Below are 63,636 nucleotides of genomic sequence, written 5' to 3' on the forward strand. Positions count from 1 at the left end.
TTAACGATGAGATGAGCTGTAATTGTCTCACTATCTAAACCAGTGTGATAGAGTCTGGCGGCTTGTATCTTACTGAAAGCCTACACAATCAGCTTACCTCCGTAAACTGCTGCTAAACATCTTCCACATCCAGTTGTGTTGGGACAACAAGCTGGTTCTAATTTAGAATTAGAATGACAATTAATTAATTATATTGTCACAAAATTATGTTTCCTCTTAATTAACAACTGTAGGACCGGGTTTTGTCATTCATTAGACACAGAAGAGTGCAGTAATTATATTTTATAACACAATCAGGGTCCTCCAAATGTGTTGAGTGTGTTAAACAAAACAGATTGGTGGTTGTAGTACAAACAGTGCCTATCCAGCTCCCCAATGGACGCGTTAACTCCTCAGAATTTTAACCTGTATATAAAAAGAATGCATAAGTATTGTTTTGTTCTGTTTTGTTCTCTTGCCATACCTTAAATATCACTGTTATTATGTAACTCAAATGGTTGCGGCAGCATGGACCTAAGAGTGTGAGTGTGTGTGTGTGTGTGTGTGTGTGTATGTGAGTTTGTGTATATGTGTGTTTGTGTATGTGTGCCTGTGTATGGGTCTGCGTGATGTAGGGAGCGGTCAAGGGCAAGTTGCAAGGTGGGGGCGTGTCAGAGGCATTTAGACCACACCCCTTTGTCACCACTATCATAACCCTCCATCATCCCCCAGCTGTGCATCGCCGGGTTGTGGACGTGCAGCGCCCCCTAGCCCCTGCCCCCCGGTCCCTGGCCTTGCATATCTCCTGCTTCCTTTTACTCAATCATCCATTCACGGGGGAAATACAGGGCTGTTATTTCTCCATCACTTCACTAGGATGTCTCTGTGGGAAGCCCCCCCCTAGAGACGGCCCTCACTCTCTGTGTGTATATCACACACAGACAGGCAGATTAGAGACAGGCAGATTAGAGGCAGGCTGTTTGTTAGGCGTGGGGGCAGGCAGAGTGACACAGGCTGACAGCAGTCAAAATTACAACGGCACTGACTTCGATTCACGTGGACCTCGTAAACATGCTTTTCAGAATAAAGCTCTTGTTTAACAATGATCAACACCTTCTTGAACCATGGATTACTGTATAGTGCAGTCACAGCTGTGTGTGCAAGACCTCTGTGATGCAAGCAGAATTGAAAAAAAGAAATACTATGGTAGTACGTATAGAAGAATACAGAAACACCATGTAGGACTTATATAGTGCTACTTTTTGCTGTGTTCATATTTTCTACACCAATGAATCCAAGATCTCTGCACATCTCTAGCAATAAATAACCGCAACAGATAAGTATTTTGTCATCAAACTATTCTTTGTTGCGTTCACCTCGAAGGAACTCCTTTCCCACGGCCCCTCTTCCTTAGAAGCCCCTCCCTTTCTCACTTCGGCTCACTCACTACTTTCTGTTTCTTTTTAGTCTCTCAGCGTTTCCTCTGCCTCTTCCTGTCCTTAACACCCATTATACAAACTTTTCACTCAAAGCTTTGCTTTTAGACAGCGTAAACACAAGAGCAGGAGCGCAGAGAGCAGCGCTTCGCCTCTGCTGTCCGCTGAAAGGTGAAGATCAAAGGATGTGGTTCCTTAGCGCTGCCAGGGAAGACACACTTTGATGATCCTGTGTAGGGTTGACCTTCACCCGACCACCTGTTTTTGCACCAAGCCCTTTGTTCTCGTGTTCAGACCTCATGGCGGTACCAAATGAGCACAGAAGCCAGGGAAGGTGTAAATCAATTACTGATCCAGCAACAGGGATAGTAGATTTCACACAAAGAAAGGGAACGTATATGAACCACAAGACAATGGACACGAGTAAAGCTATAGCCTAGCTATAGCAGGTCTAGAAGGAGATTTGTATGCAACGCAAAATCAGGTAGAAGATTGACAAAACTTACTACAAAGTACATGTTACTGTTGCATACATGTGCTGCTGCACTTTACAGGGGAGAAGGCACTGTGATCAATACAAATTGTTAACAGAGGGGAAGAACATGGCGCTGATCAAAATTTTCCTTAGCTTATTATTATTTATGTGTTTATGTAGCCCAGTGACGATGGAGCAAGGTATCCCTTCCTCCATCACGTTCTTTTGGTGGGGAATGGAAATATAACCAAGCTCATATCACTCCATATGAGTTTTCACGAAATTCACACATGGTTCATACGTCTCTTGATTGAGTGCCGTCATGTCAAAAAGTAAGTAATACACTCAACTCACACCATATATGCCTTAACCCGCTTCGCTCCTTCTTGGTCCTACTATGACAGCAGGACATCATTTCACGGCCTAATGTGAATCCTAGCCGGCAACTATGTCTCACCCCTGTATCCGATTAGGGTGACAATCATCTTCTTCCACTGTGTCAAACCGAGTCGAAGGCTCCTGCGAATGGACACGCAGCCCCTGTGTCAGCCGGCTCAGAACGGAGGAGAAATATTTATAACGGCGAGAGAGGGTATATAGTGATGTTTAATTCATCCGATCGAGATGTGGGCTCTACTGACCCTGGTCGCTTAGAGACTGCCGCTCCTATGGGGTTTATAACCTCCTCATTAACACCTTCACACCGGGACCCCTGGACCACGTTAGATGTTACCGTACATGGGGGTGGATTCAAACATACTTGCGTGTTGGTTTTTTGAGGCTTGACGAGACTTGAATTGTTATTTCTGAATTGTTTGACGTTCATGTACTGTTTTATTTAACTTGTATGCATATAATCAATATTTTTTTTATATATATATATATATATATATACATATATACTGTATAATATACTTTATGTGTTTGTCTGCAATAACTTCTGTGTGTGTGTGTGTGTGTGTGTGTGTATGAGCGTGTATGAGTGTGTGTATGATTTAGATAGCCGGTAACACATCCCGTCGTTGACTAGATGTCTGTCCTCTGTCATCACACCCAACTTCCATGGCACTTTCTTCTCTAGAGACCGAGGCGTTTAAATCAAATGAATGCAGTGAATGAGTCCCCAATTGCCAAGTCCCCCTAGTCAGATATATGAAAGTTGGGCACCTGCATCACATTGGTAATGTTACAAACCTTGTTGATGCAATGTTGATACATGTTTCATGGACACATGCAGGTGTGATTTATAATGACCATGAAGGAGTGTGAATCATCCCTACAGGTGGCATATTCACTGCCCGAGGCTGTGTGGAAATGAGTGATATTCTACTTGAGCAGCCACAAACCCTGTGCCCACTTGACAGACCCTCTGCTATTCTGAGGAAAAGAAAACAGAATAGTCTATTGGAATTAATGTCTTTATGTCGGGCGCCATCTGGCTTGCCAGCTAGCTGAAATCACTCTGAAGAAACGTCATTGACCCTCACTGTATCTCCACGGTTGGAGCGGAAAGCTATTTTCATTAACTGGCGTAGAAGTATGACATGCCTCCTATCTCATGTTCATTCACATGTACAAAGCGAGGGAGTTGGAATGCCTCATCGATGGATGTGGTCCCAGATTTCATGCACACCCTTAAATACAGACGCGAAAGCAATTAGCCAGCCATCATATCAAGACGTTATAATTCTTTCTCTCACTGTTGAGCTGGGAGTCGTGGAACTTATCTGCTGAAAAAAGAACACGGATAATATTAACACATCCAATATGGAGTTGTAACGCTATTAAGGAATTAAATCACAGTTCTCCCCAATATAGTGTCACGATCCGGTAGCTTTGCTTATAATTGGTGATTTGTTTTGAGTTTTCTGCACCGCGTGTGCACCCACCCTCTAGCCTGCTGCAGCTAGGAGGTGACCACGGCTACACCTCAGGGCTGCCCTGGGCGGGAGGGGAAGCCACTGTGATCTGGTCGCCACCCAATGCAACCCCGGGAGGGGGTCTGAGAGCATGTACCTCCTCGATGAGGCCTGCAAGCTACGGTTAACTAAGCTTCCCTGCAGGCAGCTAAGGGTGTCGTAACCCCCGATGGCAGGGAGACGCATCCGCCTGCACCGCAGGGTCACGTGGGGCGCCTGGGTCGTGACGACGATAAGCCCCCAGGCTGCATGTGTGCGCTTGTGAGGATGCGGATCCAAGGTTGTGGTAGGTTCACCCGCAGTACCATCCAGTGATTTGTATGAGGTTGTCGGTCATTAGGATATAATTCATCCCACACAACTCCACCCGCAACTCTAGGATACTGACACGGTTAACACAGTTGTGACTAATTACAAGTGTTGTAGCTTGTTTTTAAATGTATGCCAATGTATATGTCATGGCCCCCCCCCCCCCCCCCCCATATTCATATTCCTTGCATTCCAACATGGAAATGTGAGACATAAACAAGGCGGCCCTCTAAGAGGCTGGCTAGAGAGTTTGCTTGAGTGGATATTTGAATTTTGTTTATGAGAAGTGCTCAGCCAGCCGTTTCATTCGCACTAAGGTTAAACTGCTAATTTGTGCATCCAATATGGCTATCCTAAAGATTAGTGTGAATGGCTTTTTATTTCCCACTGAACATTCCCGACTCATTTCCATAATATTTTACTGCCTTTTGCATGGCCGAGCACTGATAAAAAGAGCTGACAAAATAATTAGGCACAAAAGACTCCTCTAATTTCTGCCTCATTAATTTGGTGAATAAAATATATATCATCGGATACCAGGGTATCTAATGGGATGACAAAGAAAAAGCGAGTTAGTGTTGGTGAAAAAGAAATGTCGGTTGTGTTGATGATGTCGATAAAATGTTGACGAGAAATCCGAGAAATTACAGAAGTGAGGCAGTGAGTTTGTGTAAATGGTCCTCATTTATATAGCGCTTTTATCCAAAGCGCTTTACAGTGTTGACTGACATTCACACATTCACACACCGACAGCGGAGTCTACCACGCAGGGCGACAACCAGCTCGAACTACCAGCCTTGCGGTTACCAGCCAACCCCTGGTACCTCCTGAGCTAATACCGCCCCATATGTGTTGTATATGACTATTTCTGTCGCACGCTTTTATGTCTGCATTGGCACATGCATCGACATTTGTGTCCTACCTAATGATGACTTAGTTAGGTGTTCATAATGAGGCTTGGCAGAAGAATTTATTTGAGTTCAATCAGTGAGAATGATTTGCCTGTAAACCTTTCTGTTGGTCTCATCGATAACATGTTACATTAAGGGTTCATTTATTAACCAGTAACTACATTTTTTTAAATGCATTAATAAGCATTGACTTACAGATAACTAATGTTTGCTAATGATGTTCATGCATGGTGTTCATGTTAACTTCGGTAATGGTGTTCATGTAACAATACGAAAACCGTGTTTTGTATTGTAGTTATAGTTCAAGTTACTCTGGTGGCAATGGCACACCATATGAAATCCTGCTTTTTGGTTTTAATGTTTAATACTGCATTAAGTAATGTTAATGAATGGTTAGTTAAAATACCCTTACTGTGAAGGGTTACTGTCGTCTCTGCTACTCTCTTCTCTCTTTCTCTCCCTCATATGTGTTGCATGCATGTGTGTTGTACATATAAGTATATGTCTATGTTTTCTTTTCATTCAAACTGCAGTTAATTTGCCTGTGTTGATCTACTAAACCATCAGAGCTCTTTAGTGATTCTGAGAACAATACACTGGTATTAAGAGGAACTTCTAAGCTCTTGTTACTCTTCTGGGGGGTGGTTCCATATATTAAACCAACAAGGGAGGATGCTACTATGGATTCTGAGTTTCATCTTGTCCAATGGATGTCCTCTTGAAGGGTAATCGATAAACCTGAACTTTGTGAGTAAAACGCCTATGGATCGATAAAAGTGTGTTGCAGTGATTCAACCGACATGATTACCTGCAGTGCACAAAGCAATGTTCCTGGGGTGTCAAATGGTTATAAGAAACGGGGAAGGGGGCTGAATGCATAAGGTTCAATATTTCATTGAGTTTAATCCCATAAATGCCTGTTGTAATCATGTAGTATGTGATTATGCATGACGGGTTTCTCTACACGTGTTTTCCATTTTCTCGTATTTTTTCGTATGGCTATGGTCTACAGCAGCGAAGGTCACCCTGACTCAAACTGTTGGACGTGATCTGTCCCAATGCACCATTCTTACTCTTCGTGCTCGTCTCTCTGTGTTCTCCCTGCCATGCTCCAACAAACACAGAAACCGCAGGTAGCAGCAGAAAAAGCTGCTGTGCTAGGAAGGTGTTAAGGTGCGGCTAGTGATGGTGTTTGAGTTCAGTGACATCTGTGCTGATTAGATGCAAATAGATGCATGCATGTTTACACATCGTTAATTCCGAGCTGTCACTCACTGCGGTCTCTTGAGAGGGTAGAAATTCTCCCAAAAGGGGAAAAGAAGAGAGGATATAGAAATAAATGGGCAATGGAATGGAAAGTGTTGGTTTGTAAGGGAATAAGTTACTACTGTACTAAGATTAAAGGGATAGGTTGAAATTAATATAAAGTTGGCCAAAAGAAAATACCCGCAATTTAGTGTTCTTGGATGCATTGCCATTACTGAGGTCTTAGGTTTTGGTTGCACATTAATGACTAGATACAGTACAGGGAAACTAGATACAGTTAACTTAAGGACAAATCGTAGATGGTGATGCTGGGACAACGCATAACATTAGGGTCCCAACAGACGCCACCAATACGCGGGGCAATGTGCTGCAGCTTCTCTATAAGCTGTTTTGGGAGTTTGCAACATTGCCGATGGAAGCGCGAGGGAAAAGCAGAAAAATTAAATTCAACATGATTATTTGAGTGGTCACTGAATGTAGATACTTAAATCACATGGTTGGAACACGCACTGTGCTGCATGCACATTCACACAAAGCGATCTGAAGTCCAATGTTTGTCCGTCCGTGTTCGCAGCATCATAAGTCTAAGCACCGATGCGAGCAATCCCCTGATCATTTGTGGCGGCACACTTTGATCGTGTCCAATACAAAGCCAATGGGGCGCTTTGCTTTACCACATTTGTTCTGGTCCGGTGGGGTAGCACCGTAACTCCCTGCCCTGGCCTGTAATGGGTGGATGGAGGATGCCGGTGTCTGAAGACTGTGGAGTTTGAGGTTGAACTCCTCTGCAGATGGTCATCATGCTACTTTCTTCTCCCAGTGGGGAAAGGGATGGGGCTGAAAACTTTAGGGAACAGTGGAAATGCAGCAGAGGTCAGGGCCACTGGTCAGTTACAAAATACGGTACTTGATGCTTGCTGATTGCCTGCTAAAGATGTGGAGATCTTTTATGAATTACAATGTTCGAATTGGAAAATATATTAATTATATTAAATGTGAATTATATTAAATAGTAAAAGGTTCCTCTTTTTCTTTCCTCTTCTGTTTGAATACACGTTTTAGTTTCCAGTGTATAACTGACAGTGGGCTACCAATTGATCAGGATATTTTCACATTTAAATAAGTAATCAGTCTTACATTATTAAATATGTAAATTCATCTTGCAGAAATGATAGAGTGCCCACTAAGGACCAATTCAACTGTTTGGTCTAGATGAGAGAAGAATAAGTGATGTTTCAATTCTTCAGAGCCCTTTAATGATTAGAACTGGGTGTTTTAAGTGAGGTGATAGTACTGAAATGTTCACTTACCTAAAATGATCCAATGTTCTTTGAAAAACAATTTGAAACAATGAAATAATTAAAGCCTAAATTGACCAATGACCAGCTTCTTAGTGATACCGTCAATGTCGGTAATGTTAACATTTATTTATTCTGACGTGTATCTACATTTCTGCTACTCACATTGTGCATGCAGACATATATGTATCTTTGTTTGCAGTTTATTCTCATTGAATAAATGACACATTTTGTATTATTATTACTCTCCCATATTTGCTGTGACACTCACATCTCCCGCCCAAGTATTAATAAAGTACATCTCATCTCATCCGTCGGTTGTGCAGCATATGGGATGTTGAAAATAATACTGAAACAATTGATTAAAAGTTCAAAACTATTCTCACAAAACTCCCCACCATTTCTGATGGATTGCTCTGCAATTCTCCCACAGAGAGAGAGCGTAGAGAAGGTGTCCACAGAATCAGCCCCGCAGACAGCCTCCGCGATGACACTCCCGGCTGCGGCGGTGACAGAGACAGGAAGAAGACAGAAGCAGAACAATAATAAATAGAACAAGTTTGTGTGTGTGTGTGTGTGTGTGTGTGCGTGCAAGCTTGTGCGTGCATGCATGTGTGTGTGTGAGAGAGAGAGAGAAAGAGAAAGAGAAAGAGAAAGAGAGGAGTGGGAGTGGGAAAGATAAGGATAGAAAATCTGTGTGAACTACAAGTGAGCTGACAGCTCGGCATCAGATGCAAATGAGGGAGCAGCAGAGTTCACCCAGGGGTCACCCTGACAGGAAGTCAGAGCAGCAAGCAAAATCATCGGGGGATAAATGGAGACTCCAGTAAGCAGACACACACACACACACACACACACACAACTCGAGACAAGGTTGTTAGAAAGACACAGCCACGGTTGGGGAGAAAAGTTCCACCACTCGTTACTCTTCAAGGATTGGATCAAAACTGAAGAGGTTCATTTTACAAAAAACAAAAGCATATTATGGCACAACTTTTTTGTTTTTCACCTGAGACAAAATGTGTTGTGCTCTTCTAATCGTAAAATGCGTCAGACCATATCAATAATACATATGAATGAATGAACAATGAATATTTGTGGTAAATAATGGCTGGCATTTTCTTGGATGCATGAGAGATAGGATCTTGCATAGAATATTGGCCCCTAAATGAATAATCTATTATCCCCCTTGCTTACCCTAATATGAAAGTCAAGAGTGCAGGATTTTGCTTTCATGATAGGCAAGAGAAAGCATGGAAAACAATGCATGGCATTAATAACCCAAACAACATAGATGGCAACAACTACCGCTGTGAAGAAATGTTCACTCCCAATCAATTAGGCTCCTTGAACACATTACTTTATACCAATAACGGGGCATATGCAGAGCAACCAATGATTTAATAACTGAGGAGTGAATGTGTACATTCTTTGTATAAAATAAATCTGGCTAAGAAAGGCATGGATTAAAGGGATATATTGGTGTTAGATAAGAGCTGTATAGTACTGATAGTGTGGGATAGAATTATCTTTTTCAAGGTTATTTTTCATAGATTAATTTGCATTCATTCACACAATCAAATTCTTGTGCATCTTCTACTGAATATTTACGCCTTCCATTTACTTTGCATCCACGGTCAATATGACATTGATTACTCAATGGATTTTTACTTCAGTAAATCCTAGAAATGCATTACCTCTGTTATTCTACAACAGTTCAACATGAAACAGTCTTTGTTGAAATTGATTTTAGAAGGTCAACTTCTATTTCGAAATAAGGGAGGATGTATAGTAAATCTTAATTTATTACGTAATCAAATAGACTTTTTATTCAAATTCACATTGATTGTAAAGAACATGTATATTGTTGTAGTACCTGAGCAATTGTTGTACACAAAATTGTACATGCGTTTGATCATTACACATTTGATCAACGGACTTGAACACTATCCATATTAAATTAAATATGATATATCGAGAAAGCGAAAATCAAGGGGCTAACGCTATCATTATAAAAATAGGAGCAACTCTGAACATTCACAGGAAAGCTAGAGACTATTGTTTTTGTGACATGTTTAAAAATCGCTGGAGACATGGCTGTGAAAGGTTTTAAAATAATTTTAATATGAGGTTCAGCTTGAGTTGAATTTGGAAGACTTTGGCAGAGCTCCTCTTTTTCCACTACCCATCTCTAAACGTTTTTACACTGCCAAATATGCCCGTCTTATGCATGCCTTTTTCCCAGCATGGTGTGCGCGTTTACACTGCCCGAGGTAAATTGCCTGCTTGAGCTAGCACCCCAATTTACCCTCCCGGACCCTACACACATTGGCGGTTTCATTCTGATGTAAATGCAATTAGGTGGCTCCGTGGTTCCAGGGGCGGGACTTGGGTAGAGGTGTTGCTGCATTGTCTAGACAGAGACAACGCAGCGATATCAACATGAGTATTTCTAACTCCTGGTTAGAAATCATGGGAGAGAAGGTGATGCAGTCGCATTAAACAAAGACGGGGAAAGATGGTGCGAGATCTACGAGCAAGACGCAGAGGAACTGTCCTTCATAGTATGTCAATTATTTTAAAGACGTCTAGTCTCCGATCGCAGCCCCGCCTTCTCCAGTGAACCAAGAAAGCAAGGCAAGACAGTGAACTTGCCGGGCGTGCCAAGCCAAATCGGCTTGGCAGTGTAAAAATAACTTCTCTTGCTCACAGTTACAAGTACTCAATATGCTAAATGTGAAATGTAAACAGTGAGAGCTGTGAATCTGTCCATCTGAGTATGAATCACAAAAACATTGATGTTGTCAGGTTATAAATTAAGTTGAGTACAACATCACAAAAATACATCAGCTTGTGTTTGGGATCATTTCAAAATCATGCACAATGTGCCAAAAAATACCAAAAAGCTGTCACCATCAGAAGCTCTCACCATCAGACAAACCTGACACATTTCACACTCATACTCTAAAATGCACTGGAGTTCATGTGTAAACAAGCTACATTTAAAATAAAAAATAGCGAACTAGAAAAGACTCAAATGGCAAGCCAAATGAAGTTATGGCAGATTTCCCCTCAAGAAAACCCAACATTTTGCACAGGCTTGATTAATTGTTATTGAGAACTCTATTCTCAAATTATGCCTTTTTAGCACTGCCCACTCCTGACCATATTCAAAGACATGCCTGTGTTATTCATACAGAACACACATTGATTAGAGCCCTTCCAAATAACTACAGTATATGTTTAAACCTACAACAGCTCAAAAGAGAAAGCACAGATATGACGGCGGTAATCTCAGAGACTGAGTACAGACTAACCATGTAGAGTCACGGCGAGAGGAGAAACAGCACACCTTCATTTCCTCATTGATTAACCCCGCTAATGTGCTAATCTAGCCGGGTACAGTCTCTCTCTGCTGGCCTCATCAGCAGCCCATTAGCTCCTCTGCGGCCCGCGGCAATCCATCATAACAGGACAGATACGCTCATCTTTTCTCCTTAATGCGGAAACACGCCACTGCCCCTTGAAGTCAATACGGCTCCTCATGCGGAACTAGAGTGGCCCCTTCAACAATCGATACACAATGGAGAAGGGTATGGCGGCAACACACATGGTTGCCCTTTGGTTCTCGGAAATAGTAAAGAGAGAAATATGGAATCGTTGGGATTAAGCAGTGAGTAAATTCCTCATAAGCTAAAATGACTTTAACCTCGAGTGACCCTGTTTGTTTTGTCGCCGACCCTTTCATTGTTTAAGACGACGCAAAGGTCACATGTTGTGTGATTTGTGTGTGGTTATAAGTGGCGTCGGACCCTTAAAGGGGTAGTTCATTTCCAAGTGAGCCAGTGTGTTATTTATCATTGGAGACCGTTTTCAACACTTTTCATGCAGATTGCAGAAATCGCTGGTGCTAGGCTAGCGCAAGTCGAGGGGAACTGCTAGCCTGCCAATAAAAACTCCACTCCAAAGTACACCCATGCAAACCAATTATAATGCCAGACTATCGATGTAAATGTCTGTGTTGATAGGATGATATTAGAAATAAAACTATCCTTGTATCGCAATGATCACATTACATTTTGGGGGACTACTTTCTCAGCAGTGGCGGAATTTCACTTTGCTCAGGTGTAGCAACCAATTCACTACAGCAGAAGGTAAACAGAGAAGCGCACTCCAGGTAATATCAGTCCGCCGCTGCCGTAGCTTGCTGTCAACTACAGAGATTATAAACTAAATGCAATGCGATGCAAGGGTAAGTTTATTTCTAACACTATTCTATCAACACAGACATTTACATCGATAATCAGGCATTATAATTGGTTTGCCTCGGGAGTGGGTAAAACAGTTTTTATTGGCCCTCGACTTGCGCTAGCCTAGCACCAGCAATTTCTGCAACTAGAAGGACTGAATGAAAAGTGTTGAAAACGGTCTCCAATGATAAATAACACACTGGCTCACTTGGAAATGAGACCCGATGTCCAAAATCCTGAACTACCCCTTTAAGAATCTTGTTACGTGGTTTTGAATAACGGTGATTATTTGGCTGTTTTGACATACCGCCCCTTACATAGTCCCTGGGCAGCAGCTAAAATACCAAGATGAAGTATCAACCATTATTAAAATGACACAAATTGTACTTGTACATGCATCTGCAATATGATAAATATCACATCCGATAATCGGTCCGCAATCTAGGAATACAAATAGAAAATAGAAAATAGAAAAATATTGTATAGCATTATGTAGTTAAGACACAACCCTTAGATTGTTAGATTCTCAAGTTCAAATCCAATCCAAATCCAAATCCAACTGCCAGATGGTTGGATTTGGGGGCTCCTGGGGTGGTGAATCGCATTTTGTGCCACCCCAGCCTTAAATGTTAAATGTTTTTTTTATGTATCGTCAGCTTTCCCTAACCAGCCGTCTCTTGGTACATCAAAACTTCCCTATCCCTAAATACATATTCTGTGTAAAGAAGCATTCATTACATAAGTTTTGTGGAGATGTTGCATTACATTCTTTATTGTTCTATATAATCATCTATATTTCTCCCATTTCACTGTTTTATCAAAGATTGTGGTAATAATGTAACTGTTGGCAGTCCTGACGACACTTACATATGGTGGCCTGGCAGTCCATAACACAACCACAGATAAGAATATGCCCCATCAACACAAACTAACGCAAAACCACAATAAACACAAACAGGAAATGGTGACACACTGTCAATCTCAGGGAGACAGAAGTGACCGTCTGGACGTTTTCAAAACCAATGCAAAGAGCAAGAAATGCCTTCATTTTGTATTGCCCTTACTGTGGCAATTCCTTTGATCATGTACTGCTGAGTTGAGAGCAAATCGAAAATGAGGTCATCTGAATGTCATGGATTAAATTATACACAAATGTGTTCCATTACATGACTCATTGTTCTTAAACGCCAATGGCTTTCCCTCCTCAGTGCAGCAACCAAATGAAATTACACTGTACATTCTCTGTTTGTCGGTTCATCAAGCAATCTTCTTCCTACCGTTTGCAGTTTGACTTAATTCTGGTTTTGTATCAGTTAGTGTATTCATATTTGGGACGCATGCCTTTGAATCACAATACCCGCACTCTGATTCAGTGATCTCCATCTCCAGCCTACATTTCACCTTCTCCTGTTCTCAGTCACCGTCATCCTTACCCTGAGTACAATGCAATTGTATCTTCCCTTCACCTTAAGCGGATAAGGGTTCTGAATAGTCATGTATTGGCGATGAATCTGTTGCACTATAAAGTCACAAAATAGTTAGAAAAACTTTTATAGGTGGTTTTGTAGGTGATCTCTGCTGCACCGGATATAATAGTGTCAAATGGCTATTTAAAACCTGTTGCACTGGCACTTTGAATATACCATTCACATCAACCCTATCTGGTTTAAAACCAATTCACTCCCAGTTTGAACATGCATGTGAATAGGACCTTGATTTCGTTGTTCCAGGATTAATTAAATTTGGATAATACAAAAGAAAATGTATTAAATACTAAACTTGCCAACAATTTTCTAAAACATGCAGGGAGGAAGCGAGCCCCCCCTCCCCCCCCCCCAGCTATCCCCCTCAGGACACCAATAAAGTAGATGCAAATTGGTTTGAAGCATCCTTCATATTTTGAAAAAGGAATCCTCCTTGGTGTGGAACCATGTACTGAGAGGTAATTTGAAACTCTAGGACTCCCAGAGGACTCGGGGTATAATTTCTAATCAGTAGCAGATTCTCGCCTAATAGTGTCCAGGTGGACTCTTCAAGCTAGATTTCCCACAGAGAGACCGACATGATTGAAAAATCAGTGCAGCTTTGACAGAGCCATGTTCGAGGATATACGACAAAAAAAGTTCTCAAATTACATCACTTCACTCTCACTTACAGACATTTGTGAATCAAATGTTATTCCCAACAACATACGGCAGAACTTTAGGATGTGCTTTCATTAAACACTCTTTTCATCAAGAACATTTGTATACAATAATCGAAATCAGTGCCAAAATGCACATTATTCACAGTGCTTTTTCTGAAAAAGCTCTAACAGTCTGTTTATGATCAGAACATACGACCAAATCAACACTGTTTTCCTCCCAAAGTTTTGAGAACTCAGCAGTAGTCCATGGCATACCCTCGATGACGTACTGTAAGGCATGGCTTGTGGCTGGGGTGTGAACTTCACGTTGAGAATAAACATGAGAGGGCCCAGGACAGGTTATGCACCTTTGCCTTTCACTCGCCATCTGCTGACACCACAGCTGAGCTAACACTCTCTCACTCCGTTGGCTGGTTCCTCCCTAGGACAAATTACAAACACTAAATTCACCATACTGCTGGAAATTGTTTCACAGCTGTGTTTGTTTTGTGGCATGTTGAATTTGACTTTGACATTTCTTCTGCACACATATTATTTTCACATTGACATGTTGACTTTTGAAATACAGCTGAAAGCAACCGCGGGGAAAGACATGGTGTTTTCTGTCTTCGACCGTTTAATACCATTGAGAACCTGTCATTTATTGAGGGTATAATTTTCTCACACTATTCAATTATGGGTATTCATAGGCAAGTCATAAGTATGTGGGAAATGTGAGCTTAAACATGGATAAAAAAGTAAGTCACTGTTTGTTTTGCTTTTGAAGTTTTATATAAGGCTTCATGGTTGAGATCATGGTTATTTAATGGTCACATGCATGGTGACAGTTAAACTTACTCCCCACTGAGGATTTATTGGTTTGTTGACAGTTGTTAGAAGCCTCAATATGAAATCCCTGTTTTGTCTGCATCATCACTGTGAAACAATAATTTCTTAATCCATTTTATTGCACTTATTTTAATATTGCACTCACATGTTTAATACATAAACATGTTTCATTCTAGATCACATAGAGAAGAGGTAGAATTGAGTTGTGTTTACTCCAGAAATACAGTTATCGACACAGCTGGCTGTGAGCCATTGTAAAATTGGGGGAGGGGGGGGGGCATCTGACACCAAAAGGAGAATACACACAATACTGGTCATGCTTGACACAAAAGCACACACACAGACACACACTTACACACGCAAGCTCATCGACACAAGCACGGGCGACAAACACACACAGTCACCGTCCTGCCAGCTGTCAGATGCCAAAACAGGCGGCGATTTATCATCGAGATAAATGCGTGTTTTTTCAGGGTCTGTCATCGGCTCTTCCCCTCACCACGAGACAGGGGACATCCTTGGAGATGTTGTCGTTATTGAGTAGCCGCTTGACTCGCGGCAGAAGACATCACCGTAGGGAACGAGAGCTCTCTGAAGAAGACCCTAGGCGTTCTCTGAAGAGCCCGGGTTGAGGCACTCGCGGCGCCGGGAGAGTGATAGACAGCCCTGTGACGCGGCCCAGCGAGCCGCTCGTCGCGGCGGCGTCCATCTGCTGCTTGACTTGTCTAAAAATACATGCAGAAAATAGAAAGACAGCGGGGAGGCCGATTCCATGTCTGAGACGAAGGAGTCGCAGGGCAAGATGGATGATTATGTTTGACTTTGTTTTTTGAGGTGACGTGATGATATACGCTTGTGTGCATTCATAAGGTATACTCAACCACTAGAACCGATTTTACTAAGGTCAACACACACCGTGCATAATGAAAAATGCCGGCGTGCACCTTATGCAGTTATGCATGAAAGATGGAAATCCATTTTACAATAGAATCCCCCCCACACACCTCCCGCGCCGTTAAATGCATGTTGCATAAAAAAATATAGGGACACGGATGTTCATAAATCACGTATAGGTATGAGACTGTGAAGTCTCCCTCCCAAGCCCCCAAAAAGCTTTGAATAATAACCATAAACTCAAGACAGTGATCAATCTGTATTGCATTTGCATGCATTTGCAAACTGCTAAAACAACACTCCCTATTTCTCCTCACCGTCATGCCCATCTATTGTACATCTATTGTTATCTCATGCAACATGCCATTATAGGTTGGCTACTTCTTAAAGCTAGATGTTAATAAAGATATTATATATGTAGTTCTCATGGCTAGAATCCATGTTCAGAATATGGCTTCATAGCATGGCCCTGGTTTTCATTTCCATTCATTTGGGCAGTGGGTTAAAAGGTGATCCTTCTCTCTGAGTGAGTTTGAGCCGCACATTGGGTACCGCACATGGTGTACATGGTGCACTCGTGACAATCGCAGATATAGGACTGGAACGGCGCTAATGGGTAAATGGCATAAAAGGTCAGCACTCTGTTAATAGACACTGCAACCACATTGACTGAAGAGCCAGAAATATCTTGGTTTCTTCCCATCTCCAGCATTAAGAAATATGCATTCTTAACAGACAAGGCTAATTGAGTTTGGATCGTCACCTTGATAACACTGTTTCATATTCAGCTGTGTGATCTCCTCTTGCTGTTTGAATAGAAGGAACAGAATGAATAGGATGAACATCCTAATTAACAAAGGTGCAACCATTATGTTTACTTATGTCTATATCCCTCCACAAGTATAACTCATAGTTAGTTTTGTTCCTTGCATTCATCTTGGACTAGCACACACTCATGATCCCAAACCACAGCAGTGGTAAATGCCACAATGTACCGACCTGAACCAAGCAAATCGAGAGGCCTTTTCTTTGAAGTCACAGCCTATGATGAATGGCTTTGGTCCCTTAAATGTCTGTGTTCAAAGAGAGGTCAATAACTCATCTATGATCACGGAGCGTGTCGGCAGCGGTGATGCAGTCTGATCAAGACAGTAGACTCAGTGTTCACAGTGTTTCATTGCTGGGCGGAGCATCACACCCTCACACAGCTTCAACAGATGTTCTCTTCTTTTCCCACATTTTCATTGGGTAATTGTGGTGTCTCGGTGTCAAACTTCCATGCAGTACTTGCTTCACATAAATCATTTTGTAATCATGCATTCTATACAAAGGAGCTGGTGTGTTGACAAATTAAGCAATCTGGGAATGAAGGAATAGAATTCAAGCTGATGAAATTAAGAACTTTATGATAACTACAGGGCATGGGTCTGAACAGTTATTTTACAATATGAAACAAAATAAGAATGTTTTCAAACTTGGATTGCACTACATTTAGTGTTTTGTTGTGCAGTTGTCTTCATTAGTTATATGTGCATCAATCAACAGTTTATATTTATATATATTTATTGTTCTACTTATGTTGTATTATCTCAACAGAACTCGCTAGCATTTTCTGCAACACATATGTGGAATTTAGAGAATGTAGACTGTATGTAGATGTGTTGAAGTTACCAAGGTTGGTTGATTGTTGAAGATGGAATTAAATGTATCGAAGTTGAGAGAGAACAGAAGGTGAGCATAATATAATTAATGAGATATCGAAAACACACACACACACATACACACACACACACACACACACACACACACACACACACACACACACACACACACACACACACACACACACACACACACCTACCTAGACACCCTGTGTGATGGCCTTAATAGGATAGACTCCCCTACGCCCGGACACTTTAATAACCATTCTTTATGCTATAATAACACAGGGCTTCCCTGCTGTAGAGGGTTTCAATTTCCCCGCCATCATATCTGGAATGTGGCAGCAGATTAAAGGCCGCGCTGCCCTGGACTAAAGGCAGACTGAGTGAGAGTGCCCTCAGCACGCTACTGCTGCCTGGTAATGAGGCCATTCTCCCAGAGTGGCCAGCACTCAGGGAGAACTAATCTCCCAGTGGTGTGAAAAGTGTTCAAGCTTGGAATGCAAAAAGGAGGCAAAGACAGCCGCTGTGCATGGAAATTGCTGTGAGACTGACTTTCAGAACGGTGCCCCCCCTCTCCCTCAGTGGTCATATTCTGGCTGCAAGAGTTGAATCTCTACACGCTTTCATCCAATGAGAGAGCAGTGTGTACACACCATGGTGTGTGATGTGTACTGAGCGGTTTCTGCACTTTGGGTTTCGGACTGAAATAAGGTCATTATCAATTCAGATAATAGCCACAGCCTGAACGATGGCCCATCGGGGGCTGAGGTGGGTAATAGAGGAGTATTGGGAAATGTATTTGGAGTTAATAGCTAGAGTAAGTACACTGATTATTCTTTTTGTTTTGTTGTGTAATTGTGCAATAATGAAATGCCAACCCAAATTAACAGTGCAATTACACCTGGTGTATAAACATGTTATGAGTCATATAGAAAGGCTATTGCATTATGTCCCTTGTTTGCTTGGCAGTCGCTCATTTAGGAAAGAGAAAGCTTCGGTAATAATGAATCGTGTTGAGACATGTTGTACATCACAATATGTATAACAGACACACAAACACAACCATACACTGCATGAATGTGCATATTAATATGCACATGCACAAATTATTCCTCACCAGTTCCCTCAATAATGCAGGACAAATTATTTTTACCACCCTGGTTTCTCTCGATAGAAACATTGACAATTGGCAATTGACGTCATGGCATTCAGCAATGCTCAGCAGTAATTCCCCTTTGATTAACATGAGCTTTGAGCATTGGGGATTTCAGATTCATTTCAGACCACATTTGTCTTCAGTATCCATAGCCCTCTGTGGTTTTGTCCCGTGAATGTTTGCAGAATGGCAATATATACAAGCCTAAATATTTGAGACTAAGTAATCGAAAGAATAAAAAGCAAATGAAGATTAAAATTAAATTAAAGTATGACGAAAAAGTTGTGAGAGCTCCTGAGATATATATAATGGATTTTTTTATACAAATGTGGTAGATGATACAATTATGTTATTGGCATTTCATTGAGAACCAAGTCTCATAAGACTTGTAAATCCTATTGTATGCTATGAAAGAGCAGATTTGACTATGTGAATATGTAACTGAAACAAAGTAAAATGTAACACACAGTATTCCACCCACACACTTGTGATGCTATTAGAGACAACTGGCAGCTTTGTCTCATTCACTGACCTGCTTAGGCTGTGTACTTTTGAAATTCGTTAACTAAAGGTTAAAATTTACATTTGGGGAATTTGATGGCACATCTATCAAAGGGTGACATGCAAGATAATGGTGAGTGTCTCTAGCATGCCACACAGCCTCCAATTACATCACTATATATATATATATATATATTTATTTATTTATTTATTTATTTATTTATTTATTTTGAAACAACGATAACAAACAAAAAAATTAACTTAACTTAAAGTGAAGGTCAACTGGATCGAACATCATAAAATATCCATAACATATCACAGATGTCAGATCATCTTGTCAGGAAAATGTCAAAAAGTCTATTTATATACTCACAGTTGACTTATAAACTCAGTCTTGGATTGCATTATGGGTTATTCAAGTGACGGCAACATCTAGAGTTTGAACTTGAACATGAATAACAGCTAAAACAGTATCCTGATACTTTTAGAGTTTTTAATGTACAGTATACTCTTTCATCCTATGCGTTAATACGATTTCGGACATCCTACATCTACTACGAGGATGCTACTGTGGAGATGCAGATAGAGGTTCTTTTTTTCAGCATATTTTTCATGGTGGTCATGCTTTGCAGTCAAAACCGCGTTCCCTCCTGTCTGGCTGCTCTTTGGACTTGTAGTTCTTTTCAGGGAACCGTCTATTGTAATTCTGAAACTGGCAGGAGGGAATGGGGGGAGGGAATGTATATATACACAATAAAACATTTCACCCCGGACCGGCACCAGTCAGCTGCCGCTGCACTGCTATGTGTGATTGACTGTTCAAACCTGTGCTTCACGTTTGTTGATATATGCCCAAAATACTCATTGACCCATTAGACAACGTTTTTATCAACAATTAAGATCACTCGAAAACTGACACCCACATTTGGTGCATGCTAAGGGTGAAGCTCTTCTGAGCACTGGCTTGGAAAGTTTCAGAAAGGCTGCAACATATTTTGTTTTATATCACGTGCTGCTGAAACCTCTTCAAAGTCTGGTGATATAGTTTGTCATTAAAATTGAATCTAAGTGACTGAAAACCAAAGCGACAGAAACTAAATTTTTCCTTCCGCTGTCCTGCCCACACTATTCTGGTCTGAACTTGCATCTTGATGAGGAAATCTGGTCTGGCAGCAGAAGCACCCCCTGTGATTTTCTTGTGAACAAGATAATTAGGAGTTTAAAGAGTGTGAGGTTGAAAAAAAGTCTAGACGGTAGAGAGATATTGTGCTAAAGGGGACTGAGGGGGGGGGACAGCGATCTGAAAGTCATAGATGTCATTGCACCTTATAAGGTTAAAACAATTTCTGGAAAGCAAAAGGCACCCTGGAGAAAAGCTGCTTTTGTAACAGCCCAGAAAAAAGAATGCAGGAAGGTTGAACGCATATGGCATAAAACAAAACTTCATATTCACTATGACATCTATAAAGAGAGCCTCTGTGCCTACAATTTAGACTTAAACAGTGCTAGAGAAACATTTTTCTTCAATATCATTACAACCAATACTAATAATGCTAAAACCCTATTTGCAACTGTTGACAGACTGACCAAGCCCCCAACACAAATTCCACCTGACCTTCATTCCATGCAGAAATGCAATGAGATTGCAGCATTTTATACTGATAAAATTTAAGGCATCAGACGCGCCATCAATGTCTCCACTTTAAACAAAAATGTTGGACTAGCACCCTGTTCAGGCAAAAGTAACGTGGAAATGACATGCTTTAATGTCATAGACTCTAAAACTCTTGTGGAAAGTGTGACACAACTAAAGCCATCCACCTGTTGCCTTGATACTTCACCTACCAACCTCTTTAAGAATGTTTTTGACTGCCTAGCAGTAGACATATTGCAAATAGTTAACAACTCTCTCCAATCAGCCAATTTCTCAAAAGCCTTAAAACTGCAGTTATTAAACCCCTTTTAAAAAAGCGGAGCCTAGATGCCTCTATTATTAACAACTACAGACCAATATCAAATCTACCCTTCATAAGTAAAATCATTGAGAAAGTTGTCCTCCAGCAACTTAGTGACTTCCTGGCATCAACTGGTTGCTATGACACCTTCCAATCTGGATTTCGACCCATTCACAGCACCGAGACCGCCCTTATTAAAGTTGTAAACGACATCCGTTTAACACAGACTCTGGCAAAATCTCAATACTAGACCTCAGTGCTGCATTCTACACTGTAGACCATACAATACTTTTGGACAGATTAGAAAACTGGGTGGGGCTTTCAGGCACAGTCTTAAATTGGTTTAGGTCCTACCTACAAAATAGGAACTACTTTGTTTCCATTGGCGACTTTGTTTCAGAATCAACAAATGTGACATGTGGAGTCCCACAAGCTTCAATCTTAGGAGACTCTCTATTCAACATCTACATGCTCCCACTAGGGCAAATCATGCAAAATAACAATATGACGCGCAAGATGACACGCAAATCAATGTATCGCTATCACCAAATGACTATCAACCCATAGATCTGTTGTGCCAGTGCATTGAGCAAGTCAAAGACTTGATGTGCCGAAATTTCCTTCAACTAAATGAGGACAAAACCAAGATAATTGTATTTGGTGCTAAAACCGAAAGGCTTAAAGTAACCAGGGTTCGAAATGGCGACACGCCCGCACACCCGGGTCTAGTAACTTTACTATCGGGCTAGTAACTTTACTTTACAACCCCTTTGCACAGAGTGTCTTTTACAAGCATTGCGGCCATTATCGCAAACCTATTGATTGAGATTGGTCCTATTTAGCACACGCTGCAGACGTGTTTTCATAATTTATTTATTCAAATGTTTTTTGTCCCTTCTGATAACCCGTAGGGTTCATGCATGTGTTGCTAGGATACCATTTAATAAAGTTTGCAATCAATCTTATGGGTAACCCACGTAATTTTAAACATAATCTTAGTTTTAGAAGTGAAGGTCAAACAGGAGTAGCCTATATTTTTAATGAGTTTGCCTGAATGCTAATTGTGTAGCCTACACTGTTAAATGTTGGGTGATTTGTATAACTAGCACTTTTTAATCATTTATAAAACATAAAAAATGGATGGAGATGTAAATGAGGAGATGTGAATAACAGCAGTGCGGTGAGGTTCGTGGCTGGTGAGGCACTGACATTTTCAGTCAGATTCACAAATATATAAACCCAATACAGTAGCTTAAATCATCAAGTCTATTCTTGAGGTTCTAAACATTTTCAAAGAAATTTGGCTTTGAACGTGAGTAGTCGATTGAGTCCTATGTCCCGTCGCTGGCCGCTTTAAACACAGGCGCGCATAGCCCAACCATATAGCCAATTGAAATTAATTCAAAGGCCCACACAAAAGGCCCAAGCTAACAGGAAAAAATCCCAAAAATTAACACAAGAAAAAATCTACAATGCTTTTTAACTTTGCCTTTATTTTCTATCTATTTTCTATTTTATTACTAACTTTGCCTTTATTTTTTATTTTTACCAGAGAGATACATGATCTGATACCAGAGAGACTGGGTTAGAGTCCTAGAATCTGGGTTGGAGTCCCAGAGAAAGGACCAAGTTCCTTTAGGTCGGGTCGGAGTTCCGACGTGGGTAAGGCCCAAGTTCCTTTAGGTCGGGTTAGAGTCCTGACGTGGGTAAGGACCAAGTTCCTTTAGGTCGGGTTAGAGTCCCGACGTGGGTAAGGACCAAGTTCCTTTAGGTCGGGTTAGAGTCCCGACGTGGGTAAGGACCAAGTTCCTTTAGGTCAGGTCGGAGTCCCGACATGGGTATCAGAGACTGTTGATCTTAAATACATTGCACTTTCTAAAATGCTTTTTTTTTTTTACTTTGCCTTTATTTTCTATCTATTTTACTTTTTTTACTTGTCTATTATTTTATTTTATTGTATGACAATGTTTATATGTGAAGCACTTTGAGTCTGCCTTGTGTATGAAAAGTGCTATATAAATAAAATTGCCTTGCCTTGCCAATGATGAAATGAAGCTTTCTGAAGTATCACAGCTTTCCAGCATGTTTGCTAAATGGAAGATCTGGAGGCTCCATGTATGCACTTAACACTATGCTGGTTGAATAGTGTAAAAGTCCTCCAATTGAATTAGGAGGGAGCACTTATGAACCTTAAGAGATGGTTTGAAGTACAAACTTGCAATCATGAGTTATCAACATACCTCATCTCTGGCATTGCCTTGATACTCTGCTACTTTTGTTATGTATTTATGTATCGTATTGTATTGTATCGTATTTTATTGTATTGTATTTTATTGTATTGTATTTCATTGTATTGTATTGTATTGCATTGAGTGGTTATGTTTATTCTGTTGTACTATAGTGCTTGCTGAAGTAAGTATAATATTAGGCAACCAATTTCTAATAACCTGCACAGGGACTACAGATGAACATTTGCTCATTAGCTAACTCTGGCCCATTGAAACATTGATGTGGGAATGTTGATTCATGTGCACTGTCCCAGGTAAATAAATAATCCAAAATAATAAATATATGACAGACAATGATAAATATTGAGTGTATTATTTTCCATAAATGTGTGTATGTTACTTGGCAGTGGGCTAGGAATGGATTTTGTAGCTCGGACAATTGTGTTGGCATACCTCTGAAAAAAATTGCACATAGCAAAGATTAGTGTGTGTGTTCAAATACTAGTATGTACCCCAGACTATAGGCTGTTGACCACAAAGCCCATAAAATAAACAACCAATGCAAATTAGTACCAGTGCATTTGTGATGGTGTTCTAATGGGAAACCATTTGTCAAAATCTTGCACCAAGTTCTGGGTTTTATCTTTGCAATAAACAGTGCAATACCTCCACAGAATCACCATATGAAAATCCAGAAGCCAATTGCTGAATCATGCGATATTTCTCTAACTTGCTTTTAAACAATTAATCTGAAGATTAAATAGCAAAGATGAACACGTTTTATGTTTTTTTAACAGATATAACCTACTGCAAAACAACAGTGTGTTGTATCTGCTGTTACCTCCCCACTGAGGCATGGTGGCGTGTTGACCTAAAGGCCCTTTAATTATCCTTACAGTGGCAGGTCGGTCTGCCTCGAACATCACTCCGGAAATCAACTAACATTTTTCTAGAAAACAATGACCCAGGTTCAGAGAGGTCTGGCTGTACTATTACAACCCTGTTCTTGAACGATGGAACTGCTTTGTGTGCCTCGTTAAATCTGTGGCTGGGACGTTTTGTCATGCTCATCAAGTTTGAGAAGATTTAAGCAAGTTTTTAGATTCAGATTTAGATTTATATCTATCTATCTATCTATCTATCTATCTATCTATCTATCTATCTATCTATCTATCTATCTATCTATCGATCGATCTATCGATAGATAGGTCACATAGATAGATAGATAGATAGATAGATAGATAGATCTATATATATATATATATATATATATATATATATATATATATATATATATATATATATAGATAGATATATCTAAATCTAAATCTGAATCTAAAAACTTGCTTAAATCTTATATATATATATATATATATATATATATATATATATATATATATTCTTTTTTTTTATGGAGTAAATAGCTGCTGTTAAAAAAGTTACATAGTGCAAGTTTAAGCTAACAACCATTCACACAGATCCATCTTGCACAAACACAGACACATACTCCTTCACACTTACTCACAGAACATAGCAGATTATGCAAATCGGTCCCCCTCAAAATGTGCAGGAGTATGGAATACAGCCTGGCCCACAGAGGGTTTGCTGTCAAGAGATATACCCAGGGTTCACTCAGAGGACGCGGGAACATCGTGAAATGTTTCAAACCTATAGGCTTCCCAATTATCATGTGGAGTTTACTCATTTCAAATTGTTCACTGCTGTCCATCACTTGGTTTAGTTCACCATTAGGGCAACAGAGAACATAGAATGCATCCTATTTGTTGTCTAAGAAAAGCAGAATTGGTAATTGGTCAAACATTGTGTCAAAGTATAGAAGAACGTTGTCAGAAATAAATATAATTAAAAGTTGCCCCGCTTAAGTACAGTTTTCTGTTGAGCTGTCAAGTGCATTGCTGAAATTCTTACTCCAACCAAAAAGTGTCTCTACTGTGCCAAAGCAGGTCAGTGGGAGAGCCGAAATGCAACCTCACCACACTTACAGTGGCCAACGGCAGCCCTGACATCCTGCATGAGGCGGCTCCATCCAGATCAGCAGACGTTGCTCCCATGTTTGGTGCATTCCAGCAGCTAACGTCTATGTTGGATAACATGGTGACAACCTCTCAAACACAGGAGAGAGGATTGGATGCCATGACAGCAGCCCTCCAGCAACAGTCAGAAATGGTTAATCAATTAAGTATGCACGCTGTCAGTCGTCCAGTGGCCTTCTGCTCTTCCTCAACCCTGACTCAGCCTCTGAGTCCTTCCCCTCCAATGCGGGGTTACAGTGTTTATCGGTGCATCCTGGGTTCTCATCGGGTTTGAAACAACTCTCAATGTCGTAAGGGGATGGTCAGGAGGGGCGCTCATAGTTTTATAAACAATGTGTTTATTGGTTTTTGGTTTGCAAGTCAAGATAACAAATTGTACACAAGTTCACAATTCAGCACATAGCAAAGTGTTATAGCATGCATTCCCTCACACCACCCCAAACCTGTCAAGAAACAACACCCAGCACTTAGAGAACATGAAAATGAAGTTATCATTAAAATCACAGAATAAATAAGTATTGCAGATCAAATGCACAAGCCACTTCACACTAGATTCAATTAATATTACTCCTCCCCTAAAACATCCTCTTCTGAATTAGCTTAGCAACATTGGCATTATGACCTCCAAAAGTAAATAAAAGGATTCCAGACATCTTAAAAAACATTGTACACTTCTAACAACATCTTTTCCATTGACATGTTTGAAGCCATTTCTTAAAGCTACATTCCAATTGGTGTGGAGGGGTGTGGTTGATGGCTGGTACAGGCAGCAGCCTCTCCTGGCCTGAGTTGGATTGTTTAGACTCCACCATACAACCGTTTGTGGCTTGCATCCCCCGGACCCAGCCCGCAGCAGCCCAGGCCCGACCGCACCTCTGCCAGCCAGCACAGCATCCAAAGGCACCATGGGCGAGGGGGAGATGGGGATGTTGCCTGGTCGCCCTGGTGGAGGTTGGCCCTACAGAGGGCTGTTCTGGGCCCCGAAAGGAGCTACAGCCGCGGCCCAGCTGTGGAGTCGCCTCCCTGCATGTTCAGACAGCCCTGCAACAGTCATGTCCAGTGACACCTCTGTCAGCCAATGCAGCAGCTCCAGGCCTCTGGTCTACACGAGGGAGAGGGAGAGGGGGAGGGGAGGGGGGGGGTGGAGTTGGCAGGTCACATTGGAGGTGGAGGTGTGGGGACCATGGGATTTGGTTGGTTACCCTGGTTACCCTGTTTAGACTTGTTTTTTGGGATGGCCGTGGGAGGGGGGTCATAGGCATAGGGATTCACCTATGCCTCATTTCAGTGTTGGGTGATTTGAGTGTGTGTGTGGTTGATGGCTGGTTGAGGCAGCCTCTGGACAGTCAGACAGTCAGACTGATTGGACTCTGGGGCTGGGAGTGGTTGCACACCTGTGTGGCATTTGGTAATCAGAGCACACAGGCTTAGCCAGCCATCCCCACACACACTGGGGAGAGCTCTGACACGCCAGTACGCAACACCTGCTCGGCCTGTTTCTTCCAGCTCTGCAATAAAGGACAGCTCTGGTCACCGACTACCTGGTGTCGGACGAGCCCAGTGGAGCCAGCTAGGTGGCGTTTGGTCGGGTCAACTGCCACATAGCGATTCATGTATATTTTTCCAGTTCACAACAACTGCAGTGTTCATATTTACTTAAATTAACACACCTTACACAACTTGATGATATTTCATTAGAATGTGAGATTTCTAATAAATGTCTAATTTACTAATGACTAGTTGTATTAGTGACTAATACCTGACAAATCCAAAAAGATTCTATGTATTCATTCTGTGCATATTAATGTTCTAAGACAAACTTCAGCAACCACCAGTAATATATATATTTTTTACAGCCAATCAGTTTATTTTTGCTTAATGCAAGCTATGAGATGTGAATCCAAAAAGGCAGTTTAGTGCAAAGCTTTTGGGTCTCTCTGATACTGTTCAGTAAAATGGCTCTGTGGACCCTACAGGCACCATGAGGTCCAGGGAGACCGGAGGTAAACAGCAGACCTGGAATAGCAAAACCCATTGTTACCGTGAAATGACCCATATCGGAATAATAGCAGTTTAAGTATGCATGAGTTCCACATTAATATGGCTGAAGAGAAACAATGAATTACCACAGTATGTGATTATTATTCATATGTTTGACAAATAGGATTGGGGGAACTGATGATATGCATCCAACTGGGAGATTCAGGTGGTGGAGAGAGAAATGGAACGAGTGAGAGAATAATTAATTTGTGTGTCAGCATATTTACTGAATTACCTTCTCCTGGTGGTGGAAATGCAAGGCTATTGTAGCTGTTTACCCATACCTTAAAAGAAAACTGAATGATCAAAAATTTATTTCATGCCAAATCCTCTTTTTAATAACCACATATCAGCGACAAAACATGCTAATGTTCTCCATGTCCACGGCTTCTGTGATTTCTAATGTTTTCTGTCTCAACACACAAAAGATGAGAGAGCATAATTATGCATTATGTGCATTATTTTTGAGCTGTTGATGACTAAAATTTGCTTTGCCACAAATGATGAAGCAATGTCTTTCATCTATGAGCTGATCATATTAAGTGAGGCTTAAACACCATGCTTCACCATCCTATCAATGACATTTTGGCTTATCCTTTCAATTATCTGTTTTCTTTATGACCTTTATGATCTTTATGACCTTTATGAACACTCTCTGGGAAAAGACAGTACTATTATAGTACTTGGTGGGCTTCAATATATTCTCTACATAAGAGAAAGTTCCTCAAATCTTGCAGTTATTAAAGGACCATATTTTATTTAAAAGATTAAACAATAACATCGGCTGAGCAAAGGCCTGGGAGCCCTTGCTTCACTGAGAAAATATCAATAGACCAGTGAAATGGTACACTTTGTATCAGCTACACATTTGTAAACAGCCATACATCAACATTTTTTATTGCGAAGAAAGGTTTCTGTTTCAGATACCAAATTATTGTAAACTTATTGTCTTGAAACTCATGTTTGTCAGCTTTAAGTTGTTTTGATTTTCAGTAACTTAGCCTTGGCATAACCTTAGAGAGCTCAATGACGATTTGTCAGAGAAACCTTAAAAGGCATGGAAAGTTACCCAGACAACGTATCCACGCCTTCAGAGAAACAAAGCTTTCGACACATTGTCACATAAAGGTTGAAATGATGTAAAGAGCCTGCAGGTAGGGGATGAGTGACCTTTTACCTGGCATAAACACATCTCTCTTACCTAGCTATACTAGAGGGTGTGTCTCTGTGACTAGGTGTGACAAATACAAATGGAGACACAAGAAACGGTTACCAAAAAGATGAATTCTAATACCTTTAAATGTGTGTTCACACACACACACACACACACACACACACACACACACACACACACACACACACACACACACACACACACACACACACACACACACACACACTCAATCAGCACAGGTGTTCCCCTCAGTGAATCACAATACTGTGGTAGAGCACTACTTAAAGGTCCCATTTGACCAATGACGTTTCAGCGTGATGTAGTGAGAAATCCCTGGCCATTCCTTTTTCTCCTGCAAATTCCGATTACGATGATACAAAATCATTTAGTATAACATTATGAACTGGCTAATTGGATGCAGCATCATGTAGCTTAGCACAATGATATTTGGCATGCATTATGCCAAACATTAAAAAAACCAAACACATGCTATTCAGAGAGATGAAGGACTCATATCATCATAAGTGATCATCACCATTTCGTACGCTTTCAGACCACGACATATGTCTGCAACAACAGACTTGTTTTTTGCCACATACAAAACACCAAGCACGACTATAATGTGGTGAAGCCGAGCCAACTTTACAGGAGACAGCTGCTCTAGTCAATGACACCATAATAAGTGCTGGTCCTCACACATTAAAGCTGCAGTATGTTTTGCATAATGAGCAAAAGGCTGTTGTAATGTATTCTCCCATAACCTTACGTCAGTAGCACGCAATATCCACCATTCTTGTCAACCCTTGCTTTCAGAAGCCACACTGTCATGCCTGTAGCCAGCCATAAGGTCACCAAGGTCCGTACCTCTGTCATCTTTCTAGAGAAAAGAATACAATTAGAAACTGAATACAACTGTATACAAAATCAGCGATTCAGAACTTCCCAGAGATGAGGAAATGTGTCTTTCAGTTGAGGTGTATTTCTTTGAGTCCACAGTGTGTGACATCTGTTGGTGCGTGGGCAAGCCGCCCACCCCCCCCCCCCCCCCCCCCGCCCCGCCCCGCCCGCCAACAAAACTGAACCCCTGCAACGGATTTCAACTAGGATTAGCATAATTTTGTCATTAAAAGTTTTAAATGTTTTAAAATGATCCTTTAGTATAAAGGTCAAATGGCCAAACAGTAACAACTATAAAACTCTTCATATTCACACTGATCTCTCAAACGGCTACAGTTGTTTTTCACCTTTCAAACTTTAACAATTTAACATTCTTTGTCTGTTTCTTTTTTTCCTCCTGCTCTTCAACATGCCCTTTAGCTTGTTATGCGAGACAGAACAGTCTTAAAGGTTCCAGTATCATATAGAGCACTGTTAGACAAAGATTAATCAACTACCCTCTCTTTGTCCAAGGCCAAGACCTCCACTGATCCATGCCATGTGCTCAAATATCGTTGCTGAGAATCATGAGAGAGGTTCTAAAATATAAGAAATGGGACCAAAAAAGACCTGGCTGTCATGTTCTGGAAGTAGTTCCGATATCTTAGGTCAACACATCTGTGAAGTGTTTGAACAATGTCTGGTGACTTTGGTCAGTAACATGGGTGCCACCTGGGTTGGTCTATGCTCTTGTGTGTGACAAATGACTCAGTTCTTAAAAATATTCCCATTCCCATTTGTCATGAAAACAAATTCTGTCCTAGTAGTTTCAAGTACACATAAAACAAGCCAATATTCCCTTAAGCGTTTAGCAGCCATGTTAGTCTGGCAGTGCTTAAAACAGCTCTTAAACATGCTGGAGGTAGTGTTTTGGGACAACACAAACTAAAGCTTGACTTAACGCTCAGTATGCACACTCCCACACTCCATCCCATCCATTTCACCAGGTGTTCCTTCCCCCCCGTCCAACAATACCCCCAGTTAAAATCACCCTTTCATCACCCTTACTAAGAATAGCTTGGGTGACCGACTTCCCATCCTACCTTGGTTTTCCAGAACCCCTCCTTAGGCCAGCCGAATGTAATGCTGCACTGCCTCTCCACGTGTATCCCACTCTCTAGGCTTTTGTACCGCAACCGATGCGGCCATGTGCTTCGCTGGCCATCGGTACATATCTGCCGAATCAGGAGTCCTCTGTGCAGAAAGGAATCCTTCTTCAATTAGACAGGCTCCCTCACTGCAAAGCAATTAGTTATCAGGGACAAATATAGATGAGACATTGAGGGATCTTTTGTCTTTAGTTTAGCTGAACGGGCAATTTCTCAATAATCAGCAAAATGGAAAGCTTTTTATGTTTACATCACAATATTGACAGATTGTGGCACACAATGGTTGAATAAATGCAATGGATATGCTAATATTTTTTGTGTGTCTGACAAAATGTGTCTCTGTGTAGTAGTGTAGCAAATTACACATTGTATGGGGGACAGTACCAGGACAGGCAAATGTCTGTTTCTGGTCTAAATGCATTGGAAGTATGGCCACACTCCTTGGCTAAACTCCACTCAAACCATGTCTTTGTTCCTTGACAATATCTTTAAGATATGTCCCTGGTGTATAATTTGCATTCTTCCAGAGCAACATCTCCATAATGTGGACCCCCCCGCCCGTGTTATGAACACAGAGAGAGTAAGCAAGCGTATAAAAGAGGTTTCTCCGTAGAGCTTTCAGAGGTGCAGAGGGAGGATCCGAAGGCCTTTGGTGTCAGCGAGTGTGTCCGATGGACTGGAAACAAGGCTTTATATTCAGAAATTTATGATGTCCGTGAGAGGCGAGGGGGGGAGCTGGAAGGGAAGGGGAGGGGCGGCGAGGAAAGAGGGAGAGGACCTTGACGGTGGGGGTGGGCGGGGGGGGGGGGGGCTAAGGGGGAAGTGAAGGACATAGTCCAAGACAAACTCTCAACACCAGAGAGCTAACGGGCGCAAATGGCAGCGCTTCAATCTTGACCTGACGTGTCTTCGGAAGGTCTACTCGATGTCTCTCATCTCTCTCATCTCTCTCTCTCTCTCTCACTCACTCACTCACTCACTCACTCACTCACTCACTCACTCACTCACTCACTCACTCACTCACTCACTCACTCACTCACTCACTCACTCACTCACTCACTCACTCACACACACACACACGTGCGGGTGCATAAGCATACTTTCTTTTTCTGAATGCCATTTCCAGCAATTATCTGAAAAATTGTGGTCAAAAAAAAAATCTGTGGTCCGGCAGACCAGACAACCAGGCAGGAAAAGAAAAGTAAAAAAAATACATTGCGATTTATGCAAACCATAGATTTATGCAAAAATGTTTGCCTTCCTTCTTTTTTTCCTGTTTGCTTTTGGCAGTCCTCGCTATCTCTCTGCTCGATTATGTTGGCAGGTAGTTGGGAAACCGGGTGATTAATTCTCCAGGGAGAGGGGACAGCATAACCTGCCTCTCGGCATTTACCTGCACATTATCGTCAGAGATGTACACCATGCAGGCCAACAGCCAGCACTATATGATTCTGTATAAATATCGCTTTGAGATTTGTTATGAAGATTCCTTCAACTAATTAAAAAGTTGGCTCCTTTTTGTAGATCTGCACTGAGGAGTGGGACAAAATGTGACTCATTCCCAACACATATTTCCAGCCCTCAAAATAAAAGCCCGCAAAATAGTTTAATTGCTATTACATGTGAGTGTAATATTTCATGTCTAGCTGTTTGAGTGCTGTTTGAGTGCTGTGTATAGGGAGAGAGAGTGTCAACTGTTTTTTATCTCATAGCGAACCTGTAATAATATAATATCTTTTAGTTGCAATGAATTTCTTCTTTAAGGACAATTCAAAATCAAATCAAATCTATTATTATCCCACCTTTCCCTCCTTAACCCAGTGTCCAGATCCAGTACCACCGGACTCTCCCAGTGTTGTGTGTGGGGACCATCCCTGCAGGGGAAATACAACACGGGCTTATCTGCTACTTATCTGCCATGTGTCCCTGAAAAGAGAGGATTGCTAGGGAACAGGATTCAGAGCTTCCAGCCTGTAATGAGAGATCATTGACCTGTGAAAGTCAGTCTAGAATCGAGCACACTCGCTCCCCCTGCCGTAGTTTGTACATTGATAACAACGGATTCCTGTATAGGTCACCCCTCTAGAAATGGCTTTGGATAAGGGCTGTAGATGCTTGTTCAACAAAGGTACTGTCGCTAAGATTTAAGCGCCATCCTTTGAGTGTAATCTGTTAGAAATATCATAGCCCTCCGTCAGCAATTAGTGAGTGAAATGATCTGTGAGAATGTTGTTTCCGGTTGAGTACGCCTGCTTCTGTACGAGATTATTTATATTGTAGACCGCTCCTTGGTAATTTCTGACTAATCAGGGCATTACATCCCTGATTGTTCAGGGAATCCATCTGGCCTGTCAATCATGGAGTTTTTCATCTCACTAGAGCGACATATAGGGAGGGAGCAGAAAGACTGGGACTTTTTCAGTGTCTCTAGGACACTCAAATCATACCTAGACATCAGATTTAACTGTACTGGGAACTCAATATGTACTATGAATGAAAGAAGGCATAATACATTAAAACAATTAAAACATCTTAACAAGATGTTCTGCATATCTTCTCCCCATGACATTGTGAATCCTCTGCATATTTATTTATTATCGAGTTGCAAACATAGTTGGGTTTAAAACATACAATTACCCAGTGTAACACCTTCTGACTTGACACCTTCTGACGTGATGTGTTTTGACAACAGGAGGGCAATAAAGAAATGTGGTGAAGAGGCAGCCCGTTAAGCTGACTCTACAGTGGCACCTACTGGGGAAAACAGCACACATCCCCAGTCCATGTTCCCCAACTACGGCGTTGGGGGGAGGACCCGAGGACAACTGTTGTTGTATAAGACCTTCTTTCCCTCATCTCCGAGTTAATCTTCCACATTGTGCTATACCCTTTTCCTAGTTCTATCGCTTTTTTCAATATTCATACGTGGATCAAAATCTCACGCCTCTATGATTGGCCATGCTGCGTTCACCTGGAACCTGGTCTCTGGACTCCTGATTTCAGCTTGTCTCATTGGTGGAATCCATGTATTGTTTTCTGTCCGTGTGGTGTCGATGGAGCAACAAGACAAGGGCATGGCGATCCCATCCATTCCCACCTTGTCATCTGCAGAGCTTTCGATTCTGCCCATGCACTCTTCCATCTCTATTAGGGGGGTGGGGCGGGGGGGGGCGCTGCAATTGCTTGCTCAAGTGTTGCTGAATTGTGTGTGTGTGTGTGTGTGTGTGTGTGTGTGTGTGTGTGTGTGTGCGTGATGGGGGGGGGGGTTGTTTGAAGGGTGTGTGTGTGTGTATATGTGTGTGTATGGGGGGGGGGGGGGTGTTTGAAGGGGATGACAAAGGACACTGGGCTCAAGCTGCTACTCTCCAACACACTCCATAACTACCCCCCCCCCCCCCCCTCCGCCAACCGCTTGACACACACACAGACACACATGCATGCACGTCTGAACCATCAATTGTCAATTGAAATCCAACAGCTCTTTTCACTGCCCCGCTGACAATTACCCAAGCGCATACATAGGGAAATCTGGCTCCCGACAGCCTTTTGTCACTCTAACATGGGGGAGATGGATGAAGGAAAGAGGCACGTGGCCCTTTTGATTTGTGCCGGAAGATTAAAAGCTTGATTAAAGCTTTGCACTCCACACACCCCTCCAACTGTCATCCTTCCTTCCGCTCACCAAACACCCCTCCCACACATTGGCACACACACACACACACACACACACACACACACACACACACACACACACACACACACACACACACACACACACACACACACACTCTCTCTCTCTCTCTGTTTGCTCTGTCTTCAGGTGACAGCACAAGCCCTTATCAACAAAGAATTGGACATGTCGCTTTTTTTCCTTCAATTCCAACACGTCCTGCATTAATCCCGGACTATGCTAGATAACTTTGTTTAAAGGTTGCCAAGGAGATAAGAATGGCTTTCTGAAAACCAAAGTGATGCCATGGAAAACCTAACAACCAAAAACTGGTGGCCCAACTGGGGGTAAAATAAGAGTGTTCTCTAACATGTGAACGTGTGTAGTACTTCATAGCATTGTATCTCAAATTATCTTATCTTGCACTGTAAAATAACTCAATTATTGGAGTTAATTTAACTGAAAAACATTGGATTATGGATTATTTTGACAGTTCAGAAGGTTCTATTTTTTTCATCTTATATATTGCAATTACAATTGTTTATATCAAACAATAAAGGCAATGTATCGTGTTTGACATTAAGCTATGAATAAAAATGTTCTGGAAGGCAGCTCATGCAGCGTGAGACAAACAACATGTCAGATCACTCTTTATCATAAGCAGACTTTTAACAACAACACAACCTTATGACCTATGTTTGCCCTTGTGACGAATTCCTCTCCACTGGCCTATTTTATGTCGACTATAGCCTTATCTTGGCAGGAACATTCAGTTTGTTATTCCCTTAGTTTAACTCACTCCCACACAGTGGGATCAGATGAGTTGGTTCTCACTGTAGAAGGCTGTTTACATTCTGCAAACTCTGAACATAGAGTTCATCATCATCTTCCACTTCATTGTGGAAGTTGGAAGAATAATGCTGCAGAATGCCAAGGTAAATATAAAAAATAATATATATATATATATATTTATACGTTTGTATTATTATTCACAACTTTAGTTATTTTATGTGTTATTCTCACTCTGGTTAGAAAACAAAATTTCTCTCCAAAGAAATTGTTCAGGTGCTTGCACTACATTTTGAAATATAATAAATGGCCATGCAGACCTTGTGGAAACATACACATAAATTACATCAAATGTGTTGTGTGCTGTGTTATGGTTGAGTGGATTAGCAGGCCCTCGCCATAGTGCTTATTCCAAATCTTACGTCGCAGCACAGCACAAAGCTCACAATAACACACACGTTTCTGAAAACTCAAGAACAAGACTGTCACAGATGAAAAGAGTGGTGTTGTCTTCATAGTCACTACTTACCTGATCCATGCAACTGGAAAATTAAAATATTGGTAATTCTTTTGGCAAGTCTTTAAAATTTTTTTACAAGATGCTGATGTGAGATTTGTTTGTTTTGATGAATCTGATTAAGGAAGGTGTTATATGGAATAGTTGGAATAACAGTAACAAGAGTGATGGCTTTGCACTCTAGACTTATTCGATTTATAGACATTTTAAGATATGACTGGTCAGTAGGAATCTCCTATTAACCCTGAAGTTTTGACTTCTTGCTTCTCTTTCATCTCACCAAACCATCTAACAAAACAAAAAAGGCCACCTCAGGATTTCTGAGGTCTACGAGATGTTATCCAAAATAGATTGAAATAGTTTATCCAGTTTGTTGCCGAGTTTGCAAGCAGAAGTATGGCATTGTATATGTGAACCAATACAAATTCTGATCGAAACACACACACACACACACACACACACACACAACACAGGACAGCTGAATAGGTATCACTAAGAGGAAACAGGTTCAGCAAAGTAAACTTTATATTCCAATGCTGAGGAAGGGGTATTTTGACACTCCTGACACAGTGAGAACCGGCTTTTTTGCTTTGTTGTCACAATATCTTGCCATTAGGGATAGATGACTCACCGTGAGCCCAGTACTGCAGCAATATAGCGGCATACGGTAGCAGCTGGAACAACCCCGATACAACTGCTCTAGCATCTTTTGCATAATCATCAGATGGTTAATTTCCTTTTTGTCTGCTTCAACACCCCACATCAGATCCCAACATGCACACACTGTTGCCTTCTGATAAAGTTGACACGTTTTCCTTGTCAGTTGTGCCCTTAAGAGGTTGACAACGTTGTTTTCTTGTTTTGTTCCCCTTTACGCTAGCTTCTAACATCTCCAAACCTGTGACCGTGCATTTCAAACCCTTGGCTGGATGTTTCAGGCCCTTGTGCCTGGGTTCCTTCCTTGTCTGGCAAGGAATTTTTAAAACTGTCAGATTCAAAACTTTGAATCTGACAAAATTCCTCAAGAGAAGTCTTATTACAGCCTGGAGGCCCTCAAATCAAACTGGGTGCTACCCTGCTAAGCCATGCAGTGTACAAGCAGACACATGACAACATGTAGAATGATTCCAACCCATACCAGAAACCCTATGCCTTGGCCCGGAGAGCCAACCCCATAACCTATTGTTATGCCTCCACAATGTGAACACAATGCACTGTTTGCTCTGTGCTATTTTCCTAGGCTGGAAGGAGCTGCAGGGCAGGGTTTATGTTTTCCCAGCCTCTCCCCCACTCATTCACTTCAGTACGTCACTTCACATTTCTCCAGATAGGCAAATGGTGCCTTAGTCTCCCCTGGTCTGATTGGCTGTAACAAGGCCTCCTTTCTCAGTAGAGGAGGGGTTTGAGGCTGCCAAACAAATACCTCCAAAGAAGTTGTGCTTTCCCTGTGTGTGTGTGTGTGTGTGTGTGTGTGTGTGTCTGTGTGTGTGTGTGTGTGTGTGTTAATATGGGTCTGGAACTACCGGAATATGTAACTAATACTTACTATCTCAATGTTTTCATTACTCTTGAACAGTGATGGAATAGCCAATTGAACATCTCAGCATAATAACATAGGCTACAGATCAGAGTGAGTTGATGATAAGAAGTTACGCTCCGTTTAAAGCTGTAGGAAAACAGGATTTGGATCAGGGGCTGACGCTATGGGAGCGCTTGCCGTCATTGGGAACGGAATACAATAAGGTAAATGCTTTGCTTATCTAACTTACTTTATTTGATCATTCTATTATTTTCAACAATGCATTTGTAGACACTCAAATGGATTTTTGTTATATTTTCACAAGACTATTCAAGTCAGCAGGAGAAACTCTGTAAATAAAATAAAATAAAGGCAAAAGGGAAGATAAATAGGCAAAACACAACACACACAGGCTTTTCCGACTAGTCGTAGTAGCATTTCGACAGAGGTGCCACAGCGTCGCACACGGGCAGCTCCCCTGTGAACACAGCCAGAGACAGATGGACGGTGCGAGAGGGAAGAAAACAAACCATCCAATCACAGACACAAAACGTCCCAGGTCCCCTCAGTCGCAGTTTCACAACGCTGTAGGAACAAACCTAGGAAATACGCCTGCTTCACAAAGGTACAACTAAACAGTTCTCCACAGCAGCCCCCCCCCCAGGGGTGTACATAGATGGGTGTGAGAGAGGGTACGAGTAGGAGGATGCAATATGAGGAGGAAAGAGAAAAATAGCACAGGAGAGAGAGGAAGAATTAAAGGGATGGTGTGAAATTACCCACCAGGTCTCTCACCTCGAGTTGCAGTGGCTCAGTTCCCAGAGAACAATGAAAACTTTTATATTCCTAAGCCGTGCCTCTGAGCACATTTGAATGGCTCCACCGAAAATGCAAACAATAATACTCTAGAACACACACTCTGTAAGGTGAAAACACAAGCATTTCAAAGCACACATTGCAAGTTTGTCATTTTAGATACAACAATAACATGATTTGTACAATTCATAAGCACATATATTTGCTCTTGACTAAATGCAAACTTTGTTGCAGAGGATTGCACTATTATATAATAAACCTGTGATTCATGTAGACATACTGACAAACGTTTCTCCTTGATTTGGTTATCATTTTCCTAGTGCAAATGACACATAAATATGCTTCTTGTTTATCAGGATTCCCTTAAGTTTACTAAGTCCTCTTAGGAAAACATATATCCGTCATAAGTGCACTCTACTCTGTCAGTGAGAATGGGAAGGTCTTATCGTTTTCATAATGTTGTTATTGGTTTGGACATGAGGGATTACGTTTGGCAAAGAGGAATACATTAAAAAAAACTTCTCATGGGAAAATAACCCAGAGTCATCCTGATGGATGCTGCAGGCTAGCTGACTGTCCATTTATCTCATGCGTTTTTTGTTTTGACTATTAATGATGCATTTCATGATGTATAGAGAGGGGCGATGGCAATAACAGTATGCATCACCAGCAAGACTTACAGTTTCTGTGTATTAGAGTTGTCCCCAAAATGATTTAGATTGGACGGTGAGAGCAGCATGGATTTTGTACACAGAGAGTGTGCTGTGTTTGATTACAGGACATTTGGAGAGGATAGATCTGTGGTTTTTCAGAGAAAGGGATCCGTGGAGCAGCCTTCACTGAAAGAGAACTCTGGCAAGGCATTCCCCTACTCCCCCATGACCGGCGTCCTGATGACCAGTAAGTGATTGTGGAACCCAGTGGGGGTTGAGGATTAAACGTCAGGTGGCAATGAGGGACCGTTTAGAAGAATTGCGCCAAAAGGCCCAGGAAGCCCCAGACCCTGAGGCCGAGATCATCTCCGACCCCTTATCTGGGGTCAATGACCCCGATGACCCGGCGGAGGTGGACTTCACTACGCCGCGGGCTGTGGTGTTTGAGGAGGAGCCCGTCATTGAGAACTTCCTGTGTGAGGCCCAGCGCATTCGTGATGAGATCACAGAGTTGGATGCAGACGTAAGTTATGATCTTCTCCTGCGATATTATCGGGCCGTCAACGTCGCGTTACGCCTCTCTCATGTCTGCGATACACACTCCTAGGTTGTTAAATTCAGCCAACAGCAAAAGACACTGGTGGCCACCATGCGTCGATTCAGTGTGATGAAGAAGGAGAGCAGCGTCACCAGGGACATCAAGCTGCAGGCTGAGGGGCTCCACAAACGATTGAATGCCCTTTCAAAAGAAGCCCAGAAGACGGAGGGTGAGCAGGGTCCCACCGCTGCCGTGTCCCGGATCCAACAAACGCAACATGCAGCCCTTCTACGGCAGTTTCAAAAGGTAGGTGCCAGCCAGCCGGGCCAGCATTTCATGTGTAGCAGAGAGCAGTTTGACCGCTCTCGGGTCTCAAACCTGCCACCTCTCGAACTACTACACTACCTGCATGGGAGTCGAACGCTCTAACCACTGAGCTAAAAGCACAGGCTTTCGAACTAGAAGCGTTCTTAAGGCTAGGGGTGTGAGGATTTACAAACGTACTAACGCCAGCTAGTCCAGGCTAGTTGGCAACCGTTACACACATACTTTTGTTGTTGGGTCAAATGTGTCTCTGTCATTCTGAAGTTTGCTCATTTCAAATTCATCTCTTGTTCCTGTGGTGTTATGGCGCTTGTTAAAGTGATGGACAACAGCAGGATCTGAATACATTCAGGACTGTAGGATGTGGTCTGAATGACCAGACCACATCTGACTTCCCAGAGCCTTTGGATTTCATGAAACATAATTTTCTGATGCTTAATGCACACCTTGATAACCCTTTATTACATAATGAGAAGTAAATTACAGATTTCTGGTCATCACTTTAAGGTCTGTGTATTGCTGTTTTTCATGTGAAGTATAAGTATGTTTTGATTTGTTCACTTGAAACTTCTGCTTTGTTCCCTCCCTCTTTTGCGTGTCCTTCATTGTGTCCAGGTTATGTCCAACTACAATACAGGGTTGTTGGCCAAACAGGAGCGCTGTAGGCACTTTATTATCCGCCAGTTGGAGGTTTCGGGGCGGGAGGTGACAGAGGAGGAAGTGAACGACATGGTGGCCACAGGAAAGTGGGAGGTCTTCAATGAGAACCTGCTGAATGACGCCAGGATCACACGGTCACAGCTGTCTGAGATTGAACTGCGGCACAAGGCAAGAACTGAGTTTTTAATTACATTCACGCACCTTGTGGTTCAAGTTGCAGTCAGTAAGAAAAACCGCAGAAGACAGCGAGATTTTTACAATAAACGTCCCAAAAAGAAATCAACTCCCTCTCTGCTCCCTCTTTCCCTGACATTGTTAAATGAAAAATTACGCTCAAATAAAAGTCCCTGTCGCAGGAGCTGATATCTATTACTTATCCTTGATAAGGATGATCTTCAGATCATCTAATCCAAAACAAAACTACTACATCACGCCGAACGGCTGAGTGGTGAAAGCTGTGGCCTAGAACAGCCTTTTGGCAGAGGACACATAGTCGCAGCTCCCATGCTTAGCTTTCTTGCTTCACTTTGCATTTCAGGGAATCCTTCCGAAGTAACAATATAGCATAAAACAAACAATTTAAAATAATCGTATTCTCAAGAGCACCTCATATGAAACACTTTTTCAACTGTTGAAATTATGTGTATTTCCCACGTTAGGGGTGTATGTGTGTATCCTTTGTTCTGTTTTATATAGATGTCACATTCCAAGTATGTCTCCTAGGCAGGACACAGTAATCACTGTTTGCCATAGGGTCACCAGTGCACCTATCAGGGCCAATTAAAAACTGCCTGCAGGTTATGTTCATAACCAGAACATTACATTACCGCAGACGCTGAAAGTCACGTTGAGATAGGGGGCGTGAGTCTAAAGGTTCCGCATCTTCCCGGGCCCTCTTCATAGGGAGGAAATATGTCCGGGTGCAGAGTTGGAATTCTCCACACACGTTTGTATGATTCTACATGCTGGATGTTACCAGATGCTTCCTGTCTCATTTGGTAGTAGTTGTGCAGAATACAGTGGTGTGAGGCTAAAAGGAAATTGAGCAGGTGAGCTGCCACTCTCTGCCCTCTGGCAAGGAGCAAGACCTAGTGTAACTTGCACCCCTCGTTTGTAGAGGATTTGGAATGGATTAGATGCTTTTACGACCATGAATCATAAGTTATAGACGATGATCCCTACTCAGTTAATAACCTCAACACTACTTTAAGAACTTATTCAGTCTCATTGAACTGGCATAGTCAATGATCTTTGTTTTGGGAGAGCATAATACAGATTTATTGCTGCCTCAGAGTATTTGGATGCATAACTATCTATAACTGGATTAAAATTGAAATAAACGGCAGTAGTTCCACATAATATGAAACGATTGGAATTCCTATAAATTAGTGTGTGTAGTTCACTTGACGTATTTTTTTCATTGAACCATAGCTTCTATTTAAGTGCTGAATTGAAACTCTTACATGTGGATGGTCAATAGTTATGCTGTCCAAACCAAATGATTATCCTGGGCAAGACATTGTCATGGGCGAAAACATCAACTGTCCTCTGCAATATTCAGTGCTGATTTGTGCTGTCTTTATGTTCAACCCACCCCCAGGAGCTTCTAAACCTTGAGAACAACATGGTGGAGCTGAGGGATCTGTTCACTGACATTTACTTGCTTGTTGAAGAGCAAGGGGCCCAGATTGACCACATCCAAACCAACGTAGAGAGAACTGCGGACTATGTGGCTGTTTCAAATGAGAAGTTCAAGTTGGCTGCCAGGTACAAAAGGAAGAACCCCTTGAGACAACTCTGCTGCTGTTGCTGCCCTCCCTGGAGATGCTGCTTCTGAAAAAGTTATCCTTTGGCAGCAGATAGACAGCCGGATATTGGTGAATGTCAAAAGTAATTGTAGGTTTTGTTACATGTATATCTTTATTTACCATTTAAGGGTTATGCTGCTTATCTATGATACAATAGTGAACGATATAACATATACATTTGCAAGAGGAAATTATGAATTACTGGGAGGAAGAATGTAGAATTAAGTTCTCTTCAGTGACAATGTTGGATATATTTGCAGTAGTAGGTCCATCAGACAGAGATAACCAACACAAATATGATAGAGACCAATGGCTATCTGGACTGTAAATTTATGACGGTTTTGATATTTTGTGAGCACATATTTCTTACTATCTACCACTATGCACAAAGTCAGCTTTCACATGCAATTGAGATCCAATGAGCCAATGCACTCCTGAAGTTTCACTTAATTAATTAATTCATTGTCTATACAGCACTTATATCACTTTAAAACACAACATTTCAGGGCCCATTGGTGTAGTTAAATAATGTAGCAAATTTAGTTTTTATCTATTGTCGTATTTGTTTATGAGGTACCCAATACATGCATCAATAAAATGAAGAACAGAAACCATTTCCTCATGCTATGCTGCTTCACTTCAATACTATCTATCTATCTATCTATTTATCTATTTATCTATCTATCTATCTATCTATCTATCTATCTATCTATCTATCTATCTATCTCTATCTATCCTGTACATTCAAATCTCAGATCCTAGCATATAGGAACTGGGTATTGGCAACCTTGTAGAAGTGCTGACACTTTGCAGTTCAATTTCACACTATTTTAATTACTTTGAATATTGGTCAAAAAATTTTTTTACCGCACAGAAGGAAATTGAATGGACTTCTTCCCTTCCTTCTTGAGTATTCACACTTGGAATTAAAATTGAAATCTATCCGCACTAATACCGGTGAAGCACAGGCTAACACTATTGCTGTTGATAACATTAAGCTGACTTGAACAATTTCCTTTCTGTCCCTGAAATTCGACTTTAGTGTTGGTTGGTTTAATTATTTTGATTCGTCACCATGAGGAAATCCATGGGACACTTCCAGTAGAAGGGTTCCTTTACAGACATGTTGTACTTCTCTAACATCAGGTTCATCCATCTCTCACGTGCAGGACCATCTCAACAGGTGTTTGCTATAGGTGGCTATATTTGAGGTGTAAATACAAACCTGGTGTGGACGAGCCAGACCCGTTACACTGGTTTGACTGTGCGCAGCGTTCTTTGGATGGGTGGTTGGACAGCTACATAAGGAAAGTTAACTCAGCATTCAAACAACAGTATTTAAACATTGACAAGACAATGTCAAGAAAGAATATATTATAATGTATTGCATAATGGTATCATATAACATATATTATACTATATATACACACACACACACACACACACACACACACACACACACACACGTACACATATATAGGGTTAGGGTTAGGATTTGATTGGTTTGGACATATATATATATATATATATATATATATATATATATATATATATATAAATATAATTATATGTGTGTGTGTGTGTGTGTAAAACATGTATGTATCAGTGATATGCAAATGTACTAAACTACTGTATTTTGTCACCTCAGTATTCAAAGGCGGTGACACAGAGACAGACATTATGGTTGAAATGATTTAATGAAGAACTAGGATGATTTCCCAGATGTACTTCCCGTTCTCAAGCCAGGAGGCAAAGAACGGGAAGAATTGAATGAATCGTATTACTACTTATTTATATACTATCATAGCCTACTTTCTGTTCATCAATCATGAAATTACAATCATGTATGATAAATGTGTTTTACTGAGGCATCAAAGTATGGATTATATATTAAATAATGATGAACTCATTATTATTAATAATCATCATAATACTAATTGTTAGCATTATTAATAATAATACTATTATTATTATTATTATTATGATGATTGTATGTCTATTTTGTGTCTATTATTATTATAATAGCATCCATAGTCTTTGGTATTTCATTCATCGTTCCTTGTAGGCCTAATTGAATTAATGTTCATCTACCGAAAGTGTCTGGACTCCTCGTTCTCCTGGAGAGCAGCAATTGTAGCTCCCTCTCCATACACAACATTTTCGTTTTAGCCAGAGAGTTAAACCTGTCGACCTTAAAATCTGTTCACGTTGCTAAAAATACAGATTGTAGGCCTTTGTGGTGTTGAAAACTGAAACCTCAAACTTCAAAACCTTTGATGGACATTGAAGTCCCTTCGGTGAAAGCAGCGGATAGTTTTAGTCTGACTTTGGCACTGTGATTCCCGGAGATATAATATGGGGATTGTTCAATATCCCCCAAGTCAAAATCCCCGCCGATTTTGACATTATAAGTAGAAGCTGCTTCATTGTACCAACAGCTGGGGTAGGACTACTAAAGTCGGTGCAGGGAAATAGTTTAAGTATTGATCCTGTTTTCGCGGATGGATTGATATTATATTTAGATCGCAAAATAATGCATCCGCTAATTCTTTCCAATAGCTGGAACATTGAAGACCTATACAATTCATCAAAAAGCATATCATATTTGATACTTTTTTTTTGATACTTCATGGATCCTCGTATATATTGACTGACTGTAAGTTTTAAATCGCAGCCTATACAGCGGACGGTATGGCACCGCGAAATTACAGAAGAGGGCGCAAGTATACAATAAGTGCTCCCAGTATGACGCGTCAAATTCACACTCGTTCCTTTGTCGTGTGACAAAGGATTGTGTCAAGCTGGATTAAGTTATCGGTTACAGAGGCTAGCGATATTCATCTTTATTGGAAAGGATTTCAAGGGTTTTCCTGTAACACTTTTCCCTTTTACTCACACACACGCACGCACAAACACACACACACACACACACACACACACACACACACACACACATACACACACACACACACACACACACACACACACACACACACACACACACACATATATATATATATATATATATATATATATATATATATATATATATACTTATATATGTACAATAAATAATTGACATCAGGCTGTTGTGTGCGTTTCCCTTTGGTGATCTAATGAAATAGAAAAAGACCAAAGTGACTAATGCCAGCGAGTCAATTGCTATTGTCTCATTTCAATTCCAGCCTGCATTACAGGTAATGTGATCCAGGCTCCATGCTTTATTTTACATTGTCATCAAACTCAGACCCATATCGATTAGATGGCTTTTAAGCGTCTTAATTTGATTCAGTCCATCAGATAGCCGACTGGAGAGCCGGCGCTGTTATGGGCTGAGGCAGGAGTGCATTCAGCACTATTTCTGCCCTCATAATCAAAAGCTAAAGGCTGGCTGGCGTGGTGCCTCAGCCACAAGACAGACTGCACTGCTGCTCAGTAATAAGGGAACAAGGGCAACTTTCTCACAGAGACCTGTACCTCTTTGTGAGCCCACATTTGTATCTATTCATGTCCAAATAGTGTGTGTGTGTGCGTGTGTGTGTGTGTGTGTGTGTGTGTGTGTGTGTGTGTGTGTGTGTGTGTGTGTGTGTGTGTGTGCGTGTGCGTATTTATTAAAGCACCAGTGCTGTCTGTTTTTCTTATACGTATGTGATATTTAGTTCCCTGTGTATGCTGTGTGTGTACATGTTTTTCTTAATCATGTTTTTGGTGTATTGTTCATTCATGTGTGTGTGTGTGTGTGTGTGTATATGTGTGTCTTGGTGTGTGTGTGTGTGTGTGTGTGTGTGTGTGTGTGTGTGTGTGTGTGTGTCTGGGCGTGTGTGGGTGTGGTTGTGTGATGGTGTGTGGGTAGTACCTACAGTAAAAGTCACTGGGTTATGGATTACAGTGGTTTCAGCTTACCTCAATATTCACCTTGGGGACTTCATAAAGTGGCTGAATCCAAGACAGTATTTATATAGTCATTAGGCCTGTGCATCCACTGGCCCCCTATCGCTTGAAGCTTCATCTCTTTATTCAATGTCTAAACACACACACACACATGCACACACACACATGCACACACACACACACACACACACGCACGCACGTACACACGCACACACGCACGCACACACACACACGCACACACACACACACGCACAAACACCATGCAGTGCGTGACCCTTCTCTATAAGTGGAGAACAAAGGTTTGTGAAAGGAATATCATATTTGACCATACTGAAAGAACATCATAGAGTATAAAGAGAAATGAGAAAAATAAAGATCACGGATTAAGAAGAATGATGATGAATGTTTGAATGTTTTTTTGTTCCTTGATTGTGAACTGATTTTACTAATTGCTAAATATTTGAGCAAAACCACAATTTTTTCAATGGAAAGTCATGCCAAATACAAAATATTTTGTTCCCCTTTCCCATCTGTTCCACTTCCCCCCCCCCCCCCCCCCTCTCTCTCTCTCTCTCTCTCTCTCTCTCTCTCTCTCTCTCTCTCTCTCTCTCTCTGTGCTGTCTTAAAGTGAACTGTCTCCTTTTGAAATGGAATGTGTTTACTGGAGATTATTCAACTTCACCCCTGGAAATGGGAACCGCCATATTACACACGTCCCTCTCTCCTCGGCAGCAGGGTGAAAAAGGGAAAGAAGTAATAATTATAACTATCTTCCCGGATATATTCATTCGTGCGGCAAGGATATTCTATTTGCAGCTGCCTTTATCCCATTAATAAAATTTCAAGTGTGTGTAAAGTGAACTGCATTTAAATTGGCTATTCAGCGAAGAAAGAGGCATGGGCGCCGGGGAAAGAGAAGGGAGTCATCCCCGTGATGTGACAGAGGAGCTATTACCAGGCCCGGGTATGAGAGGCGTCGCACTGGAACACAGAGCAGGGGAAAGTGACTGCCTGTGGCAACGTGTTTGATGTGATGAAGAGATAGCACGGGGAGGAATGATTACAAATGATGGAGTGTAGAAAGTCATCGGTAAGGAGTGCCGGTGTCGTGGTTTAAGAGGGAAAGGCGTGGACTTCCTCGACCGTCTCGGAGGCGGACCTGGGAAGGGGAAGGGTGTGGGGACGGATGTTACATGTGCCATTATCAGAGATTAGTACTTACGTGTTTATTTCATCACACAGCACCGGCGGCATTCCCAGTTATCATTATATGAACTAAGCTTATTCATGTGTCAGTGAGTGACATAAGATAACAAAAGAAGATGGTATACTTGCTTGTAAGTCGCTTTGGATAAAAGTGTCTGCTAAATGCCCTAAATGTAAATGTAAATGTAAATGATCCCCAAGGAAAATTCAGCACGACTTTTACAGTAGTACGGGCAGTAGAAGAAAAAAATGCTAAAAATACTTCAGCAAAGAAAATATCTCTATATACACAATAATAGTAGTAAAAATGTCAAATTCAATAATAAATACCACGATTATTGATGGTAGAAAATGGTTGAGATATGAGTGTTGTGAATCAAATGATAGTCCTGGTTATTATTGAAAATTCCTGCTTCATAACTCTCATCTATTGTAGCTCTACTTGTTTAGTAAACTAATTTATATTGTAAGGCACTCAACCGTTGAAAATGAGGTGAAACAATGTTGATCCATCCTTCTGCGTAATCAGGGTGTATTTGTCTTCAGCTGTAAGATGTAAACAGAGACAAACATCCAGACAAACATACACACACACAGACACACACACAGACACACACGCACACACACACAACTGACAACTTACTTTTGTGGGCTAGAGCTAGGGGAAGAGAATAGAGAGAGAGAGTAATCACTTGCCTAAGTACCCAGTACACTGTATAAGACTCAATTATATTACATATACTGTACATCATATTATAATTATACTAAATCAAAGGACCATGTGGATGGTGGGAATCTGAATGGGCTATTTTATGTATTAATTTATGTCTTATTTTATTGCGCTGTCAGGCTGTAGATGGTATGAGCAGAGATAAACTCACCTGTGGCCAGCAGCATTATTCACGTCACGGCTAAGTATGGACTGTTTTAGACAGCTGTTGTTTGAGGTTTGTCTGTGGAAGACTCGGAACCTACAAATCAATCACATTTTATTTTTGGACATGTATGATCTACTGTATATTATTGAACTGATGAGCTGATTTATAGGACTATTGTAACATGGGATGGTCGACTAAATCAGGCTGTAGATCTTGTTTTCATTATTTAGGGAATTTGAATGTCTCTTTAATGATCTCTAATGATAATACAGAACCGGAGTAAACGATTGACTCAGTATTACCTAGACAAACAGAAACAACGTGCAGCTCTGGCTAAACACATTATGCAGAAATTAATTATATAAATAGTATCATCTGGAAGTAGGCCCCCTCTAATTATTATATTATTCATGCTCTTCTTCTCTCTCCTCTCCTCTCATTTTTTCTCCTATCCTCTCCTCTCCTGTCCTCTCCCCTCCTCTCCTCTCCTCTCTTTTCCTCTCCTTTCCTCTCCTGCCCCCTCATCTCCTCTCCTCGGCTCTCCTCTCCTCTTCTCTCCCTCTCCTGTTGTTTCGTCTGCTCTCATCTCGGCTCCTCTCCTCTGGTCTCCTCTTCTCTCCCCGCCCATCATCTCGTCTCTTCTCACTCATCTCCTCTCATCTCCTCTCATCTCCTCTTCTCTCCCCTTCTCTTCTCTCCTGTCCTCGATTCTCTTCTCTTCACTTTTCTCCTCTCCTCTCATTTCTCCTCCTCTCTCCCCTGTCCCTCTCTTCTCCTTTCTTCTCTCTCTGACAGACAAGACAATCACGAGCATGTGTGTGCATGGGGGAGAGGAGGTTGGGGGGGAGGAGGAGGTAGTGTCTGTCTGGGTTCCAATGAAGGTTGGCTTCCACAGTTGAAATTGATACCCATGGATTCCACTCCACGGTCGGTGTGTGTGCCGGACAGACCTGTGTCCATAACATCAGAATGAAACAGCTGCCATATAGTCGTGCTTCTTAGATTTCGCATTTGAGCAGCACTCATAAATTGTTATTGAACACTTTGACTGTCAGACAGCTGGTTTTTTGATGCAAGGGACATTCTTCCGATAATGGTTTTCTAAGGAGTTTTTGGAGCCCTTTCTTTCCATATGTGGGCAAACTGAGAAACAAATAGTGGACTATTCCTGTCTCGGAGAGAGATTCCCACCATGAGGAGGATATCCCACCACCTGGAATATCTTGCAAGGACAGCTTGCAAGTGTTACTGACAAATATAATTGCTTTAATTATTACATTTATCAACCATTCTTCTGCTGCAAAAATAATACTCTCCTGTTCAGAGACAGACAGACAAATGATATAGCTATAGCTATAACTGTAGCTACAACTCTCGCCACTAGAGGCTGCTAATGGGGAAATTGCAGATTTAACTTGCTAAAAGTTATTTATGATCATTTGATGTTTTTGGGCTGAAGTAGGTATCACCAGGCCACCCCTGAATAAATATTAGTTGTCTGGAGAAAACCAGAGTTTGGTTAAGGTTTTTTTGGCAATTATATTGAATCTGAACATCTCAAAACCAATGTAAGCCGTGGGCACAAGATAGTGGCTGTGATTTAAATAAGTAAACACAAGGAGTATTCCTGGAGTATTCCTGTTACCATTACAAAAAACAAAAAGCCTAAGTTTAACCATCAGGTGTTTTCCTGAAACATGTAGAGGTAGCAGGACAGAAGACTATTGTACAAAAGGTAAAAGACCAAAGACTACTTACTAGCTGTTCGTTTGGGATTGGGACAACTCAAAAAAGCAATTCACAAGCAACGCTCCTTCAAGGATCCAACTTCAATCGTGTATTTTAAAGATGTGAATTCTGAAAGAAGATTGTGATCTATTGTGTTACTAAAATGTTTTTTCCCCAGTGGTATAACACTAGAGGTGGATCATTAATAATAAACAATGAACAATGCACTTTAATTAAAACTATGAAATTTAATAAAACAAGTAAACTGAAAGAGAGAGATTAAAATCATTATTATTATTATATAATATCTTTATTCTTCTCATTATTATTATTACTCTTCTTCTTCTTCTTCTTCTTCTTCTTCTTCTTCTTCTTCTTATTGTTATTATTGTTATTATTATTATTATTATTAGTAGCAGTAGTAGTAGTAGTAGTAGTAGTAGTAGTAGTAGTAGTAGTAATAGTAGCAGGCACTGTATTCACAGCTTCACAAAGTGTGATGAGGAGTTTTACTTGCACCTTTTCTTTGGCAATTTGTGATTGTGTGTGTGTGTGTGTGTGTGTGTGTGTGTGTGTGTGTGTGTGTGTGTGTGTGTGTGTGTGTGTGTGTGTGGGGGGGGGGTGTGGGTGTGGGTGTGTGCCATTTGCACCTGTGTGTGTGTGTGTGTGTGTGTGTGTGTGTGTGTGTGTGTGTGTGTGTGTGTGTGTGTGCAGGGTGTGCTGTGTGAAGCATTAGTTAAAGCAGTGTCTAAAGCAGACACAGCCCCATCTGCTGCCCATCGTCACTCATCAACACTCTGCCTGACATTGGCCTAGGGCATCCAGGGAGGTGACAGCTGAGCCCGTAGCCAGGTGACAGACACCTGAGACTGCCTGCGTGGAGGTGTCCAGTGTGTGGACATGATGGAGGTGAAGGTTAGCAATAGCCCTTCCATGAAGCATTCCGTTACCGCATCTTTGCTGTAAAAAAAAGAATCTAACCACCTTAGACTTGGACGTTTTGTGACGTGACGATTGATCATTTCATGCAGTAGATTGAAAGTATCTAAAACATTAAGAAAATAAGGTACATTGGTTATCCCATATGGGAAATCTGTGTGGCACAGCCGAAAGCACAGGACAGTAGAAATTAAAAGCGACATACAAAATAAAAAAAGGAGTACAAACTAACAGGATTCCTGGATATCCTGGATATCCTGGATATGATCATTTTAACACACTGTTTTGGCTTTGCCCGTTCTCTCTTTCCTCTTGTTTCCTCACCTGCGTCCCTCTCTGCCTTTTAGTTTTTTACACCCTCTTCCTCTTTACTCCCCGTTCCTGTGGCTCTCTTGGCGTGGCGGGCTCCTCTGCTCTCCAGCCCCCCTCGGGGATCTCCCTGACACCTGTCTCACTGGCACATGTCGGCCAACAACCAGCCAGCAAACACTGATCACTCAATCCTCCTCTGTCCAAATATTGCAGGCTGTTCGGTGGGGCGGCGGAATCAGTGGGAAACCCGGGACATCTCTTATTCATGGTGGCCATGAATTATTCTCTGAGATATGAACCTCTGTCACGTAAGGCAGAACCATGCGACAGATAGATGGAGGTTGTTTGAAAAAAAAAAAGAAGAAGGGGTATTGAAGGCGTCTGGTGGGGGAATGGACTAACAGACACACACACGGACAGGGGGAGTATGGAAGTATGGAAAACGAAGGCTAACTGATAAGTTAGGGTACATAGAGGAGCAGAAAAGGGAGGATTGGAGAAATCAGTTTTTCTGACAAGGGGTGTTAAATGTAATGTTGACATTGTTGTGCAAGTTTATAACATCATACATGATTTTAGAAAACACATCAATATAGATGTGTTCTACATGTTCAACAACGTATATTCTCATTTAAAGAATGAGACACTTGGAGTGTTCCAGATTTGTGCACTTTAAGTGTACCCTCATTTCTCACATCTTTTGAAAATGGTTCCCTTGTGAAAATGGGAAATCCCTGATGATGCCAACTTTATTATGTTGTCATTGGTTCCACTTGGGTCTTTAACAGCGTAATGGAGTGACACGCACACACAAGAAACTCTATGAAAAATGACATCATTTGTTTTCATCGGTCTTGTGTTCAAGCAGAAAGGGCATTGAGGCTTATCTTCACACCTCCATGGTTCTGATCCATTACAGCTCAAGTGTGAGTGTGGAAGCAATATAACATTGCATTAGCAATCGAGCTAAGGGCTTCAAAGCTCGCTGTAGTTTTCATGCATTCTTATCAAGTCCTACATGTGAACGCATACAACAAACGCACACATTCATGCGTATCCCTCACAAGCTGCCCTAGGAGTGAAGTCATGCCTTTGTGCTAAGTCTCTGCAATATTTGATCCATCCCTTTTAGTGTAACTTCAATGCAATGTGGAAGTTCCGTCGTGTCCTTGTGTTCTTGTCTGTTTTTCTGGCGGTTTTATGTTGGCAGTTTGATGTCTTTAGCTCTCCTTGCCTTCCGTGTTTAAGCATCTGCCTCCGGGCCGGTTCAATGTTTATCTTCCGTCTGTGTTTGTATTGGCTTTCTTCACCAACAGAAAATCACTGTGAACAATGGCATAACAAAGGAAAGGAACAAAACTACTGATATACTACTACCCTCAGTGTGTGTGTGTGTGTGTGTGTGTGTGTGTGTGTGTGTGCATGTGTGCGTGTGTGCGTGTGTGTGAGTGTGTGAGTGCGTGTGTGTGTGTGTGCGTATGTGCGTGCGTGTGTGTGTGTGGATAGAATGGAAAAGTGATGATTTATATGATATACAAACACTGTACCTTCACTTTAGTGTTCTTCCGTAACAGGGAATCAGAGCGGTGCATGGCTGTGGCCCCTCAGCCGGTCGGACCACCACAGTAGACGGGGAGGCACTGAGGAGAGGACTTCCGCTCCCAAAGGTCTTTCAGTAATCTCACCGCTTCCCGAGTGCTGTGGGCACATCTATTCCTAACAGACAATCCAACAGATTGAAGAGCCCTGTGGCGCCGGTCGACAAAGAGATGGAGAAGGCAATGAGAGTAAGGGGAAATTAACAAACAAACACCCACACAAGTACTGAATAAGTATAAGAATTAGAACACAAATCATACATTTGATTTGCAGGGCACTCTTCTTCAGACCCGAAGACGTTGAAGGAATATTCTTCATCATCGAATATGTAACAGAAGAAAAAAATTCGATAAAAATCGCCACATGCAATTATCACACACGGCGATAAGACTCAATCTTTATTTCCAACTTTATATCAGACAACAACATCTTTGTGAACAGCGCACGCCTTTTAACTGCTACCTTTTAACGACCATCTTAATTACCTCACTTCTGTGCGAGGAGGGAACAATGTGGGGCTGCCTTTGTGGAAGCCTTACGGATCATTGGGCAAAGACGATAGACGATAGATGAGATTTATTCAATTACAGGAAGTGTACCGGACTAGCACTAGACCCCGCCAATGGTCTGTGACGTGAGCAGAACTCAAGCACCGGCTTCTGAGATATTTATGAGATCATGGAGTGCGGAACAAAAGTGCAGAGCAGAGAAGTAGAAATAGTTTTCATCCTGTTTCATAATAGGGTAGCAAATACAGCTCATTCTCATGCAGAGGCGGTGGGAGGTTTTAATTGAAAATGGAAATTTCTCTATTTAAAGTCTGATTATCATAGCAGGTGGAGAGCAATTAAAATAAATGAACGGTGAACCGCCTTTGTCCGCATGCCGCTAAGCGCTTCAGGCGTCTTAACCGCACATTAATACATTAATAATCCCACATCTGAGACGATATGACTATCGCTGCACACATATCACAGAATGAATTTAACATTTGGCCTACATTTAAAGTTAAAAGAGAGGAAGCAATCATTCTGGCCTGTTTGTGTATGTGTGTGTGTGTGTGTGTGTGTGTGTGTGTGTGTGTGTGTGTGTGTGTGTGTGTGTGTGTGTGTGTGTGCGCGTGTGTGTGTGTGTGTGTGTGTGTGTGTGTGTGTGTGTGTGTGTGTGCGTGTGTGTGTGTGTGTGTGTGTGTGTGCGTGTGTGTGTGTGTGTGTGCTTGTGTGTGTGTGTGGGTGGGCCGTGTGTGCGTATGGTGGCCCATGGATAGTGCACTGGTAGGAATGCCGACGAATATCAGAACTTATATTTCACAGAGCATCTGCCAAAATGGAAGATGACAGTCATCATCGTACATCATCATCATCATCATCATCATCATCATCATCGTCATCATCATCATCGTCATCCTCTTCATCTTCTTCTTCGCTCTTGGTCTTTCACATAAACAGCACACATGCTTACACAGACACACACACGCCTGTGCACGCACGCACACACACACGCACACACGCAAACACACCACAAACAATCACACACACACACACACACACACACACAAGCATGTACGCACAGACCCTGTAGAGAAAAGTCTCTAAGCTGCTTTTCTTCATCAGTCTATTTTTAATAATGTACGGTGGAATTAACCTCACATTCTGTATTGCTTTGTTCTTGATGACAAAATGAAAATTTATAATGAGATATATTTAATGACGAGGAGCAACACACACACCATCACCATCAACGTTAAATCTAAAGTACCCTCTGTTGATGGACGAATTGTGAAAAGAAGAAGCTGTGTTTGGGGAAACTCAAATCTGGCACAGAATTGCTTTCTGAATTCATGGACCGTGTGTTAAAATTAGACAATCACAAAGACAACATGTGACTCCATATCCAGTCCTGAACACTTCTTTCTGGTTTGCTCCCCGCTCAGACTAACACATAAAGCAAATAATTGAGAAAGAAAAAAGAAATTCAATCAATAAAAGTGTTCCAACACCATTCCCTGTCCAGTCTGACCGCCTCTCCTGAACACAAAACTATGATGTTACAGTTAATAAGAGATCTTGATAGTGCAGTATTCCTGGTATTGTGGTTTGGTATAGTATCGTAGGGTATTATAACAGTTGTTCATGTCGGAGGATGTGTAGCCCACAGAAACTGGTGGCCACATGCAGGTCATTCTAGGGCCTGACACTCAGACACCACCTCCGGATCCCAGACACCCTGTGATGGATGATGAGCCACAGGATGAGGTCAATGGGGGTGTATGTGTGGGGCGGGGGGGGGGGGAGTGGAGGTTATTGGAACCAGTGTCTGGGCCTGCCTTACTCTCGCCATAAATTTAAAACAAGACGAGTACACATTGATTGAATAGCAGTGGTTGGGTGTGTGTGTGTGTGTGTGTGTGTGTGTGTGTGTGTGTGTGTGCGCGTGAAGTGTGCGTGTCAGTATGTGGGTATGTGTGTGCGGACCCATATCTGCCTGTATGTGTGTGTGCGTGTCAGTTTGTGTGTCTGTGTGTGTGCGTGCGTGCGTGTGTGTGTGTGTGTGTGCGTGTGTGTGACTGTGCAGGCCTCCGTGGGTGTGGGATTGGTGTGTGCCTATGAGATGGTTCCTCTATAGCAGAGTGTGCCCATATGTGCACATCACAGCGTATTGGATAACATGTTTGGGAAGCTCATATTGCGTCCAGATGTTCCAGCAAATCAATTAAAAGTCATAGGTATAGAAGAACGTGTTTCATAAGGCGCTGAGCACCCTAGCAGGTGCCACCCCATAACACCGCTCAGGACATCGGCTTGGACACGTTGACACCGGATACAAGCTTTAATTCAAGATAAGACCAAGACAAGATGTGCCGAAATCGCGTGTCCGTACCGCAAACCCAGGGAATGAGTTCAAAAATAGAATCGCCGCCAGACCCATATTTCTTAATCGTTCTCTACAATCATAACATTCATAAACCGGTTAAAAAAATATATACAATAACAATGGTTGGAAAAAAAAAAAAACGTTGTTCTTGGAGTCTCCAGAAAACATTTATTAGGCCATTGAGGCAATTGATATTTCTGTGAATCACTTTTAATAGCGCGCACACAGCCAAGAGTGCGTGCCTGCGGCCGACCCCTTCCCCGGGCCGCGGCGGAGGAGAGCTGTGAACTGTTTACCCTCGTTGTAACTTTATTAAGCGGCGCTTCATTTCCCTTCCTTCCTCCCGAGTATGTGAACTTGTTTACCCTCCTTGTGACTTTATTAACTTTGTTGAGCCCTACTTCTGAGCAATGAAAGTGAATATTTAATATATCTGGCTGCCTTTGATGATGTCCTGCCACGCGTGTCGAGCTCAGCTCTACGGGACGGGACCGCTCTGGACCAAGGTTCTGTGTGGCGTCCCAAACGTCCTTCTTTGACACGTCTGTATTCGCCAGTGAATATCGCTAACGTCAATTATGACCTGAATAGTCATGTTTGAGGACTCTATATAGGACTATCCATGAAGGGAAGGTACCCAACTTGCCGTTTTAAAGGGTAAGGGGGTGAAGGGTCTTGAAAGAGATAGGACACCGTATCACCGTATGTGGAACGGATGGTGGAGAAAACAAAAAAGAGACAAGAAAGAAAGGGGTATTTCTGCCTCTTTATACATATTTTTCTATCTATTTTCTGCCTTTTTCTGTTTATTTTCTCCCTCTTTCTGTCTATTTTCTGCCTCTTTCTGTCTCTTTCTGTCTGTGTCCGTCTCTTTTCTGTCTCTTTCTGTCTCTTTCTGTCTCTTTCTGTCTATTTTCTCCCTCTTTCTGTCTCTGTCTGCCTCTTTCTGTCTCTTTTCTGCCTCTTTTCGCTAATTGTTGTCTCTTCTGGGTCTGGAAATATTCGGGACAATGACAGGGAAGTAGCAACGGCATCAATTCCAATCCCTGTTAACTTTGCGTTGCCATAAACACTTTTTAATTGGTTTGAGGATCCTTGTTCCCTGATCCTATTCATCACACTCTCATCAGGCTAAACACTCTGAAACGTGTGCTGCATGGGGACCGGGGAAGATGGAGTGTGTGGAGGTGGCGACATTTCCCCTCCACAGGAGTGGGGCAGTCGGAAGGTCAGCTCTCCGAGGGCCGCCCACTCAGGACCAGAACATGAGATATAGGAGGCCGCCTGGAGCGGGATCGTTTAAATGTTCTCATGCACAGAACCTCCAGTTTAGTTTCCTCTTGATTTATGTTGTTGTTTAGCTGCACACCGAGCGACTCCTCTCTTATTCCCTCAGCTTTTTGTCTTTTTCATCCTTAGAGGTAGACAACATACACACCCACACACACACACACACGCGCGTGCGCGCACACACACGCACACACACACACACGCATGCACACGCACGCAAACACGTGTGCACACACACACACGCACGCATGCACGCCTACACACACGCGCACATACACACACACAGACAAACGCACTCACGCACAAACAAACTCACACGCATCCACATGCAGACATGCACGCACACGCACACACACACACACACACACACACACACACACACACACGCACGGCTTTTGATACACCTGTTCATTAATGCATATAACAGAATATTTTGTGTGTGTGTGTGTGCGTGTGTGGGTGTGTTGTGCGTGTGTGTGTGTGCGCGCATGTGTGTATACATCGTCAAATCAAAAATCTCCCCCTGTGTTCGCGTCACATGTGCTGACATTTCAACCCTCCTCCATATATCCTCCACAATCTGCTCTGTTGTTCTTTGTTGGCAGGGGTGTGTTACGAAGAGTCCCTGAATCCCAGCTGCACCAGCTCTAACCCCCACCCCGCCCCACCCCACCACAACCCACCCTGATACACTTGTCTCTTGATATCATGTGTCCACCGCCATGAGATACAATACCATATAGATGCATCTGTTTCCTTTCAATAAATGGGGGATTGTCTATTATTATTACATAACTAATCATATTATTTTTTTTGAGAGGGGGACGGGGTGGGGAAACATTATCGTCCATATGGGATCATGTCTTGGCCTCTAACCCTAGAGAATAATTGATTGTGTTTTGATTTTTGATTGACTAGGCTTTACTGCCACCCCTAAGTATGGTAATATTTATAAGGTATGGGTCCTTATAAAACCTAAAATGCAACTTATAACTAAAAGTTCTCAAAGGACCCCTTTAAGTGAGTGAATGACATCAGAATTTTACAACCTTTGTTTCACATTTTTGCAGTTCTTCTAACAAATATAAAAGTAGCTTACAACTTTAATGTTTCTGAGAGTGAGAATAGTCTAAAACGACCTCTAGGGGGCACTCTAGAGGCACACAACATGAAACTCAGGCCTGAATGTCAACTGCCAATAGTGTGTCGATGCAATCCATAATAACGTCCTACTAGGAATTCTTTGTTGGCTTATTGTTGAACATACTGAAACCATTAGACAAACTATTAGACATGTTCCTTTGTATTAATGTATTGCTGTCCTCCTACAAATATCCTGCCTTATTTCATTCCCGCCCAATACTTTTGCTGGATTTGAAATTGTGTCTATTTCTCACGTTTCCAGTCTCGAGTGTACCATTCCGTTCGCCCCTTTGCTTTCTCCTTTCCACTCATTGCATTGTATATTTCTCACTTTTTTTAAACAGACCAACCTATTTTACACACACAAACCACACGAGTTTTGTCCTCCTCTCATTTCCTCTGCTCTCCCCCCTTTCCTCTCCTATCTTTTCCTCTCCTCTCCTCTCCTCTCCTTTCCTCTCCTCTCATTTCCTCTCCTCTCCTCTCCTCTCCTTTCCTCTCCTCTCTTCTCCTTTCATCTCCTCTCCTCTCCTCTTTCCCCTCCCATATTCATCTCCTCTCCTCTCCTCTGCCCTTACCCCTCCTATGGCCCCTCATCTCCTCTCATTTCCTCTCACCTTCTCTCCTCTCTTCCCGTCTCCATTCTCCTCTCATTGTCATCTCCTATCCTTCCCTCTCCTCTTGTCTTCTACTTATTGTCTCCTATCCTCTTGTATCCTATCCTCTTGTACCCCGCTCTTGTCTACTGTTGTCTCATCTCTTCATCTCTCCTCTAATCTCTCCTATAATTTCCTCTCCTCTCCTCTCCTTCCCTCTTCTCACCTCTCCTCTTGTCTCCTTTCCTCTCATTTCCTCTCCTCTTGTCTCCTCTCCTCTCATTTCCTCTCCTCTTGTCTCCTCTCCTCTCATTTCCTCTCTTCTTGTCTAACCTCCTCAACTCTTGTCCCCTCCCCTGTCCTCTCCTCTCCTCCCCTCCCTTGCATCCCCGTCCCCTCCTCCCTCCTCCTCCCCTCCCCTCTCGTCGCATCCTGCCACTCCTCTCCTCCCCTCTCCTTACATCCCTCCCTACTCCTCTCCTTCCCTTGCACCCCCCTCCCCTCTCCTCCCCTCTCCTCTCTCCAATCCTCTCCTCCCCTCTCCTCTCCTCTCCTCCCCTCTCTCCTATCCTCTCCTCCCCTCTCCACTTCTTTCCTCTCCTCTCCTATCCTCTCCTCCCCTCCCCTCTCCTCTCCTCTCCTCTCCTCTCCTCTTCTCTCCTCTCCTCCCCTTTCCCCTCCCCTCCTCTCCCCCACATACTGGTAATAATGCGTGAGTCTGGAGAGTAATAAGGCTTATGACTCTGACCTGATGGGGTCCCTGAACTCACTCCAAATCAATTTGAGTTTTATTCCATCTCCCTAACCCGGCTACCTGGTCATCCTACCTGGTCATCCTCTCTCCATTTCTCCCCCTTGTGTCGGCCCACAATTTCCTTTCATCAGTCTCTCCATCTCTATCCTCTCTCTCCCATCTCTTCTCTGCATTTGCGGAGCTAGAGTGTCATAACAATGAGATTTTTTGATCTGGGTGTGTAGCAGTGTGCATGGATGAAAATGAAATGGGAAAATATAACACTTTTTGTCTTGAAGTCGTCGCCTTGGAACCTCGGCTCCTCGGCTCCTCTTCTCCATGAGTTATCTGAGGGCATTGCTAACCTTCGAGCATGTTGATGTTAACCTTAGGTGTGTGTGTGTGTGTGTGTGTGTGTGTATGTGCGTTTGCGTGAAAAAAACATAACATATCGGTGCATGCGATTACAATGGTATGCTATCAGCTCCGACATTTTTTGTTTAACGTCTCCGATTAAGGACATGATGGTTAAATCCAATCGTCCCCGTGTAATCCTTTATCTGCAGCCCTGTCAGAGCAAAGGGAGCCCGCGCTGAGCTGTGGATCGATGTCGGCATTTGCACAGTGCTTATCTAAAAGCCTATCTGCTGGCACAGGAAAACCAGGGCTTACATTCACCCTCTACGGTCTCCACGGCTGGGGCTGCGGCCGCTGTGGCCCGACACGTCCAGGAATAGAACCGGCGCCCCCCCTGGACGCTCTCCTTTCATTTTTGTTCCATTTGAACTCACTCACTCACTCACTCGCCACCCCCCCACCCCACTCACACACACACACGCACACAGCCCACAGTGTGTCTTATACACCTGAGACCCGGCGACACAGGCGTACATTATTGGATGACATCAAACGACCGTGTAGCGCTGTAGCGGGCCCAGCCAAGCACACGAAAAACAAAAGGACAACCCCAGAAGGGAGGCGAGGACAACACGGAAGACGAAAGGAGGGGATCGAAGGGGGAAAGCGTTGCTTCGGATTATCAGCGAATTGAGCAGGGATCGGCGGACGTGCCGAAAGGCAGGCAGGGTAATGGCCATGGTTAATGTCTCTGTTCTCAGCGGAGAGCGGAGAGGGTGCAGGCAGGCCAGGAGGAGAACAAAGAGGCCAGTGCCCGGCACTCTGTCTCTCTGCCCCGCACACAGCAGGCCACATCCAGCTGTCCGCATTACAAACACTGCACACGGAGACACACACAGAGCAAACACACGCACAGGCACACACACACACACACACATGCTTGCACGTGTTCAGGCGCATGTGCACACACACACACACACACACACACACACACACACACATACATACAGACAAACACACTTGTGCATGTGCACAAACACATAGACACACACACACACACACACACACACACACACACACACAATAAATGTGTGAATATGCACATGCACACACAAACACACACACGTCCATGCAAGCAAACGCACACACACACACACACACACACACACACACACACACACACACACACACACAAACACATTCAGTAAACACATTCAAACATACAACGTACATGAACACACACACACACACAGTCACAAGCACGCACTGCCACACTGTGTGGCAGAACATTAAGACGTTGTAATTTTAGTGAATAATTAGTTGGCTTGTCAGTTTTATAGCTGTACCTTGCACGCTCATAGAGTAGGCCTCTGAGACCTACTGAACACACACTCACAGATGTGTGAGATTGTGTGTGTGTGTGTCTGTGTGTGAGTGGGAAAAAGAGAGAGGGAGATGAGAGTGAGAGAAAGTACGTGAACATTTTTATTTGTTGATTTAATTGTTAGAAAAAGTCCCAGTCAGCCCGTTTCATCATTGATTTGGGGCTGCTATCATCATTAACTAGACAGACATTCTTCATCCCTATAACATAATACCCTGCATATACAGCACATTTACGTTTATGACTCAACACACTCATATTCATGAGCCAATCAATTATTTGGGGGAAAATTTAGATTGTTTCAGTTTGAATACGCAGTTATTCTGAGATGAATATGGAATGGCTGCTATTAGTATGTGAAGCCAAACAGTAGGAATTGAAATATCCCTTTTCTTCACTGACCTCCAAATAACTTTTTTTTCTTTTATGTCCTATTTTAATTTACCGTTTCTCATGCCGTCTCTCATGCCGTTTACCATTTCTCACCGTTTCTCATAGTCATACATAATTCAACAATATTCATCCCAGCGCAGATAAGTCGAAACTACAAACTAAATACATATTTTTTGGACCACACAGACACACATATGCATCTGACAAACCCTTGCTCTCTACTTTCCCAAGAAAATGTGCACATGCAAGCACACACACACAAGCACACACACGTACACATGCATGCACACACACACACGCACATGCACACACACACGCACATCCACACACACACATGCACACACCACACAAACATGCACACACACGCAAACGCACACACACACACATACACACACACAAAATCATACACACACGCTCATGCATGCACACATTGACACACAAACACACACAAACAAAGAGTTTTCAAAGGACTTGCATGCTCAGCTGCATGGGGCAAGAACTTGGCAGCGGTGGGAAAGCTGAGCTCAATTTCCTCTTTATAGGAAACACACGGGGAGGTTGAGAGTGATGGGTTGTAGTGCGGAAAAAGAAGAAATACAGAGGAGGGAAGCAAGAAGGCAAGAAAGAAAATCCTTTTATTTAATTTGGCCCATCTATCATCCTTCAAAGTGGGCACAGCCCGGGAGTGTCTTAAACAAGTGTTTATTGGCTTCAGTCCATTAGTGCATTCTGGCTGCTATTATTCATTAGTTTGGACATACACTCACATGCACACTCACGCACACACACGCACACACACACACACACACACACACACACACACACACACACATGCACACATACACGCACACACACACACATGCACATAAAACTCTGTGCTATTATTGACGACTTGTAACAGGAGAGTAAATTGAATTATGTTTGTTCTAAATAATAAACGGAGAGAGAAGTTTTACTGCTGTTTCATCAATCTCCCTGTCAAGACACTTCTGGTTTATGCACACACACAAATGAACGAGCAGCAACTACCAAACTGCATCATATCATTAGATATAACAGATCATTCATCACATATAATAACGTTATTATGGCTTATTATTATCAGTAGAAATGTCATTATTGTCTTTCAGTCGTACATAAATCCAGAAGGGCTTGGTCATTTGCCTTTCCTCGCCTTTATAACTTTTATGATCCCATCTGACTTTGGTTGATTGCAAGGTCTGCACTTACCAAGGACACAAATGTGTTGCCTTTTGGCAAGAAATTCGATTATGTACCTTGTCCAGCACTGTGCAATCAATGAAATTAATGAGTGGAAAGCACCCAGAGTCATCGGTGGGACGTGTGCACAGCAGGTGAAGGTAGAGGATCTGTCTTGATCGCTAATTCTACCAACAGAAGAGGTGGATTTATACTTCGACGTTTTTCAACTTAATGCTTTGTCAAGATCCATCTCTCCACTGTCTTCATTAGTGACAATAGATTGTTTATTACACCGTTTAATTAGCTTACCTTTACATTGTTTTTGTGTCTTTTTGAACAGAGTCTGGTCCCTTTTAAGGAAAAGAGGCCAAGCACCTCGATACGGAATAAATTTACACTCACACCCGAATCCAATTGTTCAGTGGATTACAGTTAGCAACAGCCAAAGTGAAAGTGGTTGTTACCAGTCTTCAACTTCAACCTAACATGACCCTTATTCCTAATATTACACCCATCAGAATTGTTGGGATTTCAACATCATTGACATTCTTCGCTCTAATGGTGTTGCCGTTAACTGAATATCTTGCGTGACATAACAATATCCAGAATCATACAGTTATCAATGTACCCACAGTCTCTTTCATGTTCCCGCCTGCTTTCATTGGACGAGACTAACTACACAATCATTTCATTGTTATTACACAGCACATGATGCTAATGCACACGTGTTCTGCGGCTGACACCGTCCCTCCGTCTAACGATCGCACTCTCTTCATCACTTTCCTTTTATTCCTTCTAAACATTTACACGAGGCCATCTCACTCGGTGTGTGTGTTTACTCTAACGCGATGGGCTTAGCGAGCACTGGGACCCCGGGGCTCTGTGTTTGACGCATGCGAGACGCCGCGTAGGGTATACGTGATCACTGACGGGTGTTTGGTTTTGCCGCAGACGCTTAGAAACAGACACTGCTCTTACTCAATCTAACACCGTTCTCAACACCGTGTCCACCGACACCTCCCCGTCCCGCCACCTCTCGTGAGTCACACTCTTTCCCAGAGCCGTGTCCCTCCGCCCACCGACGGAGAAATATGATCAACATTTACTGCGAAGAGGGTGTAGCCGTGGGAGAATGTGTGACCCGTTGACTGAGCGCCGCTTTTATTTATGTTGTATGTTTACGGGATTACACAAGACGAATCGATAGCACCGTTTTGGGGTCTGCTTTTATTTGTACTTTTTTTTGTGTTGAGGTTCAAAAGAGGGTTGAACAAGAGTTCCTTGAGAT

The 63,636-nt window shown here is 42.2% G+C and overlaps 1 protein-coding gene across 1 annotated transcript; it reads left to right on the forward strand.

Moving 5' to 3' along the window:
- Window positions 1-36,983: 36,983 nt before the first annotated feature.
- On the forward strand, window positions 36,984-42,411 carry stx19 (syntaxin 19). The gene is made up of 5 exons (XM_084478596.1): window positions 36,984-37,247; window positions 38,618-39,015; window positions 39,100-39,336; window positions 39,970-40,182; window positions 41,615-42,411. The coding sequence occupies exons 2-5, from the start codon at window positions 38,791-38,793 to the stop codon at window positions 41,849-41,851; spliced, it is 912 nt and encodes a 303-aa protein (XP_084334722.1). The 5' UTR covers window positions 36,984-37,247; window positions 38,618-38,790; the 3' UTR covers window positions 41,852-42,411.
- The last annotated feature ends 21,225 nt before the right edge of the window (window positions 42,412-63,636 follow it).

This window comes from Micromesistius poutassou, assembly GCF_964030765.1.
Source record: "Micromesistius poutassou genome assembly, chromosome: 14".
NCBI lineage: Eukaryota > Metazoa > Chordata > Actinopteri > Gadiformes > Gadidae > Micromesistius > Micromesistius poutassou.

What these genes read in the sequence shown, in the direction of transcription:
- stx19 (XM_084478596.1), top strand. Translation starts at nt 38,791, where the DNA reads ATGAGGGACCGTTTAGAAGAATTGCGCCAAAAGGCCCAGGAAGCCCCA. An exon ending in TCACAGAGTTGGATGCAGAC is followed by an intron (nt 39,016 to 39,099) that starts GTAAGTTATGAT and finishes ACACACTCCTAG; the next exon opens with GTTGTTAAATTCAGCCAACA. An exon ending in AGATTGAACTGCGGCACAAG is followed by an intron (nt 40,183 to 41,614) that starts GCAAGAACTGAG and finishes ACCCACCCCCAG; the next exon opens with GAGCTTCTAAACCTTGAGAA.